The sequence below is a fragment of the Sander lucioperca genome, chromosome 18, assembly GCF_008315115.2.
Source record: "Sander lucioperca isolate FBNREF2018 chromosome 18, SLUC_FBN_1.2, whole genome shotgun sequence".
Lineage (NCBI taxonomy): Eukaryota > Metazoa > Chordata > Actinopteri > Perciformes > Percidae > Sander > Sander lucioperca.
This window is the reverse complement of record NC_050190.1, coordinates 21,328,530-21,389,477: the sequence shown is the minus strand read 5'-3', so window position 1 is coordinate 21,389,477 and position 60,948 is coordinate 21,328,530. Positions and strand designations below refer to the sequence as shown.

Below are 60,948 nucleotides of genomic sequence, written 5' to 3'. Positions count from 1 at the left end.
GATTCAGCGTGTCCTCTCAGACAGCCATAAACAGATGTGTCTGCAGGGATGGGGGCAGAGTCGGGTCACAGAAGAGGGGCGACTGAAAGAGAACGAGGTTAATAAATGAAGAGAGATTTATGGATGCTCCAGTCATAAAACTGATTGGCTGTGACATTGTGAGTGATGCCTATTAGTGCATGCAACATATGACATACACATACACAGTTACCAGATACATGTGTTAAATGATTTGCTTGTGGTCACGTGTTGTTTGTCAGTTTCATAGGTATGTGCATACAGAGCACCGTGGATGGGTGGGCTCAGCTTTGTGCTCTTCAGTAATCTGTCTGCGTTTTCACTCAGAGAAACAGAGGACCTATTGATCATCTGTCCACAACACACACACTTTTCTCTTATTAACACCCCCTCCCGACACACACACACACACATACACACACACACACACACACACACACACACACACACACACACACACACACACACACACACACACACACACTCACACACACACACACACACAAACACACACATATTCATAACTGTAAGAGGAGAAGGAGACATCAAGGAGAACGAGAGAGACAGAGAGCTGTGGTCAGATGAGTAAGCAGAGTTCTGCTCCTGACTCGCAGGCATAGGTGTAATTTACAGGGGGAATTTGGGGGGTTACAACCCCCCCAATGATCAAAAATGACCAGTGCAACCCACCCCAAAAACCTATTACAACTTCCTTTACATAAATAAAGACATTTGCACCATAAATTGTTGCAGAACAAAATCACCAGAATGCAGAAAATGAATTGTTTGACACTCAAAATTTAAATATTGCTCAAAAGTGGAGATCTCAAACTCAAATTCTGCTTGGTAAAGGACTTAATTGGTTAAATAATTATATTACAGTACACATTTTGGTGCATTTGGATTTTATGAGTTGTATATCATGAATGGATTATACAGTAAATGCATTGTCTATTCCAAAATATCCCCATTCAGGCAGAATATGAATCTCCCCTTTTCTCACAAAATGGCCAATGCTGTCAGTGTCCTTCACAGTGGGGTTTCATTAAATTTTTAAAAGAAGCACTTCTGAGAAAACAATAGAGATAATTTGAGAGTCCATTATGATTTGTAAGTGCTCTTGCAGGCCACCTAATCAAACTGACAATGCTGTAACCTCTGTTAGTCCTGTGTAAACAAACTGCTTCTGGTACCTGACTGCACAACTACAATATAACATTGGCAATTCTTTTTAGTGCATGTAACTGAATATTTACAGTGAATTATACCTATCCTCTGACGATCTTACAAGGCTTGCTCTTCATATATACAATATTTTTGATAGTTTCAGATCATCATCATAACATGTTTGTGTGTCTGCTTCCAAGAAGTGCTGTATGACCTAAACTAGTTTGTTTATTGTGTTACTATAAATGTTGACTTAATTGCTGGAGATCTCGTGGTGGGTATGAGGAAGGTTTGATCACCAACAGTATGGGGGGTTTGGTTCATGGTTTTAATCTTCAGTTGATGGAGAATTATACTGTTTTTAGGTGCAGACAATCTTTCTTACAGTTAAGAGTAAGCGTGAGTGTGTGATCAGGTCTCATTTCCTGAGTGTTTACACACACACACACACACACACACACACACACACACACACACACACACACACACACACACACACACACACACACACACACACACACACACACATCTAACAAAAAAGGGGGCCCTGTTGTTGAGGCTAGCTTTTGAACTGTCTCCCTGATGAAGATGGAGGGCACAGTTAAATAATACTTCCAGGCATGCATACAGGAGGCCCCCTCTATACCTCCAGGGCTCCAGAGGGAAAAGGCTGTGATTCACAATACTTTACCCCAGAGAGGCCTCACCCCGCTGGGCTCCTGATGGCTGCACCTGGCCCCCGCAGCTTGGTATTCTCAAACAGAGAATAAAACCACACACGGTCCACATTACATAAACCAGCTGTCTATCTATTTCTACCTCATTCATACAAACTGGTGTCTTTGGGGACATTGTGTGTTATCCTCCTTGATTTTGGGTTGTTTCCCCCCGCTGTTCTGATCCTGTGTGCATATATGTGTGGGCTCTGACTAACCCTGTAACCAAGTCTCCTCCTCCAATGCAACGAGGGGTAGGCTTTTGAGGAAAGATCATACAGAAATATTAACTCTCCCCCTTCTCCCTCTTTCTCTCTTTGTGTGATTTTGGATACACATTAGAGTGAATACTGCTGACAGCTCTTGCCTCACGGCTAATTAAGACATCATTTTGATTCGGTGATCGGGGGATTTCTTCTTCTATGTTGTTACATATTCATATCAAATCAAGCCAACTTGTCAAAATTCATTATTTTATCTTTCAACAATAATTTCCACTGTATACTATACATGCCAAAGAAGACACATATACTGTAGGGAAATAATTGTTGTACCACCTTATAAGTCACCTTTTTATTAAGGGTTTGTAAGTTGTAACAAATGACTTTATTATTGTGAGCGGTTGGTTATAAAGGCCTGTGTTGATAAATTAGTAATAAAGAATAATACAACTCAAGTCTGCAATCGTGTCAGTTATTATAAGTGGGTTCTGCAATTGTAAATGTCATTAGTATGTTTATGAATGAAGTTTGGTCCAGCTCTTTTCCAGAAGATCAGAGGTCAAACAATCCATTGTAGGAGTCTTCCTGAGTGAATAAAGAACTTAAATTAGGCACCAATAAATGGCACAAAAGGCAACAGTAATTGTTTTAAATCCATTAGATAAAGCTTTTTAGAAAGTTGAGATACTTTCCTTATTTACTTTTTGCATGAATCCTCTTTCCCCCCTTTACGTCGGGGATCCCTGCTGTATGAAATCCAACCCTCTGGTGCTGCTGATGGACAATCTGGTTCATGCAGGATCAACACCTGTAATTGGGCCAAATGGGACAGAGGCTCTTTCATCTGTTCTGATCACCAACCAAAGCATTCCCCCCGATGGTGGTCTAGACAACACAAAAACTGGGTCCTTTTCCTGATTGGAGAAAAAAAAGTCCAGATGTTGTCAGCGTTGACTACAGCAACAAAACTTTAAACCACCACCCTACATCTGTCATATGTGTGTGTGTGTGAGCCTTGTGTGTTTTGTATTGGAGGAGGCTGTCTGCACCGCCCAGTCGGTGTATGCAGCGTCAAGCTCGTTCTGCCCCCGGACTGGTGCTCTCTCTCAACCCCACACACTATTCTCATCGCCCAACACGTGCACATGCATACATGCATTCATCCACACACAACACACACACACGCACACGCACACGCACACGCACACACACACACACACACACACACACACACACACACACACACACACACACACACACACACACACTGGAACACTGAACACTGAACGAGGCAGGCCTGGAAAACCGGGACGCTGCAATTAGCGCTCCACGGACGGATCCCTGGCGTGGACATTTTTTTTTCACAGCCTCCTTGGATTTTCATTCATGTGGCTTTTTGCGCATAGAGCTCGCGGACGCTGCTGAGGTGAGTTTGAACAACTGAGCCATTTCGGAGATGAAGACAAGCGCTCAGTGAATGGGAAACACCAACACGGAGCCACCGCTACCTTTTCCCCATCTTGACAGACACGCTCACCCTTCCGTTGGCGAAATTTGCGCACCCGAGACCGGAGCCGGTGTCTGCGCTCTGCGGGGCCGGGCGCGCGTCGTCTGGGAGGAGTAGGGAGGATGGATGCGTTTTTTACGGAGGTAAGCAATGGACAATATGTCACTGTTATCGAGCTAAACATTAATGCCAGATTGAGCCTTTCACGGCGTGATGCAGTCCACATTTGCACCGATGCACAGCCTAGGCTGTATGGTGTAAGATGCTTTTACGGTTTTTCTTTTGATTCACAACGGGTTTGGTTACAGCAGGTGTTGCTTTGCTTCCGTCGACTGGAACCATCCTCACCGTTCTTAACAGAAGTCACAAGGAATAGGCCTGTGCCTTAACTGCATGTCTATATCGATTAAAAACTAAAATAAACACCACGTTTATTTTATAATCACTGCAGAGCAGCAGGGCCTGACTGCCGGCTTGGTAAATTAATTCAGAGCAAAGCCGCAAATAAATTGGCCAAACGAGAGCTGACACGGGCTTTTGCATCCATACGGCTGGCTCTCGGATTAAAGCCAATCTGTTAACGGAGGGTAGATCGTGTTGACTAAGCTACAGCAAGAGCCCTCCCACACCAAGAGACCCTTTCTGTGCTTTTTAGCGCGCTGGGAATGGGATGGAGCATGGGTGGGTATGGCTCGGTACACCGGCTGCGGTAATTGAGAAGGGGGGTGAAGGGGGATGATGGATATTTACAGACTAGGTGAGACAAATGGTTAACAACTGCTTATTCCAGTGCCACTGCCTACTGGGAAAAAAAACTCATCACAGGCTTTCACCTCCAGCATCCTGGGATTTATCTGATAAACCATTATCATGTCTGTAAAACCATATCTGTGGGGTATCCATTCAGATCCAGAGTGATGTTTAGGCAATTTACCTTTCATATTTCTATTTCCATTCCTTCTTCCCTCCATGTAGGGTCTTCATTGTACACTGTCACCCCCATCAGGAGAAGCCTCTGTTACCTCTTCCCCCTCCCTCCATTTCATTTGTGTTTTGGTCAGTTCACTGCACAACATTCAGTAGCACATGCATCCACACAATCTCATGAAACACCATCTTGTCCGCTGACTTTAATGCCATTATCCCTCCTCTCCAAGCTACTTATCCTGTCTCCTCTTAAATTAATCTGATATGGGTTTAAATGCCTCTCACATTGGCAGTGATGTCATACCATAGTGGGCGAGTATATGTGCGGGTACCAGGCCTGTGGTGAGCACTGGTGTCCAAGGCCTTCATTTTCTGGCTGTTGCTGGGAAAAACAGAGGTGTGATCTATTGAATCCTGGTAATAATGTGCCATATTAAGAATAAAAAAAAGGTCACGACAACTGTTTGGATGATCATACAGCAACAGCTAAGTGTAACAACCATCTATCCTGCTCCATTTCCCATCAGCCTGTATGTAATAAATTGATCACGTAGCATTGATTCGCAGACCCCCACATCACCAACCCCGCAGCCTCACGCAGCACAGACTCTGAAAGCCTATATGAGACCTGAAAATGGAGTGACTTATTGAGTTATGATGTTCAGGCCTACAGTCCTGCATAAACTGCATATCTGATACCCAGAAACATGACTTCATGCAGTAGGGTGCTGAGTAATCAATCCTCTCGGGAGGTGTCTGTCCAACAGCCACTTAGTTTCATTCCTCCGAAATCTTCATTGCTCCATCCCTCAATTTTACATCACTGCGTTCCTCCACTTCTCTCCTTTAAACCAGAACGAGTGAACAGCTGACCTCTCTCTCTCAACTCAGGCAGAAAACATGATAGCTGGCCGACCAGCCAAGCATAAAATGTCAGGTGGCAGTAGACTACTGTATAATCCCCTCATATTCAAACTAGATTGGTTAGTAGTGGATAGTTGCAGTGACATTATATGTAAAAATTTGTCTTTTTCTGGTTAGGTTAGCTGAAAAACATGTATGTGAAAAGTTAGAGCATACTACTGGGGATACATTAGAAGGGACCGTGAGAGACCTAAAGGGACATTAACATTTTGTAGATTGTTTGAATGTAATGTCCTGAAGCTGCTTTTATACTGGAAACTGCTAACCTCTCTGACACTCTGTTCAGATGACAGTAGTACAGTGTAATGTTTGTCTCAATGAAATAGAAGGGCCTGAATTCCTGTACATGGACCTAAATGTGTGTTCTGAGTAAGATGGATGACATTTTGTGTTGGTGTGTGTGTGTATGTGTGTGTGTGTGTGTGTGTGTGTGTGTGTGTGTGTGTGTGTGTGTGTGGGGCTGGATTACAGGTGCAGAGAAACCATGAACTGATAACCGGGAGATAGACAGGTGTGAATGTGGAATGAACAGCTTTGACACATGATCTCAAGCCTGCTGTCATTGTTGCTGTATCATATCTGCCTGTTCATAACCTCACTTTCTGTCCTGTCTTTCCCCAGCACGTCGTTTCCCTCAGTCTGTATAACCCAACAGGCTGTAAATAATAATTTACTACTCAATTGCAATTTGTTGAGTGGTCACACTACATAGCATATGGGGAATAGTTATTGAGCAATAAAAGCTTTCTCACACTGAGGTGGATTTTTCATGCAAAGAACAGTAAAATATTAATCATCTGTATGCATTCTGTAGGGCTGCTGCATATAAGCTGTGAAACACTCTAAACAGACTAGCAAATCTCAAAGCAGCTTCCATGTTTGAACTTAGTCTTCTAATTGCAGCAAAATCCAGTCCTTTCTTTTATGCAATGGATTTTGATGTAACAGGCTTATATACATTTGGCAGTCCATAGATTGTGATCCAAATTATGCAGGATTTCGTACGAAGTGCATGCTGCAGGAAGCTGGTTCAGTGGAGGGAACAGTCACTGGAGATGTGTGACCTATATTCAGCAGCTCCAAACACATTTGTTCTGCTCAGGAGCTGCATCAGCTTTGCTTCTCTCTCTCTCTCCTCTTTTCCCATCCCTCTGATGCTCTCTCTCTCTCCCTGCGGCCACTTACTTGGTGCTTCTCCATCCAACCAACCACTTTCGGTGTTCCTCTGTCAGTCTCCCTCCTCCTTCTGGCATTTTTCCAGCTCTGTCTTTCCTCTCCTTCCTCCTTTATTCCCTGGCCGTCTCACTTTCCTGCTTGTTCTGCATGTGTAGGTGTGAGACTACAGTTATGCGTCAGTCAAACCACATTCAAGCTTTTTTACAGTGTGTGGATAAAACAACATCTCCCAGAATCATATACAGCTGTGAGGGAACTGGGCAGTATGAACCAAATGTATATATTTCTATAGGCTCACTTCTGAGTTAAAGGATGATTTCTCAGAATTTCCAGACTTATACACTGGACTATGGCCTGTTGGATTGGTTAAACTAATGTTCATATATAGGGCTGCAACTAACGATTCCTTTCATTATTGATTTATCTGCTGATTACTTTTCTCCATTAATTTGTTAATCGTTTGGTCTATATAATGTTAATAAATTATAAAAAAATGTCAAATACAATTTCCTAAAGATGATTCAAATGTCTTTTTTTTGTTTAACCAACAGTCCAAAATCCCAAAATATTCAATTTAAATGATATAAAAAACAAAAGCAGAAGATCCTGACATGTGAGAAGCTAGAACCAATATAGTTTGAGGATTTTTGTTAGAAAAAGATGACCTAATTTTTTAATTGATTATCAAAATAATTGCTGATTAATTTTGTTTCAGCTCTAGTCTAGGTTTAGTAGACGAATCAGTTATTTATAATAACTTAAAAATAAAAAATGAATTGCACTATGAGTAAACTTAATAATAAGAGATTCATAATGTCATAAATTTGCATCGCTGGATTACCCCCCCCCCAACCCCCCAGATTGCTTCAGTTTAAAACATGCAAGTTTTTCCACCTTGTATACAGTAAAGTGAAGTACATTTTATATAACCAATCAAACTTGAAATGAGATAAAATAAAATAATAAAAATATGAAGTAAAGTAAAAGATTGGATAAAGTAAAATAAATAATAAAAAAATGATACAGGACAGCATATCCCACAATCCGCTGCACCTGAACACCATCTCCCAGCATCCATCAATGCTTGGAGGAGAGAGGCTGTTTCCATGGTGCCCTGTTTCCACACTGTTGCCGTGGAGTCTGGTTGCCAGGGTGTTGGTGGGGGTGGGGGTGGGGGTGTGGGTGTGTGACTGTAGTTTAATACAAGATCAGAGAGAATGTGATAATTAGCAGACTGCTCAAAACTGGCCTCTCAAAGAGGATTTGCACTGTACAAACACACATGCATGCACACACTAACAGCTGCTTGCTGTCTTTATCCCTGTTTGTAATTTAGCAGTTTAGTTTACAGTCATCTGGTTTACTTTGGATAAATCATGCATGTGTTTGTTTTGGAATTCAGGACAGGTCAAAAGGTAATCTGTCTAAAGCTTCAGATATTCCAGAATAACAGTAAAGCAGCCAAACAGGGAACACGTTGCACTTACAGTAAAACTCTGTGGTACTTCTGCATCTAAAGTAGTTGTGTGAGAGAGCGTTGACCTGATTCCTTCTCTGTGTGTGTGGGTGTGTGTTTGTGCCACATTAGGTAAATGATCTCACGAGGATAGAAAGAAGAGAACATTTTGAAAAGATTTGCAACAGGCTGTGCTTATTTTCATTATTGATCAATCTGATATATTTTCTCCTCAAAATTATAGTTATTATAGCCATCCTATAGGACCTTTGATTAAAAGATTATTATGTGCTTGTGAACACAATTATATTATTATACTTCTATATTGACATATAGAAGTATATTGTCCAGAAAGGTAAACATTGTGAATTAAAACCTTTCATTTTTGAGTTTGTGCATGTCTCTTCATGCCCCCTCCCAATGTTGTCTCATGTATTATACCTATAGTGTTGAAATTCAACTTTAATCTCTTTCACTGACGGATGTGACTCATAGGACAGGTGCCACCTACAGTCACGGTGGCAAACGGTGAAAGCAGCGAGTCCCTTAAACACACACACAAATTCACCTGCTTCATGTACGATAGCATACCATACCAAAAGAAGTGCACAGAAAGGGTATAGCCACAAATACCCTGACCTCCACTCCGTTAAATTGGATTCTGACATTGACGGGAGGCGGAAGTTATGACAACAAGAATTTTACTGTTGAGAGGGATAATGGAAAAGTTAATTTTGTGCTGAATTATCTGAATATAACTACTCTCCAATCCTACTGGCACATGAGAACAACATCCAAAACATGATAGGAAACATAAGAGAGAATGGGTATACAAGATTAGAATATTATTATTGTGATGATTAACATTTCAATAGTAGCCCGTAGTAGCATCCTAGTGAGCTGCTTTGTGTGGTTCTCCTGATTTTGCGTTTTACCCTGCACAAACTGTTCGCTCTTGTGAGGTTGTATATTCGATATAAGAAGTCAAGTGCACAACATGCTTGGCATTCAATTAGTTTATGTTTTGAAAAGACTTGTGTGCAATGTGATTTACAGCCAAAGAAGATGTTGCCTTACTCCCTTTTCAAAAATATGCGATTGAACATTACAGTATAAAGCTATCACATTAATTGGAATTGAAGGCACCATATAACATTAATTACAGAAACAAGCTCTCCATCCAGGATTGACAAGAGGAGACCCCCCCCACACCCCCCCACCCCCTCACCCTTCTCGCCCGATTAACTCATATAAGCATATAAGCATTACAGAAACAACCACACCCACATCAACTCTCATGTGTCTCCAGTGCTGTTTTAACATTGTGGTGGAAGTAACTGTAGTTAATGAGTACGCTAAACATTTATCGCACATGGCGAAACGTTTTTATAGATGGTGTGTACTTTCACCTTAGAAAAGTGAAGCCTGTGCAATATCTTAAACTGTATAAGGCAGTGTCTGGCATTATTTGAACATTTATTTAAAACTCTCTTCCCAAATATTGTCTGGTATATGAATACCCATTTCATTTTCCCATTTAAGTTTAAAATAGTGATAGCAAAGAGTTATATATACAGGAGATAAAGTTATCGTTAAATGGCGACGTAGACAGGCACCTGTCTAGGGTTTAAAGGTCCTGGGTCTCAAATCCCGGGAGATATTTCCGTACATAATCTTTGATCTGTAAGTATCTGAAAAAGCTAGTGTTTGGGAGGTTAAACTTACGTTCTCTAAATGACCTTTAGTCTCTAGAGATCCTACTGTGTCCTCTCACCACCATGCTAGTCTATAGTTTCCTTCCATTAGCTGGTGACTGAGCAGCTGTTTCTGTCATCATTTATTCATCTGTCATTCTGTGTCTTTCTCAGCTTATTCTACCTTTAACCTTTACTCCCATTTTCTAGTTTTTGTGTATTTTCTACTATCATGACCTCTTTTCCCGTTTATCTGCAGTGTCTCTCTCCTCTGTTCTCCTTTCAGTCGATGACAGCCAGGTTGTAAGATCGGCTCCAATGGGTTACTCCTTTTCTTTCTTTCTGTCTCTGTCATGTGTCATGTAGTATTCTGATGTGTTGGTCTGTAGCCATGGGTCAGCAATCACATTTTGAGACTTTGGTCCTAAATTTCAGACACTGTCAAAACTTTGTCGCAGGCTGTCTTTGGACTGACAACCAAAGATTTGGCCACATTTTTGTCATGAGTGTCACCTTTTGTCTCAGACAGCCCACAGTCACACCGTGTAAAGGGGTCTTTGTTCTCGTTCTGAAATTACAGTCCCCTTCTCTTCTTTTACCCTAATTTCTCTTCTCTTTTCCTTTATCAACTGTAACACCTTGGTGAATATTTGAGATAGTATTTATCACTGTAGTAGATCACGTCTTGACTCAGAGTGATCTTTGTATGCATCTGTATGCACATGTTTGTTTGTGTGTGTTTTATTGTGGTGACAAAGTGTATTGATGCTCAGTTGAGTGACTGTGCAGTTTGAAGTAAAAATGTGTGTATCCCTGCAGACATTAATCATATTTTTTGGGTTTGTTGGGGCATGAGGGAGGGGATCCTTCATCAGAGGCTGTCTCCAGGGCGATGCCTCAATCAAATGGCATGGGCGTCCATGTGATTGCCCGAACAGAAACAAGGCTTTTTATCAGACACACGCACACACACACACACACCCACACACATGCACGCACGCACGCATGCACACACACACACACACACACACACACATGCACGCACGCACGCATTCACGCACGCATGCACACACACACACACACACACACACACACACACACACACACACACACACACACACACACACACACACACACACACACACATACAGCTGTTCAGGCGTCTGGGCTGAATGCTCTGGGGATGCTCTGTTTTGTATGTTCAGTAATGAAAGATTATTAGATGGTCAGGATTTTCTTAATAGTTCACCCATTTTTTCTTCTTGGTATAATCATATAATGATAATATAAACATCCCTGCCAACCTTTGCTCTGCATATAGGCCTTGACACACGGAGGAAACAGTATGAGGATCAGTAGAGGTTAGGCATGTTTTAACCCATTAAATACAAATCTTCTCTACATTACTTTTGAATAAACTTATAGATTTCCGGGATGGCCTCTAGCTCACCCAGTAAGAGCGTGGGCCCCATGTAGGTTGAGTCCTTTGCAGCGGCGCAGGTTCGAATCTGACCTGCTGCCCTTTGCTGCGTGTCATCCCCCATCTCTCTCTCCCTTTCCTGTCTATCCACTGTCACTATATAATAAAGGAAAAAGCCCCAAAAAATAATCTTAAAAAAAAGTTTTAGATTTCCTACTTTCCAGGGTGTTCTGTTAATGATTGTACAGTTTGAAAATAAAAGTATTGGGATAGGAATCACTTTAGACAGACAATCCTTCATACTGAATATGCTCTTGCCTTTATTGCTTTATAAAAATCTTGGTTTTGTCTGGTGGTAATGCAGCTTCAAACAGAGTCTGTCTTTGTTGGGACTATCCAGGAGGTCCTAACAACCAACATTTAAGAGACAACCGGCATTACATTCATAATCTATGTTCTCAAAAAATCAAACAATAAGCAAACATGATTTTGGTTATTTATTCCATTTAAAATGTTGTTGTCAGGCAATCCTTCAAATCACTCTTCATCTCACAAGCTGAGCTGTCAGCACGCGATTTAAGTTTGATAATCATCTGCTAAAAATTCAGAGATTCTTTCAAACAACTGTTTACTTTAAAAAAAAATAGGCTAGTGTTATACAAGGCATAATCCTTTTCTTGCTTCAAATGGATTTAAAAAAAGCAATGCATTTGCCATTTTCTGAATAGCTGCTATGTTGTACAAGTGGTACATTCATCTAATCAGGTGCAGAATAGAATCATGTCTGACTGAAGGAAAAAAGCGAACAATCATCGAATGTACTGTTATAGCTTTTAGAAATGAAACTACCATTACTGAAGCAACAATTATGTTTTTCTAACTCGCACAAAGAAATTCATCTAATAGCATTCCTTGAGCAGGATGTTTTGGTACTCTTTCAACTCCTGTTGATTAGAGAGAATGGTGTGAGATGTGAGGTCAGGGGTCATATTTGAGGGTAAAGTGATAATTGAGGTTTAATGGAGCTTGACGAAAAGGTGATGGACGAAGCTGGAGGTCCTGGTTTGACTGCAGTTTGGTTTGAATTTCATAGTGAGAGTGTTTTCACCATATATGCAGTTTTTAGCACACAGAAAGCACTGGAGTTTGTTGTCATGCATGACCATCCCTGTCTGTCTGGGACAGTAATAGATGGGGGGAGGGGAGAAAGAGTACAAGGGGGTTGATGGGTATAGGTTGTAACACCGGCAGGTCATTTATAACCCTCTGTGTCCTCATTGCTGCATTTTCCCCAGAGATAGCACGTGGCTTAGGCAAAGTACATCGATCTGGGACTAGAGACCAATTTACTCAAAGAGGAGACAGATAGAGAGCGAGACAGAATGCAAAAACATGCATTATATTCTTATTCACGGAGATCATAAGGAGAAATTGGGGAGAGAAAGAAGAGTCTGTACATACTAGTCCAGTACCTGAGGTTTACTTGTGGTCAGAGGTCATTTTATAAGTTAAAACAGGATGTAGTAAGGTACTTGTGAGCTGTGAGCATGGAGCCTTAGGCCAGGGTGGTCATCAGGTCAAGTCACGGCATCGCCATGATTATAATGGCTCTGTTATGGCGTCCCTAACTCTGTCTAGATTATTGTGAAGCCTGTGCACTCAAAACCTGAGAGGAGGTAAAGGCTCTGACACACCAACCTGACGGCCGACCTTTGGCAGAAAAGGCAGTCGGACTGATCAGTCGGCTCCCGTCTCTCAAAAAAGAGCCTCAGAACACACCGAAGCGACGCCGACTTGAGCGTACGTTCAGCACGTGCACGAGACGTAATACGTCTCCATAACAGCAGGTGGCGTTAATCTGTATTGTCGCCCAAAATATTTATGGAAATGACGGAACATCTCTCTACACCTAGTAAACACAGAGCATGCTGTCTTCAGTCATTGTTTTCATCAGAGCGTGTTGATAGCAGTCAAGAAGGATCGCTGTTGTCATTACTCGCTGAACAGAAGAAAATACGATGGCTAGTAATAAGAAGATACTGGCGTTGTCAGCTCTCGGGCTTCTTCTTGTGGAAGAAGCACTGATTCGCTAGTCAAGGGCTAGCACTCCACCAATCAGATTGGTCATTGAGTCCGACTGCCCACTGGCTGATTCAACAAGTCAAATCGGCCAAAATGAACGCCGATGGCTCCTCTGACGACAGCACGGAACACACCGAACAGACTCGAGTCACAGACCTCGCCAGACTGTCCGAAGGCCGATAATCGGGTTGGTGTGTCACCGACCTCACCAGACTGTCCGACGGCCAATAATCGGGTTGATGTGTCAGAGCCTTTAGACTGACTGCACATGACTTTACTTTAAACTTAAGAGAATGTAAATGGAATAAAGCTTTAAGGCTGCAATCAATGAATCATTTGGACTATAAAATATCAGACAACTTATAACCCAAGATGATGGCTGTAAAATTCTTGCTTTGTCAGACCAACACCCCAAAACCCCTAAAACAATAGAGAATAACAGAGAAAAGCAGCAAATCTTACAATTTAGATGCTGAAATTTGGGAATGTTTTGCTATTATTGCTGGAATTGTTTCTGGATTATAAAATCGACATGTGGTCCACTTAAGTAGCTCTGTTAACTGCAACCTCTTCTTGTTTCCTTTTCTGTCCCCTCCTCTTTCCTTTCTCTGTTATGCTGTGCCCCTTTTTAAGGGTTGGAGGTCAGAGGCCAGTGACTGCCTGAAAGAGGGCTTTGTCTGTGTGAAAAGGTCTTGGAGGAGCACACTTCCTCTGACCTTAGTTCAACCACACACACACACACACACACACACACACACACACACACACACACACACACACACACACACACACACACACACACACACACACACACACACACATACATACACACACACACACACACACAGATGTCAAACATTGTTGCTTCACCTTGGTGGAAAGTCCAGATGTTACAGTCTTTGTCTCTCATTAAACACATCTGTGACATCTGTCTGTGCACCCATGCACACTCATCATACATACGTATAATTTTACCTGTGAATGAATTAACTAGTTCATACGACGTGCTGTTCAACACATCATCGTGCAATGTCACTTATCACAAGAGGATTTTATGCCATGGGTTTCTATGGTTAGCTTAGCTGACTATTACTGTATCATACAGAATCATCATGATACATCAGTGGGAAAATCGTCAGTTTAGCTCTTAAAGCACAAGGAGCTAATCTTATTTTACTGTAAACCTTGTTACAGTAAGACATCTGAGTTGCGTGTGCTCGGCTGCTGTACACAGATACTGTTGGCTATGATGTTGTGTATTAGCGAATAGCTGTGACTCACTTGAAGGGCTGACTTCTCACAGTCTTTTATTGTCGACCATCACTGGAAATCAGTCAACAGTCAAGCTCTGCTGAAACTACTTCCTGTGTACACCCAAACACATGTACCTCTCAAATCAATAGCACACTGCTTTACTAACTCTGACTCCACTACATTGGCTAAGAGCTGAAGACCTCCACTCTGTTCACCAGGGGGTTCAGCATTTTACGCACACGAAAAACAAATATTTACGTACTGGTTGCATTACTTAACTTCAGGCCTTGTGTGTGTCTGTGATCCAGGGGGCCCGTGTTTGGGTCAGAGAGAAGGAGCAGCTGGTTCCCGCCACAGTCAACTCCTGTGGAGATGGAACGCTTATCGTCACAACCGACTATGGAGAGGTAAGAAATGTGCACGCACGCACGCACACACACACGCACACATGCATACACACACACACGCACACATGCACACACGCACAATAGATGTAATAATGTGTGTCCTAGTTAAGTTTTACAATTCTCGCACACCACAGAGCGCCTCTCCTGTGTGGCTGCTGACAGCTCGGTCAGCCGATGTGGCTTTAAAGATTTTAAAGAAAATGTCACTTTATGAGGTTTTTTAACATTAATATGAGTTCCCCTAGCCTGCCTATGGTCCCCCAGTGGCTAGAAATGGCGATAGGTGTAAACCGAGCCCTGGGTATCCTGCTCTGCCTTTGAGAAAATGAAAGGTCAGATGGGCCGATCTGGAATCTTCCCTTTATGACATCATAAGGGGAAAGGTTACCTCCCCTTTCTCTGCTTTGCCCGCCCAGAGAATTTAGCCCGCCCATGAGAAAGAGAGAGACATCATGGCTTGAAAACAAGCGAAGCATGGCAGTTGGTCAAGGCCACACCCCCACTCTCCACCTTGCCCCCCCCTCTCGTCTCCTCAATAGCATATAAAGCTACAGACACAGAAATGGCACATCCTAAGGAAAGCTCATTGTGGGACTGGCTCTAGTGGCTGTAATTCTGCACCAAGGCTGAATTTCGGGAAAGAGACTTCAGATACAGTATTAGGGGACCACTAAGGCCTATATAAAAGCACCCAAAAAGCAGCATGTCATAGGACCTTTAACACTCAACAGTAGATGAGGTTGTACCAGCACCTGGTACTAGTTTAACCAACTTTTTTTAATTTCATAACCCCTCTTATTTCCATCACAGTTAGTTTTGTAGTCAAGTCATTTTGAAACCAGACTCAGTTTGTAAAGGTTTACAGCGTTGCACAGCGTGATTTGACTGACTGATGATTCGAATCATCAACATTTAGGGGGCAGCCCTAAAAAGTTCCCGGCTTAATTTGAACCAGGGGTGTTGCTGTTGTTGGTTGGCGCCTTAGAGAGGCCACCACGTTGCCTCAGTTACACAGGTTTTTCCTTAACACTGTGATGATCTGGAAACATTTTAATTATTTTATGAGAAGGGGACTGTTTATTTAGCAAACAGTATAAAGGGAAGCAAATTCAAAACACTGTACTGACACATTTATTTAATTAGTTTAAACCAGACAGGGGAAGTAAACAGTGTCAGCATTAAATTACTGCTGAGCGAAAGCTGCAGTATGCTTTTAATCTGGACTGTGCATTACTTTTTTTTTAGATAAAGGTCAGAGTGAAGGTAAAGCAGCTGTGCTGGTTCATCCTCTCCTGTGTGGATCAATAGAAACTCCTGGTCATGATGCTCCACTTTCCTGCTCCAGTTCCTTCCTCCTCCTCCTCTTCCTTCTTATACATTATGCACTATTCATCTCATGACACACATTCAGCATCCAGGGGAGAGCTACAGTAGAACAGATGAAGAGCATTATGGGAGCACACATGTACATTTCAGGATGTCAGATGTCAGGAGAGCGTTGCCTGTAGTTGTTCTAAATGGCAAAGCCAGGCGGCTGCCTTTTAACTCCCTGCCAAATTAATGGAATTGAATGTTTAAATCTCATTATGAATGTGTGTATGCATGTGTGTGCTCATCTAATCTGTGTCAGAGCAAGGGCATGCACACGTTGGATTTAATGTTTTTTTGATTGCTGATGTGTTTGGCACACACACACATACACAAACACACACACACACACACACACACACACACACACACACACACACACACACACACACACACACACACACACACACACACACATGCGCTCCAGTTGGCAGCATTTAGATGGACCTAATAATAGCCTTGGTTCTTTGGCCAGAATTCAAGAGTCTCAATCCTCCCTTTATACCCCCAAAGAACATCCACATCTAGGCTTCTTTCACAGATGTACAACGAATTCATGTTTGGCCTTTAAGGAATAAGATGGCCAAACGCTGCTCTTAAAAGCATCGTCTTTTGATGTAGCTGCTTCGTCCTTCTTGTTCAGGGACACAGCAGGGACAGACAAGCATTTCCCAAAATTGAGGATTAGTTATATGAGCAGGCATTCTTGCTTTGCTCTGGATTATGAATGTCCTTAACATCCCCAACCCCCATCCAGCTCTCCCTGCCTCCCTCTGCCCTCCCTCTCTGCTAGCTGTTGGTACTGTAAATGTAAGCTCTGCAGGAGGTGGTGAATATTTGATAGAGAATCAGCAGGATGAGTGGCTTTACCCTGTTACAACAGGATATGATCCATGCAAACAGTCCCAGTCCCATCACTCCCTGTTGCTCTGCTCCTGGTTCCCATGATCATAAATACATTTTGGATTCCAATGTCCAAAGAGCCTATGGAACCCTCCAGGCAGTTTAATAGTGGCTGCAACGGTGGCTGGTAAAACAAGAAACATGCAATATATAACAGCATTTGGCATTTTTGTTTTTGTTGGTGTTTGTTTTACTTTCCTTTCTCATATTTTGCTCCTAGCTGCCATGCCGCTCTGGTTCTGTAATCCGCAGGCCCTGACCCAGTTCACTACATTACCAATTCTGGGTTACAAATGCTGCTACAAAACTACAAGCCTTAATGTCAAATCAGCCCAACTCACAACTACCAGGGGTATATGTGCTAGCCTTTATATCATTCATAATTTTTACTCTGAGTGAGTTTTTTAGGAAACCGATATTGATATTTGACTGTTAAAAACAATCTGATTCTGATATAGCAGCCAATATTAATTAAATCTGGTTATTAAAGTAATGTGACTGAGATATGTACTGAGCCAAAAATGTTATAGTTGAAAAAATAAACTTGTCAGTCCTTTCTGTTACCATTTGTAACGATAACAGTGTTTCTGACTTAAAAAAAAACTTTGATATTTCTTGACAGCAATTTCTTGTTAATTATCAGCTGACATTGATACAGATATATCTGCAATAAGCCAATATACTGTCTGATTTATTGGAGGGCAATACAAGAAGATTAGATCATCCTTACTCTGGGACTTCTCTAGGGAGGCCTCCCGGAGCTATTATTAAAAGATGCCTTAACCGACTTAACTGTATTTATAGTATCATTCTTTCAGTCAAATTCTTGACCATAAATGAGGATTGAAGGGTAAATTAACCAGTGAAACTAAACCAATCTTTTTGGATCAGTAAAAGGTCCGATCATGCACAATATCTCATTCATGTATAGCTCACTGCATGGATAATACAATTAGATTAGATCAGAAACTATAATGAACCTGTGGTGAAACTAGGTCAGCAAAGAACTGGATATAGATAAATATAGGACCACTATAAGACCACTGTAGTCATGATAAAACAGAGCTCCTTCTGGCGTATGAAATGTGCCTATAGATTAAAGTGAAACAATTAAATTATTAATATGTTAGTTCATTAACCTTTTAGTCACTTTTAAAACATGCATTGGGTCCATTTTCTCAAATATGAAGATTTGTTGCTTTACCTTGTACATTTAATAGTAAACTGATTATAAGGTTTTATGTTTTACTATTTTCTGACATATAGAAACAGTGACTAATTACCAGATTAATCATTAATGAAAATAAACATTAACTGCAACCCTAGATGAAAGTTTATATTTCCAACCTCTTATTTATAATCAGACATGTTTCAGCAATTCTGTTCCTGACAGAAATCTTCCTAGTCTGGTTGCCATGGATACAGCCACAGAGTTAGCATTAGGCTCCTCCTTACATATGCTTTAATTGTGATGTCCCAATGCATATCTCTATAGGACACATTTACACCCACACAGGAATGTAGGCTATTGTACATGTAAAAGAATGTAGACACACACACACACGTTACGCCAGCGATGAGTTATGAACAGTGTGTGTTATGTGACCTGGATTTCAGTAGCTAGCGTGAAAGCTGCTGCGAAAGCTCACGTGAGCGCAGAACATGCTGCAGGGATGCCTTAGTCCCTGTGCACACAGAAAATGATTATGGATGGACTTGGACACACACACACACACACACATGATGACATTTGAAAGGTGTTATACACCCCAGTGCTGAACGGGTTCTGTGGGGCAGAGAAGGCAATAATGGAGTTAAAGCTTGTTGTTTAACTCCTTTCCCCAATCCAACTTACCAAGATTGGTGGTAAAACAAACCACAAGGGTTAGGGATGCACTTTTAGAGGTATATAACAAAAGTTTAGAGTTTATTTTACACTGCATATCCTTCTTGCACATCTCCTTCTTATGTTAGCATTTTTCTATGTTTTTTTCATCCTCCCAAAGTTCTTTTCAGTGATGCCAGAGCTGATGTTCTAATCAACGCTGGTGTTGTTGACAAATGTAAATCGATAAATGAAGAATTGCACACAACTTAACATAACTTTTGCATAAGGAAGTATGCTTTGTTGACCCTTTGCAATTTTTTGCATCTCAAAGGGTCTGATGCAGGAATCGGTTTCACTTCATTAACCTAGCTCCTGTAGCAAGTACAAAAGAGCTAACTTTGGTTTGAAGATAAAGTGACTTGCCCAGGACTTCTGGCTGCAGCTGCTCCATTAGCCTCTAATACACTCTGATCTTAGCCATGACCCATGGTCCCAGGTCAGCCAAGAGAGCTGCAGGTGCGTACAGTACTGTTTGATACTGTATCTTGAACTGAATAGAGGTCTGCAGCATATATAGGTCACTGTGCCCTCAGCTCTCCCTCTCCATGCTCTATCTTTAACTCTCTTGTCTCCTCTCCTCCTCACTCTGGCTGTTGCTAATATGTAAAGTCAGATGAAGAGGCTTTTCTCCCCTGGCTCTCTTCCTGAATCATGCAATGCAGCTTCAGACATCAGAGGGCTTTACAGGAAGGCAGCTCCATCTACTGTATGTGTGTGTGAAAGTGTGTTCACACAAGCAAAGCAGGTTACAAATGCAGTGATTTTCCTGCAAGAAAGAAGCAACAGAAAATCGTAAAAGGGAAGAACCTGAGTGTGTGTCTGAGAGAGTAAATAGTATTGTCAACAAATCCTATGAAAAGAACGAATCCTATCAATAAGTAGGCAATTGCCATATATCTTCCTCTGTGCTATAAACCCCGATTGTTGTCCAACACCAATATCACATTTCATGACAATCCATCCAATAATTGTCAAGGCATTTGTAAAACCACAAACCTCAACTTCATGGTAGTGCTAGAGGAAAACTCAGAAGATCACCAAAGTTATTAGGATTTCTGTTAACCATGAGTGTCAATCCATCCAACACTTGTTAAGATATTTGGATAAAAAATACTGGATAAAACTTTAACCTGCTGGTGACACTAGAGGAAGTCAGAGGAAGTTTCAAAGTTCACCAAAGATTCATCCTATGGGGTCCATGAATGTTTTTACAAAATGTCATGGCAATCCATCCAATAGTTTAATTTCATTCTAGACCAAAGTGGTACACTGACTGACTGACATCCCAATAGACCTTCTTTATTAACATTGACACTATAGCTTATTTTAAGTCAATCCCACATACACTCTTTCCTGTTGTAAATACGTGCTAGTGTACCAAATGTGTATTAATCCTCAACTGAAAATAGTACCCGACATATACGTTTAGTCCTAGTTGAGTAGCTACAATGCCCAGCAATTTTAGGAAATGACTTGGGCCTAGGTGTTATTAAAAACATGAAACCATAGGGTAGGAAAGTGAAAAGTATTGAGAGACGGACTAACGCTTTGTTGGTTTTGGTCTTTTCATGGAATGTTTTTTTGCCAGTACCAAAAATACAGAATAACACAAGCTTCCTCTCCCACACTTCATGTCAAAGTGAGAGATGTAACACTGAAGAGAAATCAGAGTTGGTTAACCATGCTCTACTTATACATTCCTCTCATTCTGTGTGTCTCTCTCCCTTTCAGTCATGTCACTAATTCCATGTCTTTCTTCTGTTCCTCTCTCCAGTGATGAATTATTGAATATGATCCCATTTTAGACTCTCTGGGTAGTCAAACTTATTGTGTGTTTGCACGCTTCACATCCAGTACAGGTTGTCTGTGTCCTTTTTGTGTGTGTTACAGTAATGTGGGCCAAGACGCACAGAATGTGTGTTAAAACCCACCAGAGGGCAATGAAAGATAAAGATGGAGACATTTGCAAAACCCTTTTTTTTCTCTTCCACTTCAGCTGCGTTTTATTTCAGTCACTGACATACTTTCTCACTTCATAGCATCCCCCTCTCTCTAAATCATCTGCATCTTTGTTGTCTCAAATGGTTTTTCCTGGACATTTCTGCTTTATCTGCTGTTAAAGGCCTTTATATTTGAAAGCATACAGCTTTAGAAGCAATTGTAAAACCCAGAACTGTAGCCCAGGCATTTATTTGCTTTAATCTTATAGTTTAATGTGAAAGTTTTTTTTTTTCAGAGACCACCATTAGAGACTCATTAAATGTAGTTTATTTGTCATGAGTACTACTCAGCTTGTTTACAGTAATCTCTTCTTTGGCTTGGAAGGGAGCTTTCTAAAGTCTGAGAAAATAATACTGATGATTTAATAAATACAGGCTGACAACAGAAAGCCTGTGTTATAAACTGTGGGCATGGACTTTGAAAGACATGGGCTTATACCAAGAATGGGAGGTCTAACAAAGAGATACTATTGAATTGAATTATGGGAAATGTAGGATGCAGTGTTTTTTATTCTCGTCACTAAAATTAAGCAAAACTGCTTACGGTAATAAAGGAAGATTTCCAACAACCACTGGTTATCCCCTGGTGCTGACCATTATGACAAGTTTTACAGAAGGAAATGAGACAGGTGGTGGTGAATTTCAATAACTGAGACCCAGGCCTCCATTTCAGTTGTCCTAGTGTCCTTCCTCCCTTGTGTGTGTGTGTGTGTGTGTGTGTGTGTGTGTGTGTGTGTGTGTGTGTGTGTGTGTGTGAAGCTTTATCTTCTGTTCCCCTATAATTTACCCTCGATTGCAAAGGCATGCTTGACTTTCTGATTGAAATGGCTCTCAGTAAGCCTTTAATTACAGGCAGGGGTCTCAGAGCCATTTAGGCATTAAGTGAGTATGTGTGAGTGAACACACAGAGATCAATGTACATTATACAGATAGATAGATAGATAGATAGATAGATAGAGAGATAGATAGATAGATAGACAGACAGACAGACAGACAGACAGACAGGTAGGTAGGTAGATAGATAGATAGATAGATAGATAGATAGATAGATAGATAGATAGATAGATAGATAGACAGACAGACAGACAGACAGACAGACAGACAGACAGACAGGTAGGTAGGTAGGTAGGTAGAGAGATAGATAGATAGATAGATAGATTGATATATACATACATACATAGATACATAGATACATAGATATATAGATAGATAGATAGCTAGCTAGATAGATAGATAGATAGGTAGGTAGGTAGGTAGGTAGGTAAGTAGATAGATAGATAGGTAGGTAGATAGATAGATAGATAGATAGATAGATAGATAGATAGATAGATAGATAGGTACATAGATAGATAGATACATAGATAGATAGATAGATTGATTACAGTAACCAGCAATAAAAAGTACAAGAGGACAAATTGAGGAAAAAAAAGGAAGTCATAGGAGGTTGAAATGTAGAAAATGCAGTGCGAAGAGTGCATTCATTTGCCCCTTGCAAATGAATGAAGAGTGGGATGATGAGTGATGGTGAGGTAGGAAGAGATTGAGAGAACAGAGAGAGACATGACAAAGAGGGGGAAGGGATAAAAGAGGAGTGATACAAAAAGGGAAAGCGAGATGAGAGAGACTGAGGAGTGGTGTTTGAGACATGAAGGCATGCAGAGAGCGAGAGAGAGATTTAAAAGGGTGAGAAAATGAAGAGAAAAGCCTTATCTAAAACTAATGGACTAGGATGTAATATGAGGGACTTTCTGTCTTTTTGTTCTCACAGATATAAGAATACACCCTGGCCTAGATGTATTACAGTCAATATGAAATCATCTCTGCATGTGCAGTTGTCCAGGCCAATGACTAACAGGCATGTTAATGAATCTCATCACACACGCTAACACACGTACACAGATGTAAAAGTTGCCTGTGATCTCGACTTAGCATTCAAGGTTGAGGCTAGCAGGAAAGATAAATTAATTAAACTGCATTAACTTATTTTTGGCTATTTCTTGGGGGCTACAGAAACAAGCTGTGAACACAAGATTGATATATCATCAAATTTTAAGCAAACTTGTTTGTTGTTGTTGTTATAGTTAGTAATTACACACTAAGTTCACAGTACATCTTGAGTTATAAACTTTGCTTAAAATTTAATAATTATCAATAGAAATTGCAACCTGCTTTTACTGACCCCGGCTGGAACATTCATGTATATTAGTAATTGTGCTTGGGTAGCAACATGTCTTTGCCTTGAGTACCACGTTTGTAAAAAGGAGAAGACCAAGAGTCAAGTGGATGGGGTCATAGTAAAGATAGTGAGCTACATAAGTTATGCTCTCTCTAATGGAGGACGAGGGATAATTGGGTCATTTCATCACGGCTGAGTGAGTGTGGAAAGGTTAGTGACTTGATGGGTTAGACCCTCATCAACAGTTACAGAGTATCCACAAGGCATCTATACTTCTACAAGACATGAGAGAGAAGTACAAACTACAATTGGTTTCTATTTGTCGGCCACAAACAACTTTTTACGTGCAGACATGTTGGCAAACAAGGATACTGCTGTGAGTTCATTCGCCCTGAGAGAGCTGTCTGCACGCAACAGCTCTGTGCAGTGAAAGACACTGTTACTGGAGTGAAATAGATTTATTTAAGAACAAGATGTCTGAACGCCTACAGCGCGCCCCTCTGCCACTCACAACAGACTCCCAACACATCTGTTACAGCAACACACACACACACACACACACACACACACACACACACACACACACAGACACACACACACACAAACAGGCTGGCTGACATATTAACAACCTGATATTGTAAAGGCCGTGGTTTCTATTCTTAGACAAGTGGATTTTGCTGGAATAAATGAACGACCTTTATGCTGAAATAGAATGACATTAATTATCTGTGTGTGTGTGTGTGTGTGTGTGTGTGTGTGTGTGTGGAATGCATGCAAGAGAGAAAAACCATCTTAGCAGCATTGTGTGTGTGCCTGACATGGGTAGCCTACACACCAAGCTGCTTTCACCTATCACGTCCTGCCAGATCAGATCTGTTCCTCTGTCTCTTCTTCTCTGCTTTTTTCCTTCTTCTTCTTCTTCTTCTTCTTCTTCTTCTTCCACTCCCACAGACGGGTTCCTAACCCATCCTGTCCTCTGCTCTCCCGTTGCCGTGGCCATGGATAACATAGATGAGGTCGGGGTCTGGTTAAAAGAAGAGCCATAAAGCTCTGTATTCTCATCATGTGTATTTTCTACATGTTGCATCACAATGAGTCTGTCCATGCTAAAAATGGAAAGACTTCGCAATGTTGACGTCTTTTAAAGAAAAATGTGTGTAACATTGGCTTACTACCCACTCTGAACAACCTTTATAATCCATCCTATATATATAGTAGGTATCACGGTTGACAACTTAAACTCAAGTATTATATCTACATCGAAAGATATTGTGACATATTCATTTTTTTGCTTATTTAACACCAGCATAATACGTGATGCAATGCAGTCAGTCTTAGTGCAATACAACACAGGACATCACTCAGTTTCAGTGTGTTTGATATATTACAGGAGAACATCCCTTTAAAACACTAATTGTGTTAATGGATAGTTCAAGATTTTGGGAAATACGCGTATACACTTTTGTGCCGAGAGGTGGATCAGAAGATTGATACCATTGCCTTGTCTGTACGGTAAATTTGAAGCTACAGACAGCAGCTGATTAGCTTAACTAAACAGGGGGAAACAGCTAGCCTAAACAAAATCCCTACCAGCACCTCACCCATGAACGTATTTTATCCGATGTGTTTAATTTTTACATAAAATCAAGCTTAGTAACTACAAGTAGCGGTAGGTTTTGTGCCATGCAGATGAACACAAAATCACATTTCAGTTGATGCTAAGCTAAGCTAACTGGTCTTGACACAGAGCAAACCCAGCAATCGTCTGTTGGGTCTTGTTGAGCCATAACTGAGTGTCTGTCGCCAACTTGGTTCTGTGGTTTTGCAAGAGTCAGGAATTGCTGTCACGCATCAGCCCTCCTTGAGAGTATGACTCCAAAATATTCAGGTGTTTTCTCAGGATTATTGAAAGCCACGGTGGGAAATGTAGAAAATGTAGGAAAATCTCTAACTGATGTGGAAATTGATGTTCCAGGCTGAGGTAAAAGTGGGTACACACAAAAACAAACATTAACACATTTAGAGATAAGTGACAGTCTGTATGTCTTGTTGTCTTCCAGGTGTTGTACCTGCAGCAGGCTGAGGTTACCAGGGAGCGGGTGTATGCTATGCACCAGTCCAGCATCGATGGGGTGGAGGACATGTCAGCACTGGCTGAGCTGCACGAGGCCGCCATCATGCACAACCTGTACCAGCGCTACCAGAAAGATAACATCTATGTAAGTGCATTCAGATAGACATGTGTCTATGTGTTTTTAAGTATGTGTGAGACGGTGGATGTATGTTACCAAGCATGTGTTTACATTATGTTTATGTCTTGATGTGGCCCCCTTTTCATTTTCCAGAAATCTTTGCATGCATGAGGCTTTTAGTGGGAAACCCAAATCATCTTATTAGACACTACTCTGAGTGGAATAGGTAGAGAAGCTGAGAGAGAAAGGCTTAGAACGTAAGAATATTGTGGTAAATCAAATCAATGGTTAAAACATCAAAAACTAAACTCTACTTAAAAAAAAAATTGTAATCCTTAAGATTTTAATCCCAGTTGATTTTGCGACATGGACGATGACAAACAATCACACTTTTACTGCACATTATTGCAGTATAGACTGAAACTGAATGACTACACACTAGAAGGACTAGAAACAGCAACAAACGCATTCATTATTCTTGTTTTGTGTACATATTCAATAAAACACCATTACCCACCTTGCCTTGTAGGTATCTCAGACGTGAGCATTGATGACATGAAAAGACCATATTCTCTGTTTGTGGTCATAGAATGGATATTAAGATCAATTAGAACTAGTACATTTTGATCATGTTTATGGTGAAAGTCAGACATCTGCAATGCCTGAAAACCTGAAAGATTACCTGACAACAGACCAATAACAGCCTCCCTGGGTGTGACCAAATCTAGATGATGAAATATTATCCATACATGGATTTCCCTTAAGCTGATCAGAGGAATTTACCCTGCATGGGTCAGCTCTCTGTGTCACTGTGTGCCTATGCATGTATGTGTATATGTGTCCTTCAGCACAGTTTTATATGTGTGGCAGACAAATTGCACAGACAGGGTAATATGACACGATGGAGGGCATGCTGACCTCCAGTTTTTTTGTTTCTAGTGCAGAAGGATGGAAAGCAAGGTGACGGTTACAGCACAAACAGCTCAAAAATGCAAATCTAGCCTGTCTCCTCCATCATCTCACTGATTTGAACTCAGCTTTCTAACAAAAATCTGTTGATTCGTCACTTGTCAGTCCCACTGTCAGATCTCCACCCTGCTGTGTTCCCTTATCCTCCAATCCAGATTAATATAAATACAAGACTGCTTTAAATGTCACATATTGGTACTGTATGTGTTCCTGAGAGCTTGTTGTTTGCATATCTGTTAGCGCTTTTGATGCGGGAGAAGTGGAAAAAAAAGAAGCACATAAACAAAAGATACCAAAGGCTAAACAAATGATACAGATACACAACCTAAATAGTTACTTCTTTACTGTGTTCAGACTAATATTGGCAGCATCTTGGCAGCCGTCAACCCCTACAAGCAGATCTCAGGTCTGTATGACCCAGAGAGGGTGGACCTGTACTCCAAGCACCATATAGGGGAGCTCCCTCCACACATCTTTGCAGTGGCCAATGAATGCTACCGCTGCATCTGGAAACGTCACGACAGTCAATGTGTCCTCATCAGGTGAGTATCAACCATGGAGGAATGAATATACTGGTTTACCTCTAGCCTAATACATGCTTTGTCCATCTTTCAGTCTATCTCCAAAGCCATCAATCCATCTTAAATCCTGTGTCACAGAGGACTGCAGCCTATCCCAGCACGCATTAGAAAATCCAACAATTCCTACTGTCCTACTTACGCAGATTACACATGCTTCATCTGGTTTCTTGTCGACAGTTAGTAGAGAAGATCAATACCACCCTCAGCCAGGAGACAGTTAGCTTCGCATAAAGACACATTTTTACACTTTGGTTTTTGTACATTTTAAACAAACAAAATATTATATGTTGATTAGTGAGCTTTAGAGGAGCTGGTAGGTGGATATTTTTCAGCTGTTTGTACCCTGCCAATGCAGAGTTAGAAAATGACAATGAAAATCAAGGTAAAGGCTGAAAGAAGTAGATTAGCATTTCCACGTTTCAGACATATTGATTTCTGTCGGTGTTTAGAGAGAGGGAGACTGAGCTGAGATCAAGCTGTTGAGGATGAAATAGAGATTGCATCTGCCTTGGTGGTGAAAATTAATAAATGGCATCCCTCCACCTATAACCACCCCCAATAACCTGCTCCTGGCCTGCTTGGCTAATCTGGTAGTAGGGTCAGACATCTGTTCTAAACCTGTTTGAGTCGTGACTCACTCGGATCTTTCACCCGATTCTTTAAATTAACTCATGAGTCGCGAGTCTCTAGTATCATTAACTCGGATCAGTTGAGTCCTACTACAATTCAGTCTATAATGATAACAGCGCCACACACAAACCTTCTTTCATAGAGATTTCTTTCAACCTTTCATAGGCAACCACAACTCCACAAGTCAACTCAAGCGACTGAGTGAGCAAAAATTAATTTATGCACTACGGGCATTTCTCCATTCCTGTTTCTATGTCTACATTGAAAACCTATATATTGCTTAGGCTACACTAAGTTAAGACAATAAATAAACAGTCTGGCTCAAAATGCTTTATTTCCCGTGACTAAACGGCTCTCCTGTGAGCAGCTGCATGAGGTGGCCTGAGTTTCCTTGGCGATTTAGCAATACTGACTCAAGTGACTCAAGTAACTCGCACAACCCGGATCAGTTTAGTGAGTGACTCAGAATAACCCGGATCCTTAAAAGGAATCGCATTTGCCAGGCCTAATCTGATCATGTTTTCAATTACACTCAGGCTTTGTCTCTCCTGATATTCTAATTGAGATAGGCTGGGAGTTAATGCAATATCTCTGAAGCTATCAAACCTTGATATCAATTAAACGACCAGACCAGTTTGAGACATGGGAATGTCAGAGAAGGTCACAGTGTACTTAATTAAATTGGGTTGTGTGTGTGTGTGTGTGTGTGTGTGCGTGCGCGTGTGTGTGTGTGTGTGTGTGTGTGTGTGTGTGTGTGTGTGTGTGTGTGTGTGTGTGTGTGTGTGTACTACAGTGGTGAATCAGGGGCAGGGAAGACGGAGAGCACTAAACTGTTGCTTCAGTTCCTGTCGGTGATGAGCCAGAAGTCAGCCGGGACTTCTCCATTGGAGAAAAGTACACGAGTGGAGCAGGCCATCGTACAGAGCAGGTACAGATGAGCAAAATAAAGACAGCACACTCTTTCCTGTTCCTTGACTATTACTGCCCGAGCTGTTTTAGGGTCTTTTGGAACAAGTCTGAGTCCAGTCTAAACTCAATCGAAAGAAGGCCAGGGTAAGCGTTAAGTTCTGTCGTAGAAAATATCAAGGATTAATATTTAGTTTTGTAAAATAGTACAAAAACTCACACATTTTCCAAGAAGAACCCTTTAGATGTCTATGTTTTGTCCAATTAACTTCTCCAAACCCAGTCATTCATTTTACAGTGATATTAAACAGAGAAAAGCAGTATCCTCACATTTGAGAGGCTTTTTGCATTAACAATTGTTAAAAATAGTTGCAGATTCATTTTTAGATTTTAGTTACCTCAGAATGTGACTGTGCGCTGGGTACAGAGCACCGCGAGCTGCCGGTCATTTCGGCGGAGATTACGGTTAAGTTTAGGCAAGAAAAAGTGAGCGTTATGCGGCGACGAAAGTTAAGTTTAGGCACCAAAATTTCCGGTGCAAAACGAACCTAGGAGTTATTAACAGATGTGTACCCACTCGATCGCTCTCTGGGACATGTTTTCATGCTAATCGAACCGCTGATTAGCTTACAACGCTAGTATTCGGGGCACAGGGAAAGTAAAAACGATTCGCTATTTATACCACTAAAAAGGCTCAAAGTATCACCACACTTCAACGGTAACATAATGAGGGTCCCTAAATGTTAAACGAAGCATTGAGAACTTTGTAAGTGTACAGACAGTTTATTAAAAAGATAGTTTAGAAAGACCGTAGCTCCCAAGACGGTGGCCGCCTGTATATGAGAACGCAATTCTCTCTTTATTTTTAAAAGTTTATGTTTTTTTAATAAACTGTCTGTACACTTACAAAGTTCTCAATGCTTCGGTTAACATTTAGGGACCCTCATTATGCCTAACCCTACACAGCGTTCTTATACAGCAGCAGTCAATGTGGTGCACACAGAAAAAAAACATGTAAATCATATGAATTACAGTGCTTAACTTTTCGTAGCTTTTCGAACGTATGGTTCATGAGAACAGGCTGACTGCATGCAGAGATAAATTATAGAATAAACAGAATGCACTAACTGCAGGTTTTTACTCTCTGTGCAGTCCGATCATGGAAGCGTTTGGTAATGCTAAGACTGTTTACAACAACAACTCCAGTCGCTTTGGGAAATTCATTCAACTTCACTTCTCTGAGGGCGGCAACATCCAGGGAGGCTGCGTCATTGACTGTATCCTTATATGTATTTAAAAATAAATATTTTTGTATCAAATGTACCAACATTTCTATGTGCTTTTATTGAATAAAAAGGTGTGCTAAAGGAGTAGCCTATTGTGAAGAACTCACATTTTATCGTTGTTTCCTTGACTCTCTACCTTTCAGATTTACTTGAAAAGGTAACCATGTCTGCAGCCTATAATAATTCATTCAAGTGATTTGTCAGTTCTGCATTTTAATTCAGAATGAAACGTTAATGGTGGCTTTGCTGCATTGGTTTTGCTGTAGAACCGAGTGGTGCGACAAAATCCTGGAGAACGAAACTACCACATCTTCTACGCTCTGCTGGCGGGAGCTAACAAAGACCATAAAAGTAAGAAAAAGCATACAAATGTTCAAATATCACAGTGTCTTAAGTTTAATGTGTCTGGTGTATTTTTAAACAGTATTCACAGTACTGCCCTACAAAACAAAAAGGCAGTAACTGCATTTTTGGTCAAAAATGAGTTATTATCATTTTCATGACATTCAAGGCATCCTTTGTTATGTGACAAAACATCTTATCTCAAATGTGTGTCGTTTGTACAGTAACTGCAAAAAGCCCTAGTGAAACAAAGCATGAGTACAGTAACTGCAAAATAGGGATAAAATATCAAATTAAATATGAGGATTGATATGTACAAAGAATAAGCTAATATAAAGTAACAAAAACAGCCACATGTCCAATAATCTACCTACAACTACATAGCTGGATGACAGGATAACTTGATAACAGCTTAGCAATGTGAGACTTTAAGCAGCCGTTTCAGCACCAGAACAGCTTCCGGGTGGAAAATATTGACCTAAAATGGTCAAATTAGTGTTGGTTTTGGTATATCCATGTTCAGGAAAACAAATGGTTCCAATTATTTCAAATACAGTGTATCTAACACACCCAGAGCCCAAGTTGTGGCAAGTTTTTGAAGAATCTGTAGTTACTGCCTTTTTCCTTGGTATGGTGCCACATTTTTGGTAAGTAATACAAAGCAAGAATACAGTAACTGCAAAATAGGGGTAAAATATCAAATTAAATATGAGGATTGATATGTACAAAGAATAAGCTAATATAAAGTAATAAAAACAGCCACATGTCCAATAATCTACCTACAACTACTTAGCTGGATGACAGGATAACTTTAAAGTCATTTTTCTCAGTTCTGCACTCTGCGTAGTTACTGCCTTTTTGCTTTGTAGGGCAGAGTACATTTACAAGATGGTGATATGATCTATAGCAGCAGATCATTTTATAAATAAAGCATGTTTGTGTAATTTCACGGCAACTTTTCCAAACTATATCTAAGTGCAGCTAAGTATCTCAATGTGCATCTCTTCCAATATCACCCTGACATATATTTCCTCTATCAGGCCTCTACTTCCTGGAGGACCATCCTGAAGCGTTCCACTACCTCAGCCAATCAGGATGTATGAAGGACAAGAGCCTGAATGACAAAGAACTGTATAACAGTGTTATGGTCAGTTTGACTGCATTTACAGCCAAACTGGACAATAGCTGTCTATGCACATTAGTTAAAGGGGATATATCATGAAAAACTCACCTTTTCACATTAATTTGGGTATCTTGAGTGCCTACCAACATACAAACTGTCAAATAAGACAACCCAGTCAGTTTTTTTTGGGCTACCTAGATCAGAAAATGTGGGATTCAACAAGCTATCAGATTTGGCTTCCCCTCCTATGTGGCTTGCAGGCTCTTGAGAATATACTGCCCTCATCCGAATATCTCCACCCACTGTTTGAGACCTACCTTTGCAAATGTGCGCCATATTTTTCTCACAAGCCAGGAGGAAGGGCGTAAAGAGACAGGCGCTAAAAGGTAGCGTTTCAGACAGAGGTACAGGCATATTCAGACAGACAGTGTGAGAAAAATTATGTGTTTTTGAACAATAAAGTGGAAAGTAGAAACCCAAAATACCAGCATGAACCTGAAAAGGAGCATCATACTGGATGTCTCCTCTAACTAGTTAGATGATGACCTTTTCTACATTACCATGGTAACAACTGACTGTAAAATTGCCCTATATGTTTTTACCTCTGCCAGGTTGTTTTTCCTTTTGTTAGTCTATTTGTCAGCAGGTTATGGGGTTAGATTCCCATTAAATTCATTACACAAAGGCATACTGAAGGACAAAAATGGTAATTGTGATCTGAATTTGGGTATTGTTTAACCATAATTACAAAAGTAACAGATTTAGAGACCTAATTCAGAATCCTATGGGGATGTTTGCAGCCCGCAAATAGTATAATATAAAATACAACTGATAGAAATAATGTCACATAAAAGTCACACTCAGTGGATAGATGATAGATTTCCAAGTCAATTTTTTTTCTTGTAAATAAACAGGGAATCTGTCGATTTGTGCAGTAAAATTCAAAAACACCATTTATCAAACCTTTGTAAGTTAGTGCATTGATGCAGAATCAGCAACCATACTATATTCCTTCTATCTTCTCACTGAGATAAAAAGTATTAAAAGCCTCTTCCGTTGGTAGCGCCTCATTCATTTCTTTTGCTGTGCTTATTTCTGCATGTAGGAGGCGCTGAAGGTGTTAGAGTTCACAGAGGAGGAGATCAGAGACATGTTTAAGCTGCTGTCAGGAGTCTTACAGCTGGGAAACATTGAGTTCATGACTGCAGGAGGAGCCCAGATCACCACCAAGCAAGGTCAGTGCACGGCTCCGGTAAATTGAGTTGGGAAAAGCAAAACTTAGAAAGATGTGTTGCATATGTGTAAGACATCTTTGTCCATCTTTCAGTGGTCACTGATTCCAGTGAGCTGCTGGGCCTGGATGCCTTCCAGCTGTCTGAAGTCCTGACTCAGCGCTCTATAATCCTCAGAGGAGAAGAGATCTGCTCCCCACTCACCATAGAGCAGGTCAGCATATATCACACATAAATCCACACATTTGTTCTCCCCTTGTTGATCGACCTTTGGTTCTTCCTGACTCACTCGCACTCCCCTCGGGTTTCCATCTCATCCTTACAGGCCGTGGATTCCAGGGACTCTGTTGCCATGGCGTTATATTCCCAGTGTTTCTCCTGGATCATCCTCAAGATCAATCAGAAGATCAAAGGGAAGGAAAACTTTAAATCCATCGGCATCCTGGACATCTTTGGCTTTGAGAACTTTGAGGTCAGAACTTTGACCAGTTTTGCTGGAAAGCTGTTTTCTAAGTACCACAGACAGACACACACACACACACACACACACACACACGTGCAGATCTGTATATACAAGACTGTGTCTGTGCTTCCAGGTGAATCGGTTTGAGCAGTTTAACATCAACTATGCCAATGAGAAACTTCAGGAGTACTTCAACAAGCATATCTTCTCCCTTGAGCAGCTAGAGTACAACAGGTGAACTTCTACATACAGTATATCTTCACAAACCTGCATTAACAAAGACTTGCATATAAGGTAGTCAGTTTGTTAGTGAGTTAATTAGTTAGGTATCTTCAATATAACAATATGAAAAATATAAAATACAATTTTAAGGGATCAAGTAAAAACAGCATTAGGTCCAAACAATAATATTGTGCTATACAGATAAAACAGACAGAACATTGAAATGCCAAAGTAATTAGATTGCTTTTCTTTTTGCCAAATGAGCACAGACATTCAGGTGGCATCCCAGATATTCAGGTTGTGTGTTTGTCCGAGGAGCTTTTTTCAACCAGTATGTACAGGTTGTGCAGTGATATGAAGTTACAGTAAATAAATACTGAAAAAGTTTTTTAATGTATAACTGTTTGGGTTTACTCTCCACAGGGAAGGTGTCCAGTGGGACGCCATAGACTGGATGGACAATGCAGAGTGTCTTGATCTTATAGAGAAGGTAGGAAATTGACACGTCATAACTTGTAACATGAACAATGTTTAGAGCTGTCATAATGTCAGTTAGTGCCCTTTTTAAGTTTGGCTGAAGAGTTAAAATAAGACTGTGTTGGATGCCTCAGATACTCTCTGGAAACTGATTTAATAATATTGGACTGATGTCTTAGAAAGTGTGTGGATTTCATGAAGCTGATGCAATAAACATGATGTTCCCCCCCCCCCCCCTCTCTCTCTTAGAAACTGGGCTTGTTGGCACTCGTGAATGAAGAGAGTCGATTCCCCAAAGGAACTGACTTCACTCTGCTGGAGAAGTTGCACAGCAGACACTCAGTGGGTTATTTACACTAACAGCATTTATTATTTAAAAACAATGTTGAGCTCAGTATTAAACGTCACATTCATTTTTTGTGCTATTTTCCTGTTTTCTGCAGACAAACCCTTACTACGTCAAGCCCAGGCTTGCTGATCATCAGTTCGGTATTAAACATTATGCCGGGGAGGTAAGTCACTTCATGTCAACATACTGTATTTGTTATTGTAGTGAAGTCTGGGAGATTTATGATAAACCTTTCTGTCTATGTCAGGTCCTGTATGATGCTCGAGGGATCCTGGAGAAGAACAGAGACACCTTCAGAGACGACATCCTAAACATGCTAAAGGACAGCAGGCAGGACATTCACTTACACTAAATAAATACTTAAACTTACCTAAACCTTCTCAACCTAACTCATCTAAAATTTCATCAAGAAATGTTAAATTTTCACAGTGTTATACAAAGATTATAGGAAAACAGTTAATACTTTGCTGAAAAATGTCTATATTTTTCAGCCAGTTGATTTCTGTGTCCGAATTGTTTCTTTCTTAAGTTGATCATCATCAGTATTTCTACTGACATAACTTATCATGTGTAGGTGTGTAATCCATTATGTTTCTGTTGCCTCTCAGACTGGACTTCATCTACGACTTGTTTGAGAAGGTCGGCAGCAGGAACAATGAGGAGAAGATGGGAACGGCCAGACGCAAACCCACCGTGAGCTCCCAGTTCAGGGTGAGTGATGCCAGCAGTTTATTAGATACCCAACGTAATGAGCAACTCATAACAAAAGATGTTAAGGTCACCACCACAGGAAGCGGAGAGAAAAGTTGTGCTTAGTCTTAAAAATGTCAAAGATTTGTGAAAATGCCCTTCATGTTTTCCCAGAGCCCAAGGTGACGTCTTCAAAAGTCCTGTTTTGTCCAACACACAGTCCAAAAACCAAAGATATTCACTTTATAGTGATGACAATCAAAGAAAAGCAGCAATTCCTCACATTTTAAGAAACTGGAAGCTAAGCTGGAAGTTAATATTTCATTTTTCTTTGATAGATAACTTAAACGATTAATGTTTCTATCGCTCAACTAATAAAATTGACTAGTTGTTTCAGCCCTACTAAGACATAAGAGCCAAAGATTAACTCTTTTAACAGACCATTTTTAAGTGTTTTCCTCTCTTACCGATCATTGAAGGAGTTACGATGGTAATTTAGGTCACTGCCATACGAAAGAAATGCACAAACATTTGATTATTTTCCTTTCTCTGTCTCCTCAGGACTCCCTTCATTCTCTCATGGCCACTCTGAGTGTATCTAACCCTTTCTTCATCCGCTGCATTAAGCCCAACATGAAAAAGGTCAGTCTGTTTCTGTCTTAAGTTTCAAACTCAGTTCTGTCTTAGAGCCTGATTGGAAATCACCTAATGAAGTTCAATGTTAAATAATCGTTCTTATTTTACTTGTAGAATCCAAGTGTGTTTGACCCAGAAGTTGTCCTGAACCAGCTGAGGTATTCTGGGATGTTGGAGACTGTGAAGATCCGTCGGGCCGGGTTCCCTGTCCGCAGAACTTTCAAAGATTTCTTCTCTCGGTAAGTATCTCTAAATCTACCTTTCTATCTTTTTTTTAATCTTATTTGTGTGTGTGTTTGTGTGTGTGTGTGTGTGTGTATGTGTGTGTTTGTGCAATTGTCTCTGAATTTTTACACTTACACTACACACACATTTTTACTATTTTTTCTTTTCTGCCTGCCAGGTATAAAATCATTCAAAAAGAGAAATCATCATTATCATTATCAGTAGCAGCAGGAGATGATAAGAAGAGAAGCACAGACCTTTTAACCAAATATGACAAGACCAAAAAAGAGTGGCAGTTGGGCAAGACCAAGGTAATATTTAATAGTTTTGGCAAAACCCCTTTCGGACTCAAGAAAGCTTTCATGAGAGATGTTTTGAACCACCACCACTTGTAACAACAACATTATTAATCTGTCATTTAATAGGTTTTCTACATTACATTAGACATCTTCCAGATAACCTTTCACTTTGTTCTGCAGGTGTTTATGAAAGAGTCTCTTGAGCAGCTTTTAGAGAAAGACAGGGATGAAATCCGACGCCAAGCTGCCATGATAATTCGAGCCCATCTACTCACTTTCTCTGCCAAGTAAGACCGTCCTAATAGGAACTAAAACAATTTGTGTGCCAGTTGTTACCCTGTGTTTTATACAGTATATTTTTTCCATTTTGTCCACAGGAAGCACTTCAAGCGTGTACGTGCCAGCGTGGTCACCCTCCAGAAACACTTCAGAAAGCACATCCAACGCAGACGGTTCGTAAAGCAACGTAAAGCAGCGCTGGTGCTGCAGAGACACAGGCGAGGTCAGGTGTCACGTACGCGAGTCCGAAAACTCCGAGAGGAGAAGAAGAAGAGGGAGGAAGAAGAGAAGAAGAAAGAGGAGGTGGAGGAGAAGAAGACGGCAGGCGAAGGGGAGCAGGAGGAAGCGAATGAAGGAGCAGCGAAAAAGGCAGAGTCGTCAGAGGAAAGTGCTGGTTCCTCAGTGCGTTTTCTCTCTAACTCCTAAACACTTATACACAATGACATTGCATCTTATTCTCCTCCAGTTGATTTACAGAACAAAGTTGATGCTTAATATGCCCCTTCTTTATCCTCCTCCTGTCTAGGATGAGGCCCGGCAGATGGAGGAGATCCTGCAGTTGGAGCGAGAGATTGAGCGCTTGCAAAAGAAGAGAGAGGATGAGGTGTCCCAGCTGTGTGAGTCCTCCAAACAGGAGCTGCAGCTGCGCAGGGATGCTGAGCTCAAACGGATGAAGAAGGAAGCGTCCCGCAAGGCCACGGAGCTCATCGACCTCCTGAATTTCGGAGGCGTGGACACTTCGCTTGGACCAGTGGCGGCCAAGCCGGCCGCAGAGGCGAAAGCTCCAAAAGCTGCGAGTGCCACCAGAGGTGCGTCCAAAGAAGAGGAGGTGGACGAGGGCTTTCATGCTGAGGAGGAGTGCATCCCTCTGCCTGACTTCCCTCCTCCTGCTGAGACAGACGCTCCTATCGATCAGGACATATTCGCTCACCTCCCACCTCCCCCTCCTGCTTTTGCAGAAGGGACAGTGCCTCCTGCACCACCTCCTCCCCCTCCGCTGCCTGCAGACGGTGCGCCTGTTGTTGGAATCCCTCCCCCACCTCCTCTCCCTCCGCCTGAAGATGGCTCCCATGTCATTCCTCCTCCACCTCCACCTCCACCTCCCCCTCATCCAGGAGAGGGGGAGAAGAAAGATGGAGCCAAGGCAGACCCAGAGTGGAAGGTGAGCATGGTGGAGAGCCTGGGCGACGGGGAGGAGCCCATCTACAGCATGCCGGCCGACACCGAGTCAGATTACGACCAGGAGGAGGAGGACGGATCCGTCACCGCCGGAGACGACAGCTCCATATCCGGGAGCAACCGCGGGAGCACCACCGTGACGGATGAGGAGCACCCGAGGAAGTCGACCTGCACCAATGCCAGCATTGAGTCCTGCAGAGGCAGCTCTGACTCTGTGAGGACACACACTCACACGCATCCTCACACGCGAGCACGCAGATATGTATGAGCAGCTGTGCAGTGCAGATTTTAAATTTTACTCATTGTTGTTATAAATCTGTTAATATAATGTACTTGTTTATTTGTTATTATATAAAAGTAATAATTGATGTTATTGTATGATGTTGTAGTATGCAGACAGTGACGATGAACACGATGGTATGATGGACACTGACGAAGAAGTGACTAATGGCAGAGTGACATTGCTGAATGGAAATGGACCACCATATTTCCACGGCTACCTCTACATGAAGGGTGGGTATATATTATTTAAACTCAAAAGATGGCTGTGTCAATTTCAAGTTAAGCCATCTCCACCTTTTGAATTGTATTATTATGACAATATTTTTATTCTCTGCTCCCTCAGCTGGTCTGATGATCCCATGGAGGAGGCGTTGGTGTGTGCTGAAGGATGAAACCTTCATGTGGTTCCGGTCCAAACAGGAGTCTCTCAAGTCTGGCTGGCTCTACAAGAAGGGAGGAGGGCTCTCCACTCTCTCACGGAGGTTGTTGTAGTTGTTACTGAGTGCAGCCTGCATGCTAATTAAACCACAATCTCTGTTGGTAGTGCTGTCCAGTACAATTTTGAATGATCAGTATGTAAATGACCATCTGTGTTGGATGAACCTGTGTTCTGTTGGGATCATATGTATGTCTAACCCTATGCATTGAGCCCTCTGCAGTGCTGAAAGACTACAGGGTCCCTCTCAAGCTGGTGTACTGTGACTTTAGTTCATAATCTACATCACAATCTAATCTGTAGTTCATAATCTAAAAAAGTTAAAAGTTAAACATTTGAAATATATTAAGGGTTACTGGGTTACTTTTCAGAAAAGAGGACGTTGTTTGATGCTTGGTTTGTTTTCATTCTTTCATAAACAACCTACACATAACATACTGCTCCAAATATTAATAAGAAAAGAATAAAATAAAACTATAAATGGCACATAACACAAACAAGGAGATATGCATACAATTTACACATGACATGAATTTTAAAATAAAGTAACTTTATTTTACTTAATATTAAAAAAGTTACTTCCACCCTTGTGTACATGTATGTACAGTATGACAGAGGTATTCTATATAAAGAAGCTAATTCACTTTGTGTTCCAGATAAAAATTGAGTCTATCATTTATAGTCAAACCTTATATATAAGGTCTAGAATAGATTGTCTTGGCCTTGTTTTCATTGGGTTCTCTTCTCAGAAACTGGAAGATGCGCTGGTTTGTACTGAGGGACAGCAAGCTGATGTACTACGAGAACGACAGCGAGGAAAAGCTGAAGGGAACCATCGACATCCGAGCTGCCAAGTAAGATTTTCATAAAAGTCTAGTGCCAAAAAATACACAATCATTCCTTCACCGTTTCTGTTTTCAGCAGCTGCATGTTTCAGACGTGCACTGTTTGTGTTTTCACAGGGAGATAGTGAATAATCACGAAAAAGAGAATGCTCTGAACATTGTGACGGATGAGAGGACCTATCAGGTGTTTGCTGAGTCGCCAGAGGATGCAAGGTGTGGTGGAGACTTGCGGGATCTTTTAGATAACGACAACAATTTACTGAGTAGATTCATATATTTAAACTTGTGAAACTCTGTGTTTCTGTACAGTGGGTGGTTTAATGTGCTCAGTAAAGTGCGTGTGTGCACTCCTGAGCAGCTGCTGGAGATGTCCCATGAACAGGCCAACCCAAAGAACGCTGTGGTCAGTCTCTAAAAACAACATGCCAATAACTTGTTATGTGTCTAAGTTATTCCTCTGTCACACTACGTTTTCTGGCATTTACTGTACAATGTGGCCTGATCTTTAAAAAGAAGGTCTCCCTGAAGTTACTGTAAGTTCACTTTGGGTTAAGTTAGATCACTTTATTTTTGCTAATATGTCACTGTAGCAATAGTGCACCATTAATTCCCGTTTTATTTGTTCTTTACCTCTTTTCATCCTTCAGGGAACTCTTGACGTGGGGCTTATTGACTCTGTTTGTGCTTCAGACAACCCTGATCGGTAAGCTGGATCAGTGTTCATGTTTTTCAAATTCAATGAATTTGACAGCAGAATTGAATAAACTTTGATTTTGGTGTCAGTTCCTCCAAATGAAAGAAAGAGAAAAGCTCTTTATGAACACTTTTGCCATTTCTCACGTTCTCAAAGCATGAATGGAAATCTATCATCTATCCACTGAGTGTAGTGTCAGTAGACCATGATGCAATGCAACTCTAGCTTGCATTTCAAAATTTAACAACAGACCTGTCATCTCTTTGTTCCTCTTACCTGGAAAACCTAATATGCAATCACTGTCCATCTTATTTATACAACCCTTAAGAATCAATAAGTATCTTAAGGTGGATTTTTGTATTTTAAAAGTCTATCTTTTGACTTTTGCAGGCCCAACTCTTTTGTCATTATTACGGCCAACCGTGTGATCCACTGCAACAGTGACACACCGGAGGAGATGCATCACTGGATCAGTCTGCTGCAGAAACCCAAAGGAGATGCCAGGATAGACGGCCAGGAGTTCCTTGTCAGAGGTGAGAACTCAAATCATCATTTTTTTTCATCATTATAAGCCATGTAACATAGAGTAAGGTACAGATGGTGATAATTGGGGTTTTACATTGTGTGTCACGGCCTTAGAAGAGATAGGAAGTCTGTTTACAGAAGATATACTTACCATTATAATATCATAAATGAGACTATGTTTATGTAAGATTTTTCATAAGCTTTTTTTATAAGTTTTCAAACATATGTTCTCAAGTAGAGAAGACATCATATTGTGACAGATGTTGGCTAACAATATCTCAATATGAGAGTTTGTCACACTGTACAAATAGACTTCGGGATAAATGATGACATTGAACCATTGCATAACTCTGCTGTTCCTGTACAAATTCCTTCACTTTCCCTCCCCTACTCTCTCCCTGCCTCTTCACCTTTAAGGCTGGCTCCAAAAGGAGATGAAGACGAACGCTAAGAGCACCTCCCTGAAGCTGAAGAAGCGCTGGTTTGTTTTGACCCACAACTCCCTGGATTACTACAAGAGCTCAGAGCGAAGCTCCTCCAAGATGGGAACTCTGGTCCTAAACTCCCTCTGCTCCGTCATTCAGCCAGATGAACGCGTCCACAGGGAGACAGGTGGGAAAAGGGAAAGGGAAGGAAAAGGCAGAAAGGGCAGGTTTAATCCGGGATTAGACATAGGAGGCTTGAAGCTACATGTAAATAGATAATTCTGGTTTTAACATTTATGTAGGAATGTATTAAGCTTGCTGACTGAGTCCTGTTTTTACAGGTTACTGGAACATCATCGTGTACGGGAGGAAGCATTCTTACCGCCTCTACACCAAGATGCTGAACGAGGCCATGAGGTGGACAGCTGCCATACAGGGGGTCATAGACAGCAAGACCCCCATAGAAACCCCGACTCTGCAGCTCATCAGAGACATCAAGGTAAAACACGTGTGCAATGTTTTACATCTAAAATATAGCCATTTGAAATCCATCAACACACACTCACTCCTAAGTTGAATTTGACCTTTGACCTCTCAGGAGAACAGTGTGAACCCAGACATTGTGGAGCAGATGTACAGGAGGAACCCCATCCTCAGATACACTCAGCATCCTCTGCACTCCCCTCTACTGCCGCTCCCTTACGGAGAGGTCACCAGCCGTAAGTAAAACTCCACCTCAGCAACCTAAAACCCTAAAAACAACTTTTCTTCTTCTGTTGCTTCCTTGTCTTCTCCTTCTGCTTTCACAATTTGTGTGCATTAAAAGCTTCCATACATTTTACTGCCCTCTGCAGGCTAAACCCACTTTAACTATAGTCTCTATGCGCTCATATAATGAAACGATAACTATTGCTTCTGCAAGCAGACCTAGAACACTTCGCAGACTTTCATAAATAAGTGGCTAATTATCAGTTCCCATCTGTCCCATATTATTTTTGAATAACTCTAAACCTCTAAAACATCACAATGATCCTCTGGTGTCATTGTTATTGCTGATAAGCTACATGTTGTTTTTTCTTCGTCTTCTTTTGTCTTTGTTCACCTTTTTTCTTCTTCTTTTTTATCTTTGTCTGTGTGCAGTACAAAGGCAGCAGGGCTATGCCAGTCTGCAGGATGAGGCAGTGCGAGTTTTCAACTCACTGCAGGAGATGGAGACGCTGGCGGACACGGTGCCCATCATTCAGGGCATCCTGCAGACCTGCCAGGACCTGCGCCCTCTCAGGGATGAGGTACTTTATTTACCTTCTTCTCTATTCTCAACGGAAAATGGCTTAATTTATAAAGTTTTAAAACAGTGTAAGCTTTATAAAAGCTTAAGTTGTTCAAATACACATAGGAAAAACAGCAGAGACGAGTTGTCTCAGTGCTTTTTCCACCACAACACAAGAACATAAGGTTTCTGCAGAAGTCTGACATGTCTGTTTGCCATAAAATGTTGATTTAAACTTCACATTTCTCAAATTTCTCCTCCATATTTCGGTTCTTCAGGTATATTGTCAGGTGATCAAGCAGACCAATCATGTGCCTCAGCCTAACAGCCCAGCCAACCGGGCACACTGGCATCTGCTCACCTGCATGAGCTGCACCTTCCTACCCAGTCGAGTCATTCTCAGATACCTCCGCTTCCACCTCAAGAGGTGTGTGTATGTGTGTGTGTGTGTGTGTGTGTGTGTGTGTGTGTGTGTGTGTGTGTGTGTGTGTGTGTGTGTGTGTGTTTGTGTGTGTTTGTCTGTGTGTGTGTGCATTATGGATTTATACATATATATATATATATATATATATATATATATATATATATATATATATATGGATATGGATCTGAGATAAGATCCATATCAATGCAAATCAAACCAGCTATTAGGCTAACTGAAATAAAACCATGCCAATCTCTAGTTATGGTGAAGGGTATGTGATGATGTGGGGCTACTTTAATTCCAAAGGCCAAGGGAACTTGAAATCCATGAAATAACTGGCCTTTAAAAATAAAAAATCTGCCTTCCTCTATGGGAATTTAACATAGGGGTATGTATAATTATGGCCCCTGTATTTTAAGGAAGAACATTTATTTATTTACAATACATTATTAATTCACAAAAAAAATTGGTGTCCTTAAAAGGTCGAATTTTTCCTCATTTTTTTAATTAAGGCATTAAGATCAATTTCCAAAAGATGATTTTTTTATTCCTCTTTTTAGTCAACTTGACCATGGGTATGAATACTTATGAGCAGCACTGTATATATATACTTTATCTATACTTTATATATCATTCATGGAATAAATGTGTAATAAATGTGATCTGTTTCAGGGTACGAGAGCGTTATCCCGGCACCGAGATCGAGCGTTACGCCAGTTTCATTGGGGAATCCCTGAAGAAGACCAAGACTCGTGAGTTTGTTCCCTCTCAGGAGGAGATCGCCGCCCTGCTGGTGAGACAGGAGATGAGCACCACCGTCTACTGCCACGGAGGAGGCTCCTGCAAGATCTCAATCAATTCACACACCACAGCTGGAGAGGTGCGCACATGACACATGACCATCCTCTCAGTCAAACAAATCTCATTTTAAGGCCCATTTCAAGATAGTTGAATTACAGTGTGCTGTTACAAACTGGTCAGTGTTTTGCTGTTGCTGCTGCAGGTTGTGGAGAAGCTGATCAGAGGTTTGGCCATGGAAGAGAGCAAGAACCTGTTTTCTCTGTTTGAACACAACGCCTGCACAGACCGAGCTTTGGAGAGCAGAGTGATTGTGGCTGATGTTCTGGCCAAGTTCGAAAGGCATGTATACCGCTGCCGTTGTTGTTTGGTGGCCTTGATTGTCATCTAGTACTGATTTAGAGTGACTTCCAACTGGTTAGTTTTGCTGTTAACTGTGGTGGAATTTCCAGAAACACCATGTTGTTGGTAAGATGAGACAAGGGGAAAACGTAGGTAACACCAGGCCACTCCTACGTCACAGCTCAGGGGTTGGCCATACTCCATCACTAAACCTGTCCTGCGTTCAAGTATGAATTTATGTCTGTCTCTAGAAGTTGAGGGAGTCGAAGCAGCTGCATGATAAGGTAATGTTGTGTTCCGGGACCATCTCCTTTGATGGTCAGCTTGGGGGCCACACACACCTTACTGAAAAACACATACACGCGCAGATAGCCTTTCCCCGGAGAGAGATAAACTGGTCTTGCAATACAACAAGATTTAGGTGATTATCTGTCTTTGCGGCGCCTATGTTATGGCGTTATTAATATCTTTGCATAGCCCAAACTTGACAGCTTCAGCAGGAGATGAATACCTCATGGAATTACACAGAGTTGGGATGGCACTACACTGTGGTTAAACTGTACTTCTTAATCCTAAATTTCCTCAATCAAGATTTCATTAGATGCTTCTGTGTAAATCATCAAAGTCTCCCGAACATTCTTCATGTATCCAGAGTTGAGCTGCTGCTGAGTTTTCCCTAACATTAACAGTATGTTGGGATTGTTTTGATCTGTGGTTACTTAACCGTCTACGTCTACTGTATTTTTCCAGACTGGCAGGCAGCGAAGAAGAGGAGGAGGAAGGAGAATGGAAACTCTACTTCAAGCTCTACTGCTTCTTGGATGTAGAGAGCATGCCAAAAGAAGGAGTGGAGTTTGCTTTTATGTTTGAGCAGGTGAGCTGTTGGACACAACTTTATTATTATCACGTCTCTAAATTGAATTCAAAATAATATACATTAATCTGTCTTTTTGGCATGTAGTCTCCCCTGCCATTCTTAAATAAACTACTTATTGAAATTCTTTTTTTTAAGTAATGTTATTAAATCAATGTATTAGGGTACTTATGTTACTCCTGCACTGCTGCAAAATGAACAAATAAAAGCCTGTATGATAGTTTTGTTGTCTCTTGCTGTCATACTCTCTCAGGCTCACGAGTCTTTGATAAGCGGTCACTTCCCGGCTTCAGAGGAGACTTTGCAGCACCTGGCTGCTTTACGTCTCCAGTATCTCCACGGCGACGGGGCAGGTCGGGCTGGGTGGAGCCTGGGAACCGTTTATCCAATTGGACGTCTCCGCAATCGCATCATTCACTCCACCAAACCGGGCGTGGGGACGGCAGGTGGAGCCGGAGGAGCTGGAGTAGGAGCAGGAGATGGGAAGGGAATAGCAGGAGGACAGGGAGGTGTCGGGGTCGGGGCAGAGAAACGAAGGACCCCGAGCTTCCTGGACGGCACCCTGAGGAGAAGCTTCAAGACTGGGTCACTGAAGAAACAGAAGGTCAGTGGTGGAAGTAGAGTTTTAGCCCATTTACTGCAATGCACTTGATATTACACCTGCATGCAATCAAAAACGGTCAGAAAAAATGTTACATATAAATCACTTTTGGTCCTTTAAAAAAAGATAGCATCTTTAACATTTAAAAAAAAATTGTTAAAAATGTTACTTAAAAGAACAAACAAATACTTTTATGCTGCCCAATTTAGGCATATTATATGATGGTGTATGCCAGATTACACAGCTAAGTGGAAGGACATGGAAAAAGAGTTTGGAAAATATCCAATCCAGAGCATTATTGGAGACCAAGAAATATACAAAAGGATTAAAAATGATATGGATTCAATTAGAACGTTTACACTGGAATTACGGTTCAGAGTGATAAAAAATTATAGGATAAAGAAAGAAACAAAAGTGCTGAAATGGGTGGCATTTGACAGTAAACAGTAAAGTAATTTTAAAGCAGCTGAATATGATAAAGGATTCAAACAGTGGGTAGACAAGGGAGTCACGGCATGGTGTACTGTATAGAAGGATGGGGAGCTGGAGAGTTTCCAAAACATGAAAGATAAATATGGTTTGGATAAACATGAATTCTACAGGTACCTACAACTAAGAGACTATTATAAAAAAAGAAATCAAGATAGATCCCTCCATGGAAGTGAATTGTGTGATCCAAATTATAATTAATACATACAAAGGAATACAGATTAGAAAAAAAGAATCTGCTTTATATCAAATATTGATGACAAATAAACACACAACTAAATATATAAAAGAAAAATGGGAATCAGAGGTTAACACGAACATTTCGGATGATGATTGGCAAGACGTGTAAAACACATCAGACAACCACCAATTCGCGGATATGGAGGGAGTTCCTTTGGAAAAATCTGATCTGTTTTTTTATTATGCCCAAGGTCAAGAGTAAGTATAAAAGCATAAATTTAACATGTTGGAGAGAGTGTGGAGTAAAGGATGCAGACCATTCACACATATTCTGGAAATGTCACAAAACACTGAAGTTTTGGAGAATTGTACACAAAACTATACAAAAGATACTAGGGTACGATATTCCTATGAGCTACACGGTACTGTACCTCTGTAATTTTAATTCTACTAAAGACAGTGTAAGAATGAGAGACAAATATTTGGTTAAAATACTACTGATAGCTAGTAAGAAAACTATAACAAGGAAATGGGGTAAGGTGGATCCTCCTCGTAAGGAAGAATGGATAAGTATAGTAGAAGAAATCTATATGATGGAGAAACTGACACACCGCCTGAGACTACAACAAGCACAGCTTGAAGAAAAGTGGGAGAAAAAGACAATATTCAGAACCAAAACCAGCGACGAGGAATATGGACAGAAACAAATGATTTAGATGAAGACACGAGAAGAAAAGATGAACTGCTAGAAATTGTAGAATTGTATTGTTTGTTTTTAGTTTTTTTGTTTACTGTATTATTTTGATCGTGGATTGTCTGTGTGAGTTTTATAATAAAAATCTAAGTGAAAAAAAAGAACAAACAAAACAATTGTTAAATAAAAAATTTAATTTAAATTAAATAAAGATGAATTCTTCAAACATACTCCCTCAGCAAAAATATTGATGCATTAACAATGTGACTATTTTTTTGTGTGTATTGATTAACATTAGCTAAAGGTAGTCCTTAAGTCTTACTATTTCATACAGTTCACTTAATAGTACAACTTAAAAAGTTGAATGAACAATATGTTTTACTGTCTCTTAGCCAAGCCGTCTCCTTGAGTAAGACTTTGTGGAGGCTCAGGGCGTCTTAGTGAATTAGACAGTCATTAAATATGTAATCCATAATTTTACAGCACTCCACAGGGAAATATTTATTCTGAATTTGTCATGTCTGTGTTGTGATACGTAGTCCAGGAGCTGTCTTTTCCCAGTTACTGTGACATGTGTGACGTGATGGATTCTGCTGAATTGCCTCAAGCCTAGTTCAGGTTTACTAAATGACAGATGGACTTCCCAACAAACTGGATTGCTTTCTGATTGACTGACTGAATGATTGATAGTGTTCTTCATTGATTGGCTGACTGGTGTCGTTGCAGGTGGAGGAGGAGCAGATGCTGGAGATGTGGGTGAAGGAGGAGACATCCGCCACACGGACCAGTGTTCTGGAGAAGTGGACCCGGCTGCAGGGCATGCCTCAGCATCAGGCCATGCTTAAATACATGAGCATTATCAAGGAGTGGCCTGGATATGGATCTACTCTGTTTGATGTGGAGGTGAGGAAAGAGTAGAGGAAATTATGAATTACAGGAATTTCTGCAAAAACCACAAAATCCCTGACAAGTAACCTCTTCTTTTCTCTTCTCCTTTGTTCCCTTCGTCTCTGTAGTGTAAAGAGGGTGGTTTCCCTCATGATCTGTGGCTGAGTGTGAGTGCTGACAATGTATCAGTATATAAACGGGGTGAACCTAAGCCACTGGAGACCTTCCAGTATGAACACATCACCTTCTTTGGGGCGTCACAACCCTGCACCTACAAGATCATCGTGGATGAGAGGGAGATGTACTTTGAGACGCCACTGGTGAGAGCTCATTGTTCATTGTTTACCTTTTATTTCTTTATTTTTTTCATTTTTTTCTTTATCCTCTTAAGACCTGAAACCACACATTATTACTTATTATATACTTTCATGATTGATTGTTTGGTCGATAAAATGTTGGAAAATAGAATTTCTTTTTTGACCTGATTGGGATCCGACTGGGAAATTTGCCCATTTAAATAAAATCAATAAGTTGTTGGTTGTAAGTCAGAGTGCCGTCATTTAAAGTTTTTAAAAATGACCATCACAATGTTATTTTATGATTATACCGTTATTTTATATTTTTCATACTGGGGAGGACTTTTATATTTGCCTGCTTAGCCCACTTCTTTTCTAGGCCCTAAAAGTCAAAATATCTTGGCCTCTGCTGCTTTGATTTTGACCATACTTTTTTTTTTTTATTGTCTCTTCTGAGTCCCCTTTTATGGACATGCAATAGCAATACCTCTTTAATTTTGCCAAAAACTAATCACTTAAACACATCCAGATTGGGACACATACATTATTAACCCAACACTTTGTTTTCCCTCTCTTTAGGTTGGGGAGATCACCAAGATCATGAGGGCCTACATTAACATGGTGGTGAAGAAACGCTGCAGCACCATGTCAATGACCAGCATAACCAGTTCCTGGGTCAGGTGATTGCCACAAACCAGTCAGAGCCCTCGGTTCATCCAGTGGCAACAGATGCCTCGGCCCCAGTGCATTGGTTGGTTGGTTTTTATGGAGGCTGTCACACCAACCAGCTATTCTTCAAGGTTGAACCAAGAGTGGTGGATGGTCGAATGGGGTAAAGCACGATAGAAGTGGACACAGAAGCCAAACGCACACTCTACTGGCCTGGGTCTCGCTTGGGATAGGGGGATAAGGGATCTATTTAAAATGTGCATGACAAAGAAAACAACATGTATTTTGGGATGGTCCTTTTCAAAAACATAACCCGCCAGTTGTAGTCCTGCATGTAGATGTTCAAGCACACTCCAAACTTCTCTCCGTCTTCCCTTTCTGGACAAATTTCAGTAATAACAAGCACAACTCAGCCACCCAGTCCTAGGCTGCCCCCCCCTACCCCTCCCGCTGATCTCCCAGTGCACTGCCAGACAGAAGAAAGCCACACTTTCTCAGTTAAATCTGTTTCCTTCTCACTCCTCCAATTCCAGAGTCTCTCTCTCTCTCTCTCTTTCTCTTCACATGTCCTCACTGCTGTTGCATCTTTGTTTGCTGTTGGGATTACGTTATTATGGTAAATTCTTGTTTGCTTTCTCTCTGTCGTTCTCCTTCTGTCGTTTATCTTTCACATCAGCTATATCGCATCTGTTTGCGATTTGAGAAAAAGGACTCAATGATGATTCTTCTTCAGGGCTATTAAAGGGAAAAAAAATAAGCTCCCTGCCCGACATAGTGTTCACTCACTCCCTCGTCAGTGCCACCGTGTGGCCACAAGAAGAAAACACAGCCAAAGGAAGTGGCTTTAAATATTTCTGAACAATATCAAATAGATATTCTTGGGAAGAAAGAGTAGAGGTTTTGCTTTGGAGGCTCTCTGATCATGCTTAACTTGACATGGATAGCCAATGCATGGATAACAGCCTCACTCTGCCCTACAAGGAGAACAATTTCAACCAGAATAGTATGAGACAAAACATTTCCCTATCTATGTCTACATAACACAAACTACATATATCTACTGTTTATTCACATACATGTACACATAAACTGAACCAACATGTATTGTTTTGTACTGTATATCACACATTATAAGAGGTATTATTGAATGCCACTGCACTGTACAGTATATAGATGTCATACTAAATGCATTGTAACACCTCTCGTGTAAAATACATGCAAGTGAATGGTGTTAATGACCTCTGTATGTCCGAATATGATGCCAACACTGTACATCATTCACTGGCTGTGCCATTAATGTGACTCACAGAGAAACAAATAGTGAAAACACAGACCATAATGAGACTGGCTGCTGTGGCGATCATGTTTCCACAGTGTTTTGATGATTTTATCTTTGTTGTTATCTGTGGGACTCACTCTGCAGCATTAATTGGAGCCATACAATATTATATATCCTTGTCTTCTCATGCTATTCTCACTTTATTTCTTTTATGAGATCAGTGACTTGGACAATAATGCATAAGAGCTCCAGTTTGTCTGTGTTTCCCAACCTGTTTATGAACATGTGATTTTTATTACTGATACTATTGTTACTGTACTGTATGCCCTCTGCTATCTTAACCACCCTGAAGTGCTGTGTCTGGAATGCTGCTGCTGTGTGTGTGTGTGTGTGTGTGTGTGTGTGTGTGTGTGTGTATTTATGATGTAACAGTTGGAAACGAAAAGGGAAATAAGAAATGAGAAGTGATTATAATGAGTGTATTCCTTGGAAATAAGACGTATATTTACATGACCTTTGCAAAGAATGGTGTCGTGATTGTGAGTTAAAGGGAAAAGCATGGTAATGTTAGGGTTAGGGGTTATTTAATTATTATTGTGCTGTATGTATCACAAGGTGTGGAGGATAATGTATTAAATATATATTGGAATGTTTCAGTCTCAGTGTAAGAGGAACAGGTAAGACGCTGTGAGGATATGAGCTCAGAGATGGTTTTAATTGTGCACTTGGTATGCTGACAGTCATCACTGCTTTGTGTATGCTGACAGTTATCTCTGCTGTGTGTGTGTGTGTGTGTGTGTGTGTGTGTGTGTGTGTGTGTGTGTTTGGACTTAAGTGAAGTCACTGTTCTGTCACCTGACTCTGTGGCACTGCAGGTAGATCAAAGCATCCATAACACACCCTGCATCAAATATCCAGGGGGAATACTTAAATAACACTGAAAAATACTGTCTCATATCCAAACACGATCCAATTAATTGTCTAATTTGGTTTAGCTGAAGTTTCTAAACTAGTTTCTGTGTCAACATTTGCCGTGAAAACAGTTATGGTTTGCCAGATATTTAAGTAAAGTTAAGGTGAAATTGTCTGTTGTCTATCTGGAGGGCCAACTTCAGGGCTGTAGCATTTAGAAATACTGAGGTCATGAGAACATGACCTTCAACCCCCCAACCCAACCACTATTGACAATTAGATCAGCCACCAAAAAACTATATCTTAATTTGAGATTTTTCACATTTTATCTTCTTAAGATTCAGTTATGGATATGGTTAAGGATTTAATTTCCAACATGGTCTTAATGCTGTTTCAGACCTACCGCACATTACCTGGAATAACATTCTGTTAAAGGAAATGGCAAAGTATTTATTTATTTGGCCCGCAGGTATTCACATTTAAAAAAAATATTTGGTGTAGCCTACCAAATACACCTTTTCCATTGTAGAATTTAAACTCCCTTACCACCTTTGCTAAAATGCCCCAAAATGCCAAAAAATAAATCCCCAAAGACTTGAGCTCAGTGTCCTCAATGGAAGCTACAGCCCTGGCTGCATACGATCAGCCCATTGGGATCCTGCCTATAGAGTTAGAATAAGCAGAACTCACTCACAGGTTCCTATTTGAACTTTTGGTTATTTTAGTTTTAACTATAATGAGAGGAGAACCAGAGAACCCATAAGCCATAATTAAGGAGGAACCTGGAGCTGTCTGTTCTGGTTATTCTACATGGTTCTGTCTGTTACTGATATTACACTGAGTATGGAGGAGTTGCCCCATAGTTGCTGAATGTGATCAGTGTCTTTTGCTAAAGAGAACAATAAATTGAAGTTAGATTTCTGATCACAAATCAGTTTCCAAGGGCAACTTCATCACAAAGGGTCCTGTTATCAGCCGCAGGCGGCCAGAGTGGGGCCCATTCTTATCTTATGTTATGCCTGTTATCATCATTAACATTATAGTAAAACATTGTGCTTGTTATAAAAAAAAGAAAAGAGAAAGAGAGAGATATGTGTGTTGTTCTTTATTATTTGTAACTGGCTTTACAAAATTATGCTTTAATAAATTATTGGAATTATTGTCCTCTATTTTATGTTGTCTGTGTGAATTTATATAACGGAAAGTAACTAAGGAAATGTATTTAAGCACTGTAGTTACTTAAGTACAATTTTAAGATACTTGTACTCCATTTTTATTTCCATTTTATACTACATTATACTTCCACTACATTTCAGAGAGCAACAGCAACATTAAGTTCAAATTATTCAATAGGCCTATTTCACACAAAAAAGAGCAAAGGTTAGAGAAAAGTCCCAAATCTTATGAACCCACTACCTGACTGTAGGCTATAAAGTGTTAAAACTAGCGAAACTAGTAAAATGCTGCTTAGAAATTGTAGAAGAGTACTACTGCATCCAAGGAAAACCTGCACACAGTGGCGCACACACGCATTCCTTTCCTTTGTCGTTGCGTCGTTGGTGCGTAACGAGCGTGCGTCAGGATTCAGCGTTTGGCTCCTTCTCGGTAGGTTCACTTCTTGAGTTTCAGCAGCCAAAACATTTCCTGTTTTTGCGCTCACAGGTTTTTCAAATCTTCTCGGACGAAAAGTCTGAGGATTAACATCTGGAATAATCTTTTCTCAGTGGTGTGGCGATGGATTCACGGATTTTTCTCGCTGCTCTCCTGCTTCTCTTCGGTTTGGCGACAGTTATCGCTCAGTCTTCCTCACCTGGCAAAGGTAGGAGTAAGAATCATTAATGGCTGCTCTGTGCTCTCCATTTGATTTAATCGCCTTTAGCTGCCTCGTTATTTTTACGAGGTCTTAGGTAAAATGTAAATACATACAAATAGATAAAAATCCACACCTGACTTATTGAGGCTTTTCTTTGGCCAATCATTTTTCTCTTTGTATGACATCAGACAGACACAGCTCTCTTGGGGTCTTACACTTTCTGTTGAACAATGGAAATAGAACAGGACAATAAGCAACCAACATCTTTATTTGAGCTTCCTTTGTTTGTATTTTATTTTTTTTTGAAGATCATTTCTCATAAAATAATTAAGAAAGGTAGAGGCTATGTTTCCGCTTATAAGAGACACATGAAAACAAGATCAACAGTGATTGCATTGATATAATTGTGCCTCTGCCAGGAACATATCTTTGTGTATTGTTGAAACCTCTCAGCAGGAACAACGAGTTTTCAGTTCACAACCCCCCCTCAGGTTTTTTTTGAGTAAGAAACCAGCAGGAGTAGCCACTAACAAACCAACCACATGAGAATGAGACTTTTGTTTACACCTCAATTTTACAGAAACAAATACAAACCCAGCTCTTGTCCTGTGTAGTCTGCTGATAATAACATGACTGTTCAGAAACCTGCGTGTGTGTGTTTACTGTGCTTTGTCTCCATGGAAAATGGCCCAGAAGGATTAACAGTAGTTACAAAAACCACAGGGAGCACAGGCCTCCTTTAATCTGCTTCTCATATTTTCAGATAATATTAGAGGAATTTCTCTCCTGAGGCAAAATGTTTGTACCTCCACAATCATGTTGATAGAATTTACTCCCTTATGTACTTTCTGTGGATTATTTTGGGTGTTTCAACTAAACTGACTTCCCCCCCTACAGTGTGTGAGGCAAAGAACGGGACAAGCTGCGAGGAATGTCTGAGCAATGTGACGGTAAGTTGTGGGGGAGAAAATCTTTTGTTTCTGCTGGTCTGATTTCATTCCGCGTGTGTGTGTGTGTGTGTGTGTGTGTGTGTGTGATGGAAAACTAAGTGTGCTGGGTGGCGGAACCATAGCCAATGGCTCTTCCTCCACCTCCACACCTGTTAGACTGGTTTGAGTAATAACTGATCTGTCATGCATTCCCACCCTCCTCCTCCATTTTCAACTTTTTGTGTATGCTACAATTGCCCTAAGTACCTAACAATTCATTGTTTGTTCGAATAATAAAGAGGTCAGTATGTGCTTTGGTATTTTTTTTACAGTGCTTGTGGTGTCTCACAACCAAGGCGTGTGTCACGTATCCAGGGAGGACCATCCTTCCACCCCATGCCCTCTGTCCACTGAATGAAGCCCGCTGGGGGCTCTGCTGGAGTAAGAGAGTGCACACACAACACACACAATCAAACTTTTATCTACGTATACTCAACTACTCAAATGTGCATTTAAAGAAGACAAAAGCTTGTGCAGGAGAGGTTGGAAGATAAAAGCTTATACAAAGACTAAAAACTCAGGGCAAGATAAACAGAATTACATTAAATAAAATAAAAAGACACCCCCACCACAACTTCAATGAGTTCAATTAACATTTTTCATTGTTCATTTAAGGCAGGGGTCTTCAACGTTTTTTAAACCAAGGACCCCTTAACTGAAAAAGAGATGGAGCAGGAACCCCCTACTACATATGTTGTATAAAATTAAGTCGCATATTAGACTGGGCCTACAATAAAGTGTAGAGCAGCCTAAAGCCTTTATACATACATTTTTAGTGCATAGAATACTAAGCTATTAAAATATGAATTGTTGGCATGATTTTATAAATCATGTTTTAATGTTAAACATACATGTGGCACAGTGAATCCTTAGGATTAACTGTATCTGTGGATGGCTACATCAGTGTATTAATTAAGCACAGTTTTGGGGTACGTTATTTGAATGTTTCCACTTTTGTGCTCCACTAAATGTCACAGGTTACTCAGCTATTTTTCTGATGGGTTAGGGTTAGGTAAGGTTAAGGGAACCCATAACACAAAGAGAATCAATTTAAAATGATATAAAACAGAAAAAAGCAGCACATCACATTTGAGATGCTGAAATCAATGAGTTTTTTTGGTGTTTTTGCTTTGTAAATGAATTAAATTATTAATCCATTTAAAAATAATAGTTGCTGAATTTTTTGTCAATTGACTTATCAATTAATCGACTAATCATTTCAGCTCTTCTCCAATGGCTGTAAGATATACAGTACTTACATACATGCAATTTACACAAAAAACTTAAGATATGCTCATAATGTATACCATGGCTACAGATTTACTGATTGGTTTCTGAGTTCCATTCTGTTCTACAGGGAACCAAATCAACAGCACTTCTTCTTTGTGCTACATTAACAGTTGACTCTCACTGCTGAAACGACCTAATCATTGTTTAAACGATAAACCAACTTTAAAAAACGATGCATTCTCTTTTTGCCAATACACCTCATCCTCCACTTTATCAAATCAGGACAACCTGTAGTATCACGCTTTGTAGTGGTGGCTAAAATCGTCTATCACAATATATGTAATTTTATATTACAATATCAATATATATTATGATATAATACATATTCTTCCATTTTATTGTCATTGCACAGAGTACAAGTACTGAGACTACGAAATACAGTTTAGCACTGAACCAGAAGTGCAAAAAGCAGTAAAGCGTGTGAGTGAGTAATGTACATATGTATATGGATAATAAACAGTAAGGGGTAATAATATGTTATATACAGTACAGTATGAATATGCTAAGATATATGCTATATAGACATGTGGACCCGTTATATTAGGCAACATATATAGTGCAAGTACAATAATGGCAATAGTTAGACATTGCTCACAATGGTCAAATACAGGGGTCCTTAACGTTTTTAGGCTAAGGACCTAGAGCGGAAAGAGAGACGAAGCAGGGACCACCTACTAATATTGTATAAAATTGAGTTGTATATTAAACTGGGCCTACAATAATGTCTAGGGCGGCCTAATGCCTTTACACATAGCTTTTTATGGTGCATAATACTTAACTATTAAATTAATATTCATATATTTATACATCATGCTTTAATACATGTGGCACAGTGAATCCTTAAGCTTAACTGTATCCATGGATGGCTACCTTAGTGGCTAGCTTACCTATAGGCCAGTAAGTCTATCATCAATTTTGGAATTTGTTTTTTCACAAAAAGGCTGATTTATCTTTGCCAATAATATGTTGGATTCATCTTAATGTATATTTTTTAGACATTTCAATAAAAAAAAAATGAAAAAAAAAAACGTTCTGAAAAATTATCAAACAATAATTTGGTGGCCCCCCTGCTGTAACTCTAAGGACCCCCTAAGGGTCCCAGACCCCCGTTGAATACAATCAAATATATTTAAGAGACACATCTATGGTGCTTCATATGGTCAATATCCTCCCTTACGGCTTTGTTACCAATTAAACCATCCAAGATCATAAACACATTAGCCTTGGCAAATACATTGAGGTCAAACTGCAGCAAAATGCTGCTTACACATTAAGACATAATATAATTAGCCTAAACATTCTTCACTTAAACTTTTGTAATGTACATTTTACTTCACATATTTCCTTTTACTTCTGAAAGCCGAATCCAGGACTTATACTTGTGTCTTTCACTAGACTGACGTTAATGTCTCCAGTCTAAAAAATAACATTACAATCAAGCAACATTACAAGTGGTTAAGAGCGCTGTGGTCAGTTGTAGTCACCTTGCAATATATGTAGAACGATTAGAATGATTACAGTGATTTATGTCAGGTAAAAAAGCAAGAAAAGAAAAGGTAGAATTTTTTTTTTCTATCATGAAGGTAGATCTTTGACTGTGAATTCCTCCATAACTTTGTCATTGTGTTTCTCTGTCTTGGTCTGTAGTGAACTTTCAGACGTTGATAATCACCTTGGCAGTGCTCGGTGGAATTATCATCATCGCCTTCCTGGTCTGCTTGTTCTGTTGCTGCAAGTGTGAGAACTTTGGGTAAGTGTGCAGTGAGCTATGAATGACCCTATTGCTCTATAAGGAATTTTCAACTGTATTTATAGAGTACTTATATAATTCACTTTCAATAGAGGGAAAAGCTTAGACAATACTTATGTCTTGTTGCTAAATGACTATTTACTGTAAAATGTCTCATTTCTAGCATTTGGCATTAGACATTAGGCATGAATAAAGTAATATACACACTTACAATAACTATAACAAACAAATTCTTGAAAGTGCATTTAAATAAGAATTCTTTCAAAATCACACATTTCATGAGAAGAAAAAATGTATACGTATATAGTAAAACTATTTTGGTGTATATCAGGTTTTGTGCTGGGTGTCTGCTTTTATGGGTTTTGCAGGTTAACCCCTGAACCCATCTCTACCACTCACCCCGTTCATTTATGTTTCTATGAATATCTGTCTTACCTTCTGATATATGCATATCTAACCTAATCACATTATCAACATAGGTAGCACACAGCTTCTTTAGTCAGTGGAATGGGGACAATAGTATCTCCTAGGTGGTTTGTACTTGGAAATAAGTCTGCATGATGATGACATAGTTACTTACGCCAAGAAGGTTGTTTGTCTGTCAGCAGGATTATGGAAAAACTACTTTCCCAGATTTCCACGATGAGGGGTGTAGCATGGGCTAAAGAAGAACCCATTACATTTTGGAGCGGTTTCGAATCACAGGGCAGATACACAAATTATTTTTTATTTTTGTTAACATTGTGAGATAGGACGTTTGTGTTGCATTCATGTAGTGTTGGAATAATTGGGAAAACCAAGTTCCCAGCTGGGAAAGTCGTAACATTGTGAGATCGGGCATGCCTTGGCGGAGGCCTGCACTCTCCGAGTGCCCTTATCCGTGGCTTGTCAGAGATCAAAGTTACAGATAGTTATGTTTAGGTATACTGTAAGTACAAAAATGGCTATGGTTATGTATTAGGTTAGAACTCGTTAGGTTCAGGTATTAGGCTTATTGTCACAGGTGGTAAAGTATGGATTTGGTGTGTTAAGGCCAGAGTAAGAACTTACTGTAGGATGACTGCCTTTGTCAATCTCTCATGACTTCCTTCATATAAGTCTGGAGCTAAATGTATCACAAGGTAATGTTATGATGTGATTTATGTTCTGTGTGAACCATGTGGGGACATTTTATTCTAATCGTGAAGATAATATTAGCTTGGGTGTGGTTTCTTTTAGGTGTCTGCACTCGAAACACACGCTGTGTCATTTCCCGTGACTTATTTAACCATAACCACACTTTGGTTTTGTGTTTGTGTGTCAGATCCAAGAGGTCGGAGGCCAAGATCCAGAAACAGGTCAATAAGACGAAAACCAAGCAGGAAGAAAGGTGAGAAATAATGTTCTGTGAATGCAACATTTAGGATGTAACACAGTTTCCAAACCTGACTTGGTTTCTTCTTTTGTGAGTGTATATAATACATCTATATCTATAGTTTACCACCAGTGGCTCCTCTTTGCAAAAACATGTTTCAAGAGACAGCGTCTATTTCCACAAGTAAACTCAGATGCACAAGGTGGACTTAGAATTTGCAATAAAAGCAAAAAAACATTAAAGCAATTCAGTCTGATTGCCAAGCTGCATCTTAACTAAACTGTTAAATGCATTCCGACCCCCTCTCTCTACCGCCACCGTCTTCTCCAAGCTCTCCCATCGTGGAAGATTTACAGGTTTATCAACGACATAAGAACAGTTTCTTCCCACAGAGCTTTCTCCCTCATGAACAAAAGAACTCACACTTCCTCATCCATGCTGCTTATGTTTATTTCCTGCTATACTTTGGTCCCATGTTAATGTTTCCATGTACACAGCCAGAATCCAGCCAACCAGGGTTGACAGGGCCTGGGTCTATGCACATCTTAGGGTGCATTTCAACATTTCCCCTGTTACAGCTTTCATCTGGTCTCCGTCTCAGTGTGGGAGATTCTCATGGTTTACAATCTACAGGACAGTTGACACACCCATGACCATGAATTTTTGGTCATGATCCATATCAGTGTTGTCCTTTATAGCATACCGCACATACGTCAAACTGTTACCAGCCCAAACTGGTTTGGTGGCCACATAACTTTTAGGAGTGTGAAAAATATTACTGTAAAGTCATTGTGTCGCTCAGAAGAGAATGTTTTGTCCCTACAGGAGAACAGAAATGAAACAGAGACATGACGAAATCCGGAAGAAATACGGTGAGCTCTCTCACTTGATGACACCCCCTTTTCTCTCTTTTTTATACATGTGCATATACCAACATAGTGCAGATATGTTTCGCTCTGTTCTGTAAATGCTTAATGTAGGCTTTAAAAACTGCAAAATTAGATAAAGCTATCTTTTTCTGGTTTACACTTGACAGAGGTTATTGAAAAAACATTTTGCAAAATGCGCTTATTTGCTTTCTTGCCCAAGGTTAGATGAAAAGAGTGATACAACTCTCATGTGTGTACAGAACAGTATGAAGCTACCGCCAGAGGCCGGTTAGATCTACGGTGTAGATTTGTGTTAGCACAAAGACTGGAAACAGAAGGAAACAGCTAGCCTGGCTCTTTCCAAAAGTAACAAAGTCCACCTACCAGCAGCTCTAAAGCTAAAGACATTATATTTCATTTGTTTGATTGGTACAAAAAACAAAGTGTGAAAACTTCCTGTTACAGGAAGTTAAGTACCAGATTTCTTTGTCAAGTGAAGTAACTTCCTGGAGTCTCCTCTGGTTGCCTTGAAACCTTACAGTGTCCCTAAAATGTGTTATTTTTACACTTTGGTTTTGGTTTAAATACAAATGCAGTATAACTCCTCAGTGAACTTTAGATTTTATTTCCTTCAGACAGAGCCAGGCTAGCTGTTTCCCCTTGTTTCCGGTCTTTAAGCTAAGCTAAGATAAGCTAACCAGCTGCTGGTGGTAGCTTCATAGTTACCTGACAGACATGAGGATGTTGCTGATCCTCTCCTCTAACTTTCAGCAAGAAAACAAGTAGGCCTTCACATCTCTTCAAAATCTCAAGCTACAATTTTAAATCAATGCACGACTTTACTGATTGTGTTATGTTTCTTCAGGTCTAAGTGGGCAAAATCCGTATTCCAAATTTGCATGAGAGGATCTGTGAACTGAGATTTACACCACGACCCTTCGGTTTTTCCCTGAACTCTGAACTCTCACACAACCACCCATCAACAACATGTCTAGTGGTTGTGAAAAGGAGATGTGTCAATTAATGTAAACTATAACTTAAGACAATTTCAGAAAGGTGACAGTAGTTTGGTTAAGGCAGTCTCGTCTGGCTTCTTCCAGCCAACAGGAATGTTGTATTTAATGTGATGACATAAGAGGCTGTATCCAAGGCTAGAATAGACACTAGAATAGGCAGAAATGTTCTTCAAGACTATAATAGTCTATCCCGTGGCTCATATAGCATCAGTCTACTTGCTATTCATTAGATTAATTCTTAAGGTTAACTGTACAGTATAGAAAGAATCCAGTTTGGTTGCTGAATAATTCTTAATTATTTCTGCATATTGTCACTTTCGGGCAGAAACCTCCTATCTCCATGTTTCATAATTTTAATTTCTTTTCATAAATCAATGCTATTGGCCTTTTTCGTCTGTGGGTTTCACAAATATTTAAACAGTGACGAGGCGATTTTGTCTGACTTTGTCAAAGGTAAATAGCTCCAAAAAATGTTTTGAATTTAGCCTTTTTTCATTTCCTGAAAAGCAACAGTCTTGGACATTCAATGTTTTCGCCCAAGAGCAACGATATGCACATTTTCAGATATCATCTGTTTTGCTCCTCTGTGTTGCTGCTGATTTAGAGATATACTTAATAAATGATAACGTATTTTTGTACTTTGTGTGATTTTAAATTGACATATTCCTATTCTGAATGTAGGAGGCCATACTGCTGTATGTTCCACTGACAGAAATTGTTTTTAAGTTATTGTTTGGTCAAAATTAAATCTTCACCCTTGCATACAGAATTTGTGAAGTAATCATTAACTTAAGTTGAATGTCTGTCTAATTTTACCTGGTTACCTGTATATCCTGTATAAAAACAAAAGCCCAATAAAAGATTTTGGATTCATAATTCCTTCAGTGGCGCTTCATATTTGCTTCATATTTGCTTCATATTTAGTATCTTGAGTTATAAAAAAGTGAAAGTAAATTGATTAAAACTGTAGTGGCTCTCGTATACAGTGCCTCACTTGAGGAAGTTTCAATGCTGAAAACACTTCTTTAGAGGCTGAAGGTTGACACCTGCTGTGTGATGATAGATGATGTAGATTCTTTTTTTATATCTTGTCCCATTTTATGCCAAATGCTGTTATTTTATGTCAGAATTTATCCTTAACATAGATCAAATCTGATATGAAAGAAATACAATTATGATAAATCAGCAGGCAATAATGTGTTAGTATATTTTCTAAAATATTTGACATTGCTGAATCATATTTTTGTAAAGAGGCGATTGATATTATCAAAGACAGTTAACAAGTTCTAGTGGTGACCCATCGTAGTGATTACAAATATAACTCTGTACTGTTGGCATTAATATTTACATTTCTCAAAGAAAAGCTTTGAATTTATAGTCAAATACTAGTTGGGGTTTATGAAGAGTCAACACATTTCAATATGCTTATATGATATATGATTCTTAATGCAAATCCATTTGTTTGGTTTTCGATAATACTTTACTGCAACTATTAAAACGGATTAGGCTATATAATAGCTGTAATGGTTATTTTAAAATACCATGTGACACAAGAGCTTT

The 60,948-nt window shown here is 40.3% G+C and overlaps 2 protein-coding genes across 4 annotated transcripts; both read left to right on the top strand.

Moving 5' to 3' along the window:
- The first annotated feature begins 3,357 nt into the window (after nucleotides 1-3,357).
- myo10l1 (myosin X, like 1) lies at nucleotides 3,358-51,476 on the top strand. 3 transcript variants are annotated; one of them, XM_031310068.2, is made up of 43 exons: nucleotides 3,358-3,772; nucleotides 14,871-14,969; nucleotides 25,365-25,523; nucleotides 26,820-27,007; nucleotides 28,470-28,604; nucleotides 29,735-29,859; nucleotides 30,012-30,025; nucleotides 30,135-30,219; nucleotides 31,251-31,357; nucleotides 32,439-32,568; nucleotides 32,661-32,779; nucleotides 32,891-33,037; nucleotides 33,162-33,262; nucleotides 33,674-33,740; nucleotides 33,977-34,069; nucleotides 34,171-34,239; nucleotides 34,324-34,406; nucleotides 34,685-34,787; nucleotides 35,328-35,408; nucleotides 35,517-35,641; nucleotides 35,806-35,938; nucleotides 36,107-36,213; nucleotides 36,304-36,607; nucleotides 36,732-37,646; nucleotides 37,774-37,897; nucleotides 38,010-38,151; nucleotides 38,852-38,956; nucleotides 39,065-39,160; nucleotides 39,257-39,350; nucleotides 39,595-39,650; nucleotides 40,032-40,174; nucleotides 40,584-40,778; nucleotides 40,933-41,090; nucleotides 41,190-41,310; nucleotides 41,732-41,880; nucleotides 42,140-42,288; nucleotides 42,958-43,165; nucleotides 43,289-43,425; nucleotides 44,176-44,299; nucleotides 44,553-44,903; nucleotides 46,990-47,166; nucleotides 47,280-47,471; nucleotides 48,027-51,476. In XM_031310068.2, the coding sequence occupies exons 1-43, from the start codon at nucleotides 3,752-3,754 to the stop codon at nucleotides 48,129-48,131; spliced, it is 6,336 nt and encodes a 2,111-aa protein (XP_031165928.1). In that variant the 5' UTR covers nucleotides 3,358-3,751; the 3' UTR covers nucleotides 48,132-51,476. The 3 variants fall into 3 exon arrangements, with proteins under 3 accessions (XP_031165928.1, XP_035850649.1, XP_031165929.1); XM_035994756.1 differs by having other exon boundaries at nucleotides 3,359-3,772; nucleotides 36,732-37,598; nucleotides 38,010-38,148; XM_031310069.2 differs by having other exon boundaries at nucleotides 3,359-3,772; nucleotides 36,732-37,598.
- A 402-nt stretch (nucleotides 51,477-51,878) lies between these two features.
- pttg1ipa (PTTG1 interacting protein a) lies at nucleotides 51,879-60,264 on the top strand. Its single transcript, XM_031310175.2, has 7 exons — nucleotides 51,879-52,126; nucleotides 53,018-53,070; nucleotides 53,382-53,490; nucleotides 56,047-56,149; nucleotides 57,453-57,518; nucleotides 58,329-58,375; nucleotides 59,238-60,264. The coding sequence occupies exons 1-7, from the start codon at nucleotides 52,042-52,044 to the stop codon at nucleotides 59,273-59,275; spliced, it is 501 nt and encodes a 166-aa protein (XP_031166035.1). The 5' UTR covers nucleotides 51,879-52,041; the 3' UTR covers nucleotides 59,276-60,264.
- The last annotated feature ends 684 nt before the right edge of the window (nucleotides 60,265-60,948 follow it).

What these genes read in the sequence shown, in the direction of transcription:
- myo10l1 (XM_031310068.2), top strand. Translation starts at nt 3,752, where the DNA reads ATGGATGCGTTTTTTACGGAG. An exon ending in ACCAGAAAGATAACATCTAT is followed by an intron (nt 25,524 to 26,819) that starts GTAAGTGCATTC and finishes TACTGTGTTCAG; the next exon opens with ACTAATATTGGCAGCATCTT. An exon ending in CTCCGCTTCCACCTCAAGAG is followed by an intron (nt 42,289 to 42,957) that starts GTGTGTGTATGT and finishes GATCTGTTTCAG; the next exon opens with GGTACGAGAGCGTTATCCCG.
- pttg1ipa (XM_031310175.2), top strand. Translation starts at nt 52,042, where the DNA reads ATGGATTCACGGATTTTTCTCGCTGCTCTCCTGCTTCTCTTCGGTTTG. An exon ending in AATGTCTGAGCAATGTGACG is followed by an intron (nt 53,071 to 53,381) that starts GTAAGTTGTGGG and finishes TTTTTTTTACAG; the next exon opens with TGCTTGTGGTGTCTCACAAC. An exon ending in AAAACCAAGCAGGAAGAAAG is followed by an intron (nt 57,519 to 58,328) that starts GTGAGAAATAAT and finishes TTGTCCCTACAG; the next exon opens with GAGAACAGAAATGAAACAGA.